Source organism: Populus euphratica, unplaced genomic scaffold, assembly GCF_000495115.2.
Source record: "Populus euphratica unplaced genomic scaffold, PopEup_1.0 scaffold50.1, whole genome shotgun sequence".
NCBI lineage: Eukaryota > Viridiplantae > Streptophyta > Magnoliopsida > Malpighiales > Salicaceae > Populus > Populus euphratica.
Genome location: NW_011499870.1, coordinates 597,938 through 669,705, shown reverse-complemented (window position 1 = coordinate 669,705; position 71,768 = coordinate 597,938). Strand labels below are relative to the sequence as shown.

General features: G+C 31.8%; 6 protein-coding genes across 8 annotated transcripts; 4 read left to right on the top strand and 2 right to left on the bottom strand.

Moving 5' to 3' along the window:
* Positions 1–4,903: 4,903 nt before the first annotated feature.
* Positions 4,904–6,046, bottom strand: LOC105127177 (UPF0481 protein At3g47200-like). The gene has a single exon (XM_011028344.1). It carries the CDS (start codon positions 6,044–6,046, stop codon positions 4,904–4,906), a length of 1,143 nt encoding a protein of 380 aa, XP_011026646.1.
* Positions 6,047–21,604: 15,558 nt separating this feature from the next.
* LOC105127059 (transcription factor HY5-like) lies at positions 21,605–24,505 on the top strand. Of its 3 annotated transcripts, none has more exons than XR_842529.1 (5): positions 21,605–21,766; positions 22,200–22,377; positions 22,501–22,657; positions 23,693–24,101; positions 24,169–24,505. XR_842529.1 is itself a non-coding variant. In XM_011028159.1 (5 exons), the coding sequence occupies exons 3-5, from the start codon at positions 22,202–22,204 to the stop codon at positions 23,756–23,758; spliced, it is 399 nt and encodes a 132-aa protein (XP_011026461.1). In that variant the 5' UTR covers positions 21,684–21,766; positions 22,014–22,078; positions 22,200–22,201; the 3' UTR covers positions 23,759–24,505. The 3 variants fall into 3 exon arrangements, 2 of the variants coding, with proteins under 2 accessions (XP_011026460.1, XP_011026461.1); XM_011028159.1 differs by adding an exon at positions 22,014–22,078 and having other exon boundaries at positions 21,684–21,766; positions 23,693–24,505; XM_011028158.1 differs by having other exon boundaries at positions 23,693–24,505.
* A 10,010-nt stretch (positions 24,506–34,515) lies between these two features.
* On the top strand, positions 34,516–41,488 carry LOC105127058 (cellulose synthase A catalytic subunit 1 [UDP-forming]-like). The gene is made up of 14 exons (XM_011028157.1): positions 34,516–34,846; positions 35,691–35,886; positions 35,987–36,165; positions 36,810–36,930; positions 37,016–37,202; positions 37,380–37,646; positions 37,735–38,080; positions 38,213–38,350; positions 38,446–38,571; positions 38,838–39,050; positions 39,145–39,409; positions 39,752–39,948; positions 40,036–40,386; positions 40,480–41,488. Exons 1-14 carry the CDS (start codon positions 34,766–34,768, stop codon positions 41,065–41,067), a joined length of 3,255 nt encoding a protein of 1,084 aa, XP_011026459.1. The 5' UTR covers positions 34,516–34,765; the 3' UTR covers positions 41,068–41,488.
* A 660-nt stretch (positions 41,489–42,148) lies between these two features.
* Positions 42,149–44,188, top strand: LOC105127057 (uncharacterized protein At2g34160-like). Its single transcript, XM_011028156.1, has 5 exons — positions 42,149–42,486; positions 42,919–42,967; positions 43,306–43,368; positions 43,461–43,525; positions 43,908–44,188. Exons 1-5 carry the CDS (start codon positions 42,355–42,357, stop codon positions 43,998–44,000), a joined length of 402 nt encoding a protein of 133 aa, XP_011026458.1. The 5' UTR covers positions 42,149–42,354; the 3' UTR covers positions 44,001–44,188.
* A 247-nt stretch (positions 44,189–44,435) lies between these two features.
* On the bottom strand, positions 44,436–48,169 carry LOC105127056 (adenine nucleotide transporter BT1, chloroplastic/mitochondrial-like). The gene is made up of 3 exons (XM_011028155.1): positions 47,207–48,169; positions 45,242–45,403; positions 44,436–45,158 (listed from the first exon to the last, which is right to left on the bottom strand). Exons 1-3 carry the CDS (start codon positions 47,702–47,704, stop codon positions 44,685–44,687), a joined length of 1,134 nt encoding a protein of 377 aa, XP_011026457.1. The 5' UTR covers positions 47,705–48,169; the 3' UTR covers positions 44,436–44,684.
* Positions 48,170–56,981: 8,812 nt separating this feature from the next.
* LOC105127055 (EG45-like domain containing protein 2) lies at positions 56,982–57,805 on the top strand. The gene is made up of 3 exons (XM_011028154.1): positions 56,982–57,147; positions 57,248–57,527; positions 57,625–57,805. The coding sequence occupies exons 1-3, from the start codon at positions 57,039–57,041 to the stop codon at positions 57,629–57,631; spliced, it is 396 nt and encodes a 131-aa protein (XP_011026456.1). The 5' UTR covers positions 56,982–57,038; the 3' UTR covers positions 57,632–57,805.
* Positions 57,806–71,768: the final 13,963 nt, after the last annotated feature.

The window sequence follows — 71,768 nt, the reverse complement described above, 5'->3', positions numbered from 1 at the left end:
CTTGTTGATATTATAACATTTTAATATATAAAAATCAAAGTGAAACGTTATTAAAACATATATAGGGGCTAAAATATAGTCTATCCGATGAATTATAACAAAACAACAGAGCATGGATGGCTTGTCGGAATCATGCAACTCAGGCCCCAAGTGGGGAAAGTCTTCGGTCTTTGGAAATTGAAGAACCAAGATTTATGATCGCCAACATATCAATGTATTATTTCCAACATTGCAATTCAATCTAGGAATGAAAAGACAATTGATGGGTGCTATTTGCTCATAAAAGAAGAACATCAACATCTTTAATCATGATTGCTAAATGTCAGCTGGGCCCTAAAAGCTATGAAAACTATACAATTCGCTGGATTATTAAGCTCCATTTGTTGAAATTTAGATCACGTTTATTTTTGTTTTTCAAGAGAAATTTTTTTAAAATTATTTAATTTTAATTTTAATTTTTGTTTATGTTTTGAGATTGTTTTCGTATGCTAATTATATCCAAATGAATTTTAATAAATAAACAAATTATTATTTTAATTTATTTATATATATATATATATAAAAACATATGCCGCCACACAGAATACTCTTGAAGAACACTGTGATGGTCAATGGTAGCAGAAACGAGAACTTTGTATCCAATTCAAGGCACGGGAATTAAATGGCTTAAACTTTCGTAAAAGTTTTTCCTTTTTATTGCTTTTAGATAAGCAAGCATGCTCGAATCGTATTAAAGTTTCTCCCTTTACTTCCTTTATAAACCAAACATGTTCTAGCAAGTCTTTTTACACACCTTGACAACTCGGCCATTGCATGCTTAATTCGAGGAAACTTCCCCTTCCTTGGTAATCGAATTCTATTTATGTACACTTCTTCTATATATATATATATATATATATATATATATATAATAATAATAATAATAATAATATAAATATATAACTATGTTAACTAAGATTCAAAAAATTCAAAAATCATAAAGTTTAAAAAATTGCATATTACATAAAATTTTATTTCAGGTTAATCAAACTATCATTCAACTAATCATCTTCATAACTAATTATAAATTATTTATTTCAATTGTCCAACTTATAACAATAAATTATTTATTTTATCAATTGCTCTTTTTTTTTTCAAGTTACATTGAAGATTCCACTACAACTAAATAATATTATTAAATCCATTTTAATTCTTATCAACACATGTTATACATACTAAATACACCTAACTAAAAATTATTTACTTTGGTTTCAAAAATTCTCATTCCCCCTTTAGATGACAAGCTCTACTTTCATTATAAAAATTCAATTTTTCTTCTTTAATTATGCTTTATTTAGAGTCATTTACATCCTATTTCATTCTAAAAATGTTATAAATTTACTTTTTTTTAATTTAACATTTGAAAATACATGTTTAGAATTTAAACATTTCATATAAACTTTGTTAATTTTTATTTAAATTTATATAATTAAGTTTATAGTATCATATTGATAATGATATGAACTGTAAATATTAACTAGTCAAAGTTTTCTAGTCTTCCTTTTTCTTTTAATGTTGTGAGTTTTTTTTTCTACTTTATTTTCCTCACTTATTTTTTTTAATTATTGAATTAGATGTGTTTAATAGTTTCTTTCTTATCTATTTTGCCTTAAATCTTAGTTTCTATTCGAGATTTTTGTGAGGAAGCTCTCAAAATTATTTTTTCTCTTCTAATTTTTCTCAGCACAAAATAACAATTTAAAGGAGAAGAAAAAGCTAAATTTCTAATTTTCCTAGCTTATTTATGAAAATATCATTAATGAGCCTCTATGTTATTTTTTATTTGATTGTTGATATTCTCGCATGGTCTTTCCAAACCTATAATACCTTGAATTTTTAATCCAAAAAAGAGCAATGTGTCAAAAGGCTTTTCATAAAATTTTAGTCCAATATGACAATTAGAATAAGAGTTATATTGAATGCATAAAACTAATCAATAAATAATTTAATATCAAAATCCAATTTTTTTTATTCAATCATTGCTAAAACCATATTAATTATTTTACTAAGTTTCTAAGACCCATTTTCTTATTCTAAAATATATTTATTTTTTATTTTCATCATCTATATTATTTACAAACTTACTATAATTCTATGGTAACATTATTGATTTTTAATTAGATTTTACATTAAAATATTTTGGTATAGTTCTTTCTTAATTATTATTTCTCATTTATGTTATAATTTTTTAAAATTAATTTTTCATTCTCAGAATAGATCTATTTTAATTTTTTTTAATTCTTTTATTAGTCGAAATCCGTTACCAATTTCATCATAATATATATTTCGTTTGATTTTATTTTATTTTGGTTGTGTGGGCAATTGCCTAAAGTACCCACAAGGTGGATCCCTACATGGTTATAACTTAGCCGTACATATAAAACATTAAGAATTATAAATAGAGTGGTAAAAAGATATGTCCTTTAACTCATCATGTGATAGGTTCGACTTTCACATAAGGAGAGCTCATGAGTTTGGCTCTGGTATGATTCTTCAGTAATCTGTAATCTAAATATGATAGATAACGTTTGATTATTTTCTTATAATAAAAAGATAAAGATGGTTGGAATAAAAATGTATTTAATTAGATAATTTTTTTTAACTCTATTTCATAAATAAGTTTTAGCTAATTTTTTGTTTATCTATATAAAAAGGAAGGACAAAGAGGTGGCGTAGAGATAAAACCAAATTATTATTATTAATTTTTTCACAAATATCCCTTTAATAACACACACACTCATCATTATTTTAGTTTAAGAAATTATTTTTTAAGAATGTATTCATATAAAAAGCTTGGTTTTTTTATCTCATCAAATTAATGGAAAAAAAATAATTGCTTAGTATAAACATTTATAATTTTATACAATTTGATAATTCATGATAATTAAAAAAATGAATTAGAGCAAATTAATTTTTTATTAATTGAGTTAAATTAGTTAACTAAAGATTATTTTTATCAAAAAGTATAAGAAATAATTTTTTTTATCAGAGGAGTGAATTTTTTTTAGATTATGAAAGAAAATGAATATCATTATTTAAGAATTAATATAATAATTAAACCATGCATAATATAGAGAAATAGAATTTGGTCACGTTTTCAAAGAAATTGGATTTGATGATGAAGAGGATCGAATGATTACTAAAAATATGTATTTGTGATGAAATTATTATCTTATATTTCTATAGATATTAGACGTTAGCTTTGTCTTGATGGATGCAAATATTTTATTTGATAAATAATTGGTTTAATTATTTATTTTAAAATTTAATATATTTGAAAAAATAATTTAATGATTGAGTAAACTATAATTTCATTATATTATTTCTTAGCAATAGAATTTGGTGTTTGATTTTAAAAAAATAAATTAAATTAAATTCTTATTTTTATTTAAATACGCTTTCCACTATATTTTCAAATCAAATTATTTAAGTATTCACAATCTCACTAATATATATAAAAGTGGAAACCATAAATATTCACGAATAGGCATATCAAGATCATGGGCCAATACCTGCGCCATTCAGGGCAATATTTGGCCCATCCCAGTATCATGAACCCAGATGGGCTGGAACAGAAAAATCCGTAATATAAAAAAAGCCCATATTTTTCAATTCCGAAGAAATCAGGCAAAATCTTCCACAACCGCCATTTGATTCAAAACAAGCAACAGCAAATTTAGTTCAAGTTTCTAAGCTGTTTCTTCACCACTAATTTCATCATATTTTAGTGTTTCTTTAGCACATAATAGTTCACGATGAGTTAATCGTCCATTTTTCTTGTTGGATTTAAGGCCCACTACATGTTCGATGAAATGTTCTAGCTGAAAGAATTCAATATCAAGTGGTGAATGTTTAAGAGTGACAGAAGTTTGTCGATGGTGCAAAGTGCGTTGAGAAAAAAAAAGAGAAATGGTGCTATGCACCTGAATTTGATGTTATATCACTCATCAGGTGAAACCCTATAAGAGTTTTTACCTTTGGAATGGTATGAAAAGATGTTTCTTTTTTCTGACAACATATTAAGCATCAGTGCTCTGTTCAAAGTCAGGTTCTTATCCAGTCTCTTTTTTCTGTCATGTGCATCTGTTAGTTGAATGGACTCTTAGAGAGTAATATAAATCTCATCTAAAATTTAAAATTTTAAGTTGAAGCGGTTCCTTGACAAGCGCTAACACAATAGTATACGAGGGTGATCTTCAGCTTTTTAATCCGTACGAAAATATAGTTTTTTTTTCCTTTCACCTGTAGGTGTAAATCTTAAGCAATTGCTCTTGTGACTGTAGAAGGAACGGATAAAACCTTGATTCTATTGTTTTTCTTTCATGGTTTCAACTTGCAAAGCCACGACTAACGTAAGAAATGTCTCGAGGACATGGATTCTTTATTTGCTTCATTTTTTTTATGTGCCCTGCTTTGCAAGTATACTTATCATCATTATTGAGGGTGCTGGTATTGTTCCTTCTCTTCTTACCTTGTCAGCTTGTAAGAGGATAGTGTTTTTTATTCTGTTCATATTCAGAATTCCTTCTAGATCATGCAAAAACTACTTGGACCATTACTGACAACATATTGAGCTAGTTGATTGCAGTGTTACAGGAACAGAGTCATCAGACAAAATCAACGTTGACAACAGAATAGAGACTGCAATCACAAGGTAAAGCTTCGCAGTCTGCTCAAATCAAAGCAACTTGAAACACTATGAAAATCAGTTTGGTAGCACCTACACTGACAAAATAGAACACACTGCTTGTATAGTAGTGAGTACAAGTAGAATGACAGCAGCGATAAATGAAATGATGGACCATGGATTATTGAAGTAGTGTTGTTTTAAGGTTGCCTGCCACTTGTGCCAAGGTTTTCTGCACTATGCATTCAGCTTTTCAACCAGACCAGAAAAATAGAAATCGTCGATGATGACAGAAGTCTCTTTGACAAGGCCATGAAAAAGAGCTGATATCCCTTCATCATCCCAGAGCCAGTTCTCAACAATTCCATCTTTAACAAGTAATTCCACATCCTTAGCCGTGTTGACAAGGTGATTGATAATGATGACATAGTCATTTATGTAGTTCTTAGAACAATGGCATTGCTCAAATGCCAGCAGATTTCTGAATAACAGCTCTGTCGCACCGACTATTTCCAATCTGGGTATCTCCAAAATCCCATTCTTGAATTTTATGTCAAATAAGTTTTTGCTTGCCCCCAGCTTGAACTTGACCCCAGCCTGATGGAGCTCTGTTGCACTGGGTATGCCCAGAGTTTTAAGTTTCTTCTTGGATTTCGACTGAGGAGGTTGATGGCAAATCCACAAAAAGTCAACTAGATGATGCACTTTAGGGGATTTGTTTTTCTGAGATTTCTCCTCCATTTCCTCCAAGTCCCACAAATCTTTTGAGAACTCATAGGCAAGCTTGGTGATTGAAAGCGTTTGATTTTCGCCAGACGGCAAGGTTATTCTTGCAGGATCAAAAAGATCCTCCAGAATAAAGAAAGGAAGCTGATTTTCAAGTAACCACATATCTTTCCTTATATCTAGTATCGCCCATGGTTTATTATATACTCGATCATTTTCCTTTTCATTTCGCATTGGTTTGGAATGATACCTCAACAAGACTTCAATGATGAAGGCAGCATCCACTAGAATCATTTTTATGAACTCATCACTGCTAAATCCTATGATTTCCGCATAACAATCTCGTAGTTTTTTCTCATTTTTCCCTATGACTTTAAGATAATCCACCAGACTCCACTTTGTCCTTTGAAGAAAATCTTGAAGGTACCTCTTTTTATGCTCTTCCATCGGTCTTAGTTCTGGTTTGCCATGGTGCAGTGGCCCAATTGAGACCAGTTGAGGAGTGTAAGCCTTTTCGTTCAAATGATGCAGTCGCTTAGGAACTGTGTAGATGCAACACTTTGAGGACAGAACAGGCAAGCTTTCTAACTCCCCTCTCATTGAAGCTGCTAGTTCGTCGATATTGACCAAAGTATCATTGGTTATTTCTGCCATCTATTCACCTCACTGCTTCAACAATTTCCACACTTGTAATCGAAGCAGAGGACTCTGACCACTGGCAACACAATGAACAAAACCTTCACTGGTAAATCTGCAGGTAAATTAAGAAAGAACAGCTAAATATTCCGTTATCTCTCTACATTAATTCTTACTCTTTCAGGGCCTGTAAGGAAAATCCAGTAAATTGACAAGGTGGGAGTAATAGTAAATAACAGTTATGCTGAAGGAAACTTTCTGCTGTGCGTAACTTTACTTTTTCCAGAACCATGAATGGTCAAGTCGAGTATCAGCACAAGGAAAAGAAAACATCTTGAAGGCATACACAACAAGATACAGATCCAAAAATAAAGGAAAAGCCAAAGCACAATAATGCACACCAACCTTCCTTACCTACAAAGAGGGGTGAGATCCTAGTTGCGTACCTGGAACTCTCGACTCAAGCCCTTGAGGAGGTAGCTAGCTCAATTGCCTACTAGATTTCTGCTAGTCAATAGCTCAATTTTCCAACTCTCAATGCATTATGAGAGAGAGCCCGACTTGACCTCGCAAGTCTTTCTTTATGCCCTATAGCTATTGACTTTGCATTTCGAATCGTTTTTGGTGATTTGCTTTTTTTAAAATAAAAAATTAGATAATTTTTTTTATTTTTAAATTATTTTAATATAATAATATTAAAAATAATTTTTTAAAAATAAAAAAATATTATTTTCATATATTTTGAAGTAAAACTTATTTTTAAAAATAGTCTTTAGTACATTTTCAAATACCATTTTTAATCATAAATTTATTATTTTATTATATTTTAGTGTAGAAATTACTTATGTGATCTGCATGTGTTATGGTTAGTGTTTTAAAATAATTTTGTTTTTTAAAAAATAAAGATGTTAACTTTATAATATGATTTTTAGTACTATAATTTTTTTATTAAATAAAAAAATATATTATATATGTTTAATAAAATAATTTAAAAAAAATAATGGATAAATTGAAATTTTTTTATTAAAGTTAAGTAAATTTTAAAATAAAAAACTAATCATTATAATAATAAATAAATAAATACATATCTAAATATTTAATCCTAACTATTCTTTTTATTTTATATATTTTTATTTATTTTATTTTAAAAGTTATTTCTTGCTGGCCGGAACAAATAATTTTTATTTTTAAAATAAAAAATAAATGATAATAAACTTTTTCCAGCATTATATAATTAATATAAATTTAAAAGATATTTATTAGACTTAGAAGATATTTAGAAGTACGATGAAAATAACTTTTTAAAATATTTTTATTTAAAAATTATATCAAGATAAAAAAATTATTTTTTAACATTAATATATTAAAAAAATTTAAAAATAAAAAATAATAATAATTTAAAATAAAAAATAATAATTTTTTTTTTTTAAAAAAAAACCTTTTCTAAATACAAAACCAAACAAGATGAATTTGCCGCTGCTGCTACAGGAGAGTTGAGATAGAAGAAATGGCGTTTGCTTTATTCAAATGCCTCAACGGCACTTTCTTCGGCCACGTCACTCTCTCGCCTCCTCCGCTCTCACTTTCTCCCCCCGTCGAAACAACAACTCTGCATTCACTTCCTCTTCAAAGAAAAAGAAGGCCAGATTAAAATATTAGTAATAATTAAGTTGAAATGGCCGGGAAAAATGAAAATTTTAATGACCCATTTGTTTAAAATTGAATTTTTTCATAGCCCATTTGAGATTTTTCACTGTATGATAGATAATAAGATTGCAAAGGGTCATGGTGAAAGCGTGTGTTTGGTTACTGAAAAAATTGGAGGAAAAAATTGAAGGAGAAGGAATGTGGAGGAAAGTAGTTTGAGTGAAATTGAAGCATTCTATTCCTTACAATGAATGGATTGTTTTTTATTTTTGTAATTAATTCAATTGTATCAAGATAAAAATTGTGTTTATTTTTTTCGAGTAATTTTAATCATTTTTTTATCTTATTAATTTTAGTACAAATCTGAAGTAAAGATTTTCATTTATATACGTGTGTGTGTGTGTTTTCTTTTTCCTTTTCTTTTCTAAGAGAGTAGTGAGGAAGGGGGAAGATGCATTTGAGCATTGTTTGTTATGTTATAAGAAGACCTTGAAAATGATGAATTGTCTGTAGGTGATGGTGATGGTTTAGTGAAGAAAACCTTGAAAAACTTCAATGTGGGTTAAGAGGAGGCACCAAGAGTTGGTGGAGATGATGATGATGAGGTAGAAATGTTTAATTCAGTTGGAGATGATATTGAGGATAAAGATGGTGATGAAGAGGAGGAGGAGGAAAGACCCATGACACTGAAGAATTGGCAACTTCGGAGACTCGCACGAGCTTTGAAAACTGGGCACTACAAAAACAGTGTGTGTGTCATGATAGTAATGTTACTCTTTATTTTGAACGGTTGGATAGAAGATTGGTGGTGTGGAAGCTAGCCGTGTTTACAAAAAATGGGGCTGTCAGTATTATGAGTTTTTCTCAAATACTTCTTTTTTAATCTTGTTGTATTCCAAGAATAAGTTATTCTTGATATTATTTATGTTGTAACCCTTAGTTGAATTTAAGGAAGAAAAGTTGTAAACCTATTATTTGTTGATAGTGGAAGGTTTTAAATGGACTATGGTCTCGTGGCTTTTCTCGCATCGGGTTTTTCATGTTAAAAATTTTAGTGTTGATTTGTGTGATTATTTGCATTATATTTGATCATTGTTTGATTCTGTTTTACTGCACAAAAAGGAAAAAGGATTGGGACTTGTGAATTGTATTCCGTTGAATTGATCTAAGTAAATTGGTGTCCGGTTGTTCCTAGTTTTCCCAATAAAGTGGTATCAGAATATTAGTTATGTAAATTGAATTTCTTGTGTAGTTAAAATGGAAAAGGAAGATTCGGGCATGATAAAGCTTACTTCCTTAAATTATTTTCTATGAAAAACAATGATGGAGGATCACTTATATTGCAATGATTTGGCTTTGCCAATTGAATGTAAAGGAATAAAGCCTAATGAAATGGATGATGCAAAATGGAATGGGCTTAATAGAAAGGCTACTGCTAATGTTAGAAAATGAGTATCTTCTAAGTCTATTAATCATATTTCTCAAGAACATGACTGTTATACAATTTAGAAGATGTTGGAAGAAACATTTGCTAAAGAGAGTGCACAAAACAAGGTTTTTGTAATTAGAGACCTTGTAAATTTGAAGTATAGAGATGGTGAAGATGCTTTAGTGCATATAAATGCATTCTAAGGGTTCTTGAATCAACTGTCATTGATGAATCTTGAGTCAGCCGATGAAATGCAAGCACTAATCATATTAAGTTCATTGCCGGATAGTTGGGAGACTTTGGCGGTGTCACTTAGTAATTCTATTCCGAATGGAAAGATCATTTTGAAAACAGTGAAGGATTGTATCCTCAATGAAGAGAAGAGGAGGAAAGGAACAAACATTTTTGAGTCTCATGCACTTGTTACAAAAAGTCGAGGGAGAAGTCCAAGCAAGTTCTCTCACGGCAAGCAAGATAGAGAATCCAGCAGTAGAAAAGGCAAATAGAAGCCTAAAGGAAGATCTCAGTCAATAAAGGGTTTTAAGTGTTGTTATTGTGACAAGCCTAGGCATATACAAAAAGATTAGAGAAAGTATAAAAGAGATAAAAAGGATAAAGATGAAGACAAGAATGAAAAGAATGGTACAACTGCGGTTGTATTTAATGGTGATGTTGCCATTGTTTGTAGATTCAGCAGCTTCTTACCATGTTACACCCCGACATGACTTTTACACATCCTACACTGCTGGTGACTTTGGTCAACTTAGGATGGGAAATCAAGGGATGGCTAGTATTATGGGCATTGGAAACATTTGGTTGGAAATCAATACTGGGTGCAAGTTGCTATCAAAGATGTTAGGCATATGCCTGATATGCGCCTACACTTGATCTCTACAGGTACTCTTGATGAAGAAGGCTATCACAATTACTTTCGACATGGTAAATGGAAGCTCTCCAGAAATTTCCTAATTGTTGCTAAAGGGGAGAAGATGGGTCTCTACATATCATAAGCCAATGTGATCAAATGAAAGGTGAATGCAATTAAAGATTGCTTTACTGATCTATGGCATAAGCAACTTGGACATTTGAGTGAGAAAGGTCTTGGCATCCTTGCCGAGAAGAACTACCTTCCATTAAAAGGTATGAACTTGAACACATGTACTCATTATTTAGTTGGTAAACAACACAGAGTTGCATTCCAAATATCACCTTTACATAGAAGATCACATGTTCTTGATTTAGTTCATACTGATGTTTACTCTATGATTGATAAGTCTCTTAGGGGTGCATTGTACTTCATTAGTTTTATTGATGATCACTCCAGGAAAATTTGAGCCACTTATTTGAAATCCAAAGATCAGGTGCTTGATGTCTTTAAGGATTTCCTTGCCAGAATTGAAAGAGAAACTGATAGAAAACTCAAATGTATTCGAGCTGACAATGGTGGTGAATACAAGGGTTTTTTTTAGAAGTACTGCAGGGAACATGGTATCAAGTTGGAGAAGACATATCCTAAGACTCCATAGCAGAATAGAGTGGCTGAGAGAATGAACAGAACCATTATTGAAAGAATTAGATATATGTTCTCTTATGCAAAGCTGCCTAAGTCCTTTTGGGGTAAGACAATGAAAACTGTAGTTGCCATGATCAACCTTTCTCCATCAATTCCTCTTGAATTTGATGTTCCAAATAGAGTTTGGAAAGGAAAGAATGTCTCTTATACATACTTAAGAGTATTTGGATGCAAAGCATTTGTACATGTTCCTATAGATGAAAGGTTTAAGCTTGACAGCAAGACAAAACAGTGTATTTTCTTGGGCTTTGAAGATGATGAGTTTGGTTATAGGTTGTGAGATCCAAAGGAGAAGAAAATTATGAAAAGCAGAGATGTTATCTTCTTTGAAGATCAAACTATTGAAGACTTTGAATAGAAAGAGAAAACAGAGTCTACTATTTTTCTTTCTTCTAGTTCAAATCCAAGACCTACTCCACAGTTACCTTTGATGCCTACTAATCATGAGGGAGATTTGCAAAATGATGATAATGGTGGTTTTCTTATTGAGCCATTAGTTGGTGATTTTTGAATCAGCTAATGATGATATTGATGTTATTCCTAAACAGGTTATGCAAAAAGCTCCAAATAAGCCACAATTAAGGAGGTCAACTAGACCTCGCCAACCTTCTACCAGATATTCTCCTTATGAGTATATGCTGGTTATTGATGGGGGAGAGCCAGAATGTTTTGATGAAGCTATATCACATGAGAAGAAAAATGAGTGGTTGAAAGCAATGCAAGAAGAGATGAAATTCTTACACGAAAACCATCCTTTTAAGTTAGTAAAGCTTCCTAAAGGTAAGAGAGCACTCAAGAACAAATGGGTGTTCAGGTGGAAAATTGATGAACATTTCTTACAGCCAAGATACAAGGCAAGATTAGTTGTAAAAGGTTTCAGTTAGAAGAAGGGTATTAATTTTAAAGAAATCTTTTTACCAGTGGTCAAGATGTCTTCAATCCGAGTTGACATTGGCTTAGTTGCTAGCTTGAATCTTGAAATTGAACAACTTGATATGAAAAATACTTTTCTCCATGGTGATTTAGATAAGGAGATCTACATGGAGCAGCTTGAAGGGTTTGAAGCAAAAGGTAAAGAGCAGTTAGTTTGCAAGTTGAAAAAAAGTCTATATGGGTTATACTAAGCTCCAAGACAATGGTACAAGAAGTTTGATTCTTTCATGGTGGATCATAGTTATGACAAGACCACTTCTGATCATTGTGTATTTATAAAAAGGTTTCCAGATGGAAACTTTATTATTCTTCTGTTGTATGTGGATGATATGTTGATTGTTGGCCATGATGCTAAGAAGATTCAAATGTTGAAGGAAGAGTTGAGCAAGTCTCTTGTAATGAAAGACTTAGGACTGGCAAAATAGATTCTTAGCATGAAGATCACACGTGATAGGAAAAGGAAGAAACTTTGGTTATCTCAAGAGATGTTCAAAAGGTACTTGAGAGATTCAACATGAGCAACACCAAACTTGTTTGTTCTCCACTGTCAAGCCACTTTAAACTAAGTTCTAAATAGTGTCCTTCAAATGATGAAGAAAAAGATGAGATGAAAAAGGTTCCTTATGCATCCATAGTTGGTAGCTTGATATATGTCATGGTTTGCACAAGGCCGGATATAGCTCATACAATTGGTGTGGATAGTCGGTTCCTCTCCAATCCTAGTAAAGAATACTAGTCAGCAGTGAAATAGATACTCAGGTATCTCAAAGGTACTTCTAATTTCAGCCTATGTTTTGGTAATAATAAACCTATATTAGATGGATATATAGATACAGATATGGTTGGTAATGTTGATTCTAGAAAGTCTACATCAGGATACTTGATGAAGTTTGCAGGAGGAGCAGTCTCATGGCAATCAAGGTTGTAAAAATATGTTGCATTATCCACTATAGAGGCTGAATATATTGCTCTTACTAAAGAGGGTAAAGAGTTGTTATGGATGAAGAAGTTTTTACATGAACTTGGCCTAATTCAAAAGAACTTTGTGTTGCACTGTGATAGTCAAAATGCAATCCATCTCATTAAGCATCCTACTTTTCACTCTCGATCAAAGCACATTGAGGTTAGATATCAATGGATTTGAGATGCTATGGAGATGAAGTCATTTATTGTTGAAAAGATCCATATCAATAACAACATGTCAGACATGATGGCCAAACCTCTACTGAGAGAGAAGTTTGAGTTTTATAGAAGGGAAGCAGGCTTGTCAGAGCCTCCAAAACTAAAGCTTATATGTTGATCGCTAGTATGACAAATTCCTCATATGGTGCGTGAGGGGGAGATTTGTTGTGTGTGGTCCCGCACCATGTGATGGTGGGACCACCACATTAATTAAAAAAAGAGGCAGTTGTCTCTCTTGAAAAAAAAAACATAAGCTAACTATTCATAATAGATTTGAAAAGAGAGAAAATAGAAAAGAAAAAAGGGAGGAAGAACAGGTAGTTGTACTTTCTATCTTTATTTTTTTATTCCCAGCTCGTTCACCGTTAGATCGGGCTGAGATTTTGACAACAACTTCTAGACACGTTACTCTTCATTCTGAACGGTTGGATAGAAGATTGGTGGTGTGTAAGCTAGCCATGTTTACAAAAAACAGGGCTATCAGTATTGTGAGTTTTTCTCAAATATTTCTTCTTTAATCTTGTTGTATTCCAAGAATAAGTTATTATTGATGTTATTTATATTGTAGCCCTTAGTTGAATTTAAGAAAGAACAGTTGTGAACCCATTATTTGTTGATAGTGGAAGGTTTTAAGTGGACTACGGTGCTGTGGTTTTTCCTACATCGAGTTTTCAACGTTAAAAATCTTGGTATTGATTTGTGTGATTATTTTTATTATATTTGGTCATTGTTTGATTCTGTTTTACTTCACAAAAAGGGAAAAGGATTGGGACTTGTGAATTGTATTCCGTTAAATTGATCTGAGTAAATTAGTGTCCGGTTGTTCCTAGTTTTCCCAACACATAAGCTTAGGAAGGCTATAAAACATTTCTTGTAAGAAGATGAGAATCCTTTAAATCCTGTGTTAATGAGAAATGTTGTATGTTTTTCATGGGTTTGCTGTGTAATTGGATTGGTAACGATCTGTCTTTATTATTAATAGTGTCACCTTCAGAGTATTATAGCAATAGCACACAAATCAAATCCCGTTACTTTCACACAATCAAGAGTGAAAGAGAGAGTTCTCTTCAATCTTGAGGTCTAAAAAAGCCCAAGAGAGTGCTACCAAGTCTCAGTTCTGAATGTTCAATGCAATAGAGCCGAACAAGCACAACCAACAAAAAAACTAGTCACGCCTGAACACAACCTACATACCGTCAAACTCGTGTCATCCTCTTTCTCTACCACATCGAACACTCATGCCAATTATAAGCTATCATCCTTTGTTTCTCATCCTTCCATCCAAGCACCACAATGGCTAGAGAAGATTATAGTAGATTTTAATTTCAATAGCTTAAGGGTGATGGTCTCTAATAACAAAGGGGAAGGAAGGAGAGGAAGAATAAAAAGGAAAAGAGAGGAGAAAGAGGCAAGGTGGAGGAAAACAAGGGGAAAGAGAAAATCAAGTCATGGGTATTTTTATATTTCAAAATGACATTGACTTCAAATTAATGTAATTTTTCTTGGTAGGAAAGATTTACTATCCTCAAAACATTAGAGATTATGATAAAATCTTAATTTTTTAGTCATTTGCAATATTAATTTTCAAATATAATTTAGAAAAATAAGATTATTTGTAATTTATTAAGATATAATTTTGTGAGATGTTATAAAATTTTCTAAAGAAATAACCATTTATTTTCAATAAGGTTAGTTTACATACTTATACTTGATGGGTGAAGAAGATCTTTCACTCGATTCAACCACATACATGTTTATTAGGTACAAATAAAGGTTGCAAGTGAATAAATGGGTTGTGGGTATATAAAAATTCAGACATGACTTAAGTCTTTTTAGAAATATAGTAGGTGTTATGTTTTAAAATATTTTTTTATTTATAAAATATAAAAATAATTTTTTTATTTTTTAAATTTTATTTTTAATATTAGCATATCATATAATTAAAAAACATAAAAATATTAATTTTAAACAAACAATATTTTAGCAACAACACCAACCCTAACATAATTCTCAAATCTCACACCTTCAATGCACGAATGAATATCTACTTTCTCACCTAACCTTCCTAAATGGGGACAAAACTATCAACTAACCTTCCTAAATGGGGACAAAACTATCAACTAGATTTCTTATGCCAAATATAAGAACATCAAATCCTTTGGCTTCAACAAAATGAAAATACACAAAGAATACCAATTTTTGGCAGGAGTGCCAAGCTTGATAAATTGTGTAGGAAAGTGGATTGTGCACTCCGGCTTGTCTTATATGCTTAGAAGATATCCTCCAGTATTTGATTCGACAGAATTCAAGAATAGCTACAAAATTTCCCTCGACAATATCGTAGAGCTTTTGCTGTTTCTAGTGAAAATTGCTCGGTCTCCATCTTGGTAAAACAATGGCTTTGGACAAGGGTGTTTTCAAACAAGATTTGTACTCTTTTTGTTAGTCGGCATGGCAAAATGCTTTCCCCTCCTTGGATCCCATCTTATGGCCTATTTACTTGTAATTCTTAACTTCAAATTGTCTCTGCCACCATCTGCTATATATGCTTAAGACAGCAACTATTCTCGTATCACAATCTCCCAATCCACATACAATAATAAGAGTAATCAAGAACTAAGGACATGGCAACTCTGCAAAGGTCGACAGCTTTTAGGAGGCAGGGCTCATCGGGAGTGGTATGGGAAGATATATACTTCTTAAAGGAGGACAAGGTGTACTACAAGGAACTAAGGCCATGCCAGAGTGCGAGAGTTGTCAGCATGACAGATCCCGGCAAATCGACGGCAGAACCCACTGCTTTCCCTCGCAGCTACTCAACTGCCCCCATCAATCATTCTTTTGGAAAGCCTCTGGCCATCCCTAAATCCAAATCAGAAAAAAGAAAACTGTTTTCAAATTTACTTTTTAGCAGCAAGTGATTAATTCCTTAGGAAGATCGATGGCTATGGAAGTTATGCATGCAGGTATCTGCATCTTTCATTTATTGATTTGTTGCTCTTTACATTTCTTTTAGTTTAGCAGCCATGGTAGTGGCATTCTCAAAATTGAGCCATGTCTCTTTCTCTCGCTTAGTAGAAGAGAAAGAGAGGATTAATACCTGCTGGCAACGATTGCAGTTACGTTATGTTTAATGTATTATGGCATCCCTGTCGAAAGAGGAGACTGTCTAAACCCTTAAACCAAAATAAACTACCCCCAGAAAAACCCAGAAACATCATGATTCATATGCATGGGCTGATCAACCTAGAAGCCTGAAAGGTGCACAGCGTTTCCCTTTAGAATATCGTTAATGCATTTAGACCAGACATATAAATCATTCGCTTTCAAGTTACTGCAATAATTTGGCAATTCGTGGAGATGTCGAAAGAAGATTCTGCTTTACAGGTGATGGCCATGAATGATGGCATTAATCGTATCATACTAGCAAGATTTCTACCACGAAATCTTCTTAACTTCCATACAGTTTTCTTGCCCAAGTATCCAAGCTGTGGAAAATACAGTGTACGAAATCTTCTTAACTTTCATACAGTTTTCTTGCCCAAATATCCAAGCTGTGGAAAATACAGTGTACCTTCACCTTAATGATCATCACAAGCAAAGCACAAGTTCATATCATTTTTTTCCAAAAAGCAGTCGAAAGAAGGCAGGATGCATACAAAGTTTTATCAGGATATGAAGGGGTAAGAGAGTGGAGAATCACTGGGATGTGAAAACAAACAAGTGTAAAAGCGAGCCTATATATATTGCTTGGCTAGGGATGCAAAAATCAAGAGCATATACTCCTATTACTGTAGAAATAGACCATTCAAGACTGGGAAAAAGCTAAAACTAGATGTTCATCGTAGCAGCGAGACTTGTCATGGCAAACTTTCGAAGTCATTGTTTAAAGAAATATGGTTTAGATTCCACCTGAGAAGAGTTTAAATTGGATGAATTGTTCTTTTTTTACGACGTATGAGAAACTATAGCATGATTTAATTCTAAAATTATTAATATTTTAGTATTAAAAAAATATAAATTATATCTTAAGTCTTATCTAACCACTTACTGCTTAAGTTTTTAAATGAGATAGATCTTTATATCAAAATGTTGATAATTAAATGATTTCGTGTTATTTTTATTTATTTGATAAAAAAATTAAACATAAGATAATATAAATTTATATAAGTTTTAAATTCAAAAAAATTATATTAAAAAATAATATAAATTATATTTTAAAACTCTACCTAATAATCTAAATTTTTAAATAAGTTATTCTTTTACGTTTAAAAATGTTAAGCAGTCAGTCGCTAGTGATGGAACCCTGCTCGTCCAATGCACACTCGTGCACCGAGTAATCACCTAATATAGTTATAAAAAATACTTACAAAATTCCAAGGGTTAGCTCAACTATTCAAGTAAAAAAGAAAAATTAGAAGCCCTTTCAAGGCCGTATTATTGGTACGGTAAGTCAACTCTTTTTTTTAAAAAAAAAAAAGAAAAGCTCTTAAAATCGTGATGTTTCGAGAGGAAAAAAAAAATTAAATGATGTTATTTATAAAAAATGGGTTTTTCATTAAACCGGCCAAGGCAAGATTCCAAGCGATTTTTTTTTCCAGAGTAGAAAAAATGGTATTTGTTGCTGGGTGCATTGGAATTGTTTTTTCTTTCTTATCTATTGATTATTAAAAGATTATTTGGGAGCTTCTATATATATTTTTTCACAGTAAAAATATAATTTTATTTTTGAAATTAATAAAACTTTGAGCAAATAAACAAAAAATATTTTTATTTTATATAAATTTTTAAACAATAAAAATATTTATTTAGCTTTAGAATTAAAAAAATATCGGGTTGTGGGACAAAGGGTTTTGTTTTATTTTTCATAAACAATAAAGATATGAATTTGACCTTTAAAAGAAAAAAACTAGGTTTTCATTCCAAGGTATTTTTGTATTTTCAAACAAGTTTTTTAAGTAATTATCAGGATCATGTAGGTATTTTTATATTTTTATGTTGATTTTTTAATTTTTTTAATTAGAAAAATTGTTGTTACGTATTAGATACACATAATTTAGATAATGTATTCAACACCACTCGATAGCCTAATATCACCTTTTGTTGTCTCTTTAAATATGTCACTATATTTTTTTTTACATGGTATTACATGTGATAATATATGACGGTTGGATTATCGCCGATGGCTATTTTTGTTTTCTTCTTTTCTCTTTCCTACAAGATAAAGTCTATGATTATCTTTTTTGTATTTTGTTTATCAATTTTAGCCCTTTTTTCTTTGATTTTTTATTCCTTTTATGAAAAAAAAAAAAATTAACTTAGTCATTCAATTACAATTTCTTATATATTTTATTTTTCATTTCAGTCATTATCCCTTTGTTTTTAATTTGTTCTTTTGATCTTTTTATTATTTTTTTTCCTTTCAATTTCATCATTCAATCAAAGTTTATGTTGTTTTATTTTTTTATATAATTTCACTCTCACTCTTTTATTTTTTTATTTTTTTAAGGCTATTTTTCAATTCCATTGAACCCTCAAATTGAAATTTTTGTTTGCCCTCTAGTTATTATTTTTTTATTTTCACTCTTATTTTTTTTAGATTATTTTATGTGATTGATTTTTTGTTCTAATTTCATCTTCCAATATTTGATTTGTTGAGAATTTGATTTCCTAAGATCTTATCATCCTGCATTAGTTTTTTTTTAAACATTAGTTTTATGATTATCTTCAATTTCTTTTCTATAGATTTATTCTGAATTCATGACTTAAGGTCACGGGTTTTGCATATTTTTTTAATATAATTTTTTTTAAATGTTTGTGTTTGATTTTTCAAGATAGTATTATAATTCATCTATAATTTTATATTTATAAATACACGCAAATGAACATTATTTAAAAAAAATATTCATTTTTAAATAATTTTTATGGTATGTTTAGCCATATGTAAAATATTTTTTGGGTGTGAGTTTATTCAATTAGTTTCATTTATTTTTATTTTTTAGACCATAAGTTTTTTGGGTATTGAGTATTATCGTGTTTATTTATTGTTAAACAAAGTTAATCAATGAAAAATACATTCTAGATAAATAAAAAACTTGACTTGGTTTTTTTATAAATATTTTTCTTTTATTTTTAGCGAAATACGTTGTTTAGAAGTTGCAAAGCATTCAAAAATATTATGATATTTACTGACTATATCAAATTTGATCTTTAATTTTTTAATTGTTATATATCTTATCTGGCCATCATTCTTTTTATTGTTATTTTCTCAATTAAAATTTTTTTACCTATCGAATTTGTTTTTTATTTTTTTAATTTCTATTTATTTTATTTAAGATAAATTATAGTTTTTTTTAATTTCAGCCTCCAATTTTTTTATCTACTAGTTTTGATCTTTATTATCTTGTTAAATTTAAAAATTAAAACATTATTAAGTTATTTTCAATTTATTTATGGCATAATAAAATACCAAAAAATATTTTTTATTTATTTTTATAATATTATCAAATATCAAATAATAATTTATTTTATATATAGATAAAGAATTGGAGCTATATACTTCTTTCTTCATGGAAAAGAATCCATAGAAGTTGTGCACCATCTCTCTATTGAGCCAGCTATTTGTCATCCTCGTAGTTCTATTGTTCAGGATACTCAGGGTCTTGTTTAATGGCTGCCATGTCAAATTCTTGCACTCTATTGGGATAATTTTAGATGGTAACTATTTTTCCAACTCGTCACTTCTGATCATCATTGTCATCGAGAGCAGTTAATTATTAATTTCTAACAATAATCACCATCGACGTGCATTGGAGGAAAAATTAAATAAAATTAAATAAAATTTAATGGAAAAATATCAAATTCAAAACAACTTATTCTTTCGAAATTGTGAAACCATTAAATTGCAAAATAGTACATGTCACTTGTCACGAGCGTGCCATAAGCCCAATTGAGAAAAAAAAAAGAAAAAGGTACAATTTAATTAGATAATAAGAGAATATATAATAACTACACTAAAGTGACCAACGTAAACAAAAAATTAAACATGAAAACCAAAACTAGAACGGTTGCTAGAACAAAGCTAAAGTTCTAGCAAATCAAATGTGAAAAAAGAAATTATAAAAATAATAATAATAATGTGAGCCAATATGAGCAATTATGCTAAAAATACAAGACATATTATGAAATTAAGAGAAAAAAATTCTAATTTTAAATAAATTCAATGCAAAATAATAAAATTAAAAAATTTAATTAAAAAATCTAGTAAACCAAGCAAGTTAATCAAATTCTACAATTTATATCATGCAAATAAAATAATCTAATAAAACATAAATCAAAAGGTATGATGAAGCTAAATTAAAAAATAATCTAATATTAAAAAATAAAATTAAAAAAAAATAATTTTTAAAAACACTTCAACTTAAATCAATTCATAAAACCTGTGGTCTAATTGAGTTTTTTTATAGTTTTTTAAGGGTTAAATCTATTATTCAAATAATTTTGATTATAAAAAAACATTATTTTATTGAGTAACCTCTGTTAACAATATTTTAAACTAGTCAAGTCTTTTTACTGTTTTTGTAGGGTCACATCCATTATTCAACGAATTTTGTTTAAAAAAAACATAATTGCATTCAACAGAAAATAAAAATACAAACCATAATAAAAAATATAAGAAATTAATTTTTCAGTAGTCATGGGACTTTCACATACAACAATTCCTTTATAAAAAAACATGTAAAAACAAATGAAAAGAATTCAAATAAAACATAATTTGAAAAATAAACAAGTCTAAAATTAACGAATTAAATTTTAAATAAATTAAAATTTTAAAAAACTGCATATGCATATCATGTAAAATATAAAGCTACACTAATACCAGCCTTTCTCTTATAAAAAAAAAAAAAAACTACTAATAACAGTTACTTCAACGTAATTATTTCTCCAAACGGCTTCAAAACCAAAAGAAAGGCAGTGATGAACATGCTTCAACAATGTTTCAATTTATTGTATTTTAAAAATATTTTTAAAAAATTAATTTTTAAAAAATAATATATTTTTAATATTTTCAAATCATTTTAATATGCTAATTTTATTTAAAAATAATATTTATATATTTTTCTAAATAAAAAATACTTTAAAAAATAACTACAGCCACGTTACAAAACACACAACTTCAATTAGCTTGAGAATTAGTTTAAATAATTTAAAAATATTAAAACATTTTAATTTTAATTTTAATAAAAAATTAATTTTTTAAATACTTTTAAAACATAAAAAATAAAAAACTATATTATTTTGTTTTTTCTGTTCAAGCAACATTGTATTGTTTTTTTTTTTATTCATCCATCATATCCAAGAACAACCTCGAATCAACTTTCACAGCTATGAAATAAATCAAAATGAGTGGTCAGTTTCCAATGGATTGGAGATTTGGAATTTTGATCGAACCCTAATTCTAAGTTGGATATCACGTGATTGTCACAAGCGGTCATATCCAAACATCGAACACTCAAATAAAACTGTTGTTTTTTTACAGAAACCAAGGAACACCACGAGGTCCCAATTTCCTCTTTCAACTCCCATGCCAACCATCCGATCAAACTCAATCCAACACTCCACATTCCTCCACGATTGTACCCTACGATCCTTTGATTCACCTAACTCGGCATGGCTCATATGCTTCCACGATTTCTATGTTTCAATCGACCGATTAAAATTAAATCTAATGGTTCTAAATAACTCCGTACTCTTTCTCTGCACAATTTGCTATATATTGCATTAATATCCCGCTCTTTTTTCTCTCTCTAAAAGCCATATATATATATTTTTTTTTTGTTTTTTTTTGTTTCTATCTGTTTTCGAAGGGAAAAAAAAATGCAAGAACAAACAACGAGTTCAATTCCTGCTAATTCTGTGCCGTCTAGCAGTGAGCGATCTTCAAGTTCTGCTCCTCAACTTGAAGTCAAAGAAGGTCTTATTTCCCTCTCTCCTTCTCTCTCTCTTTCTCATTTGTTAATATTTTTTTGACTTTAAAATGGAAATAAAGTAGTTTCTTTGTTAAATTTATTTAATTTTTCAATATTTGATTGTTTTTCTTCTTTATTTCGATTCAAGTTTCAGAATTCTTATCTGGGTTTTTTTAAATGAAAGCTTTTCTATTACAGGTAGAGCATACTTATACAAAGTTATAATATTTATTTATTTATTCATTTCTTCAGGATCTTCAATCATCTCAAAAGTTGCCAATCTGGGTTCTGTAGAATCGTTGATTTTTCTCAACTGGGTCTCCAATCTTACTTCAATTTTCTCATTAGAATCTCTTAAAATTCAAGCTTTATGTTTTCATATTACATTGTTTGTGTTTAGATTTTTGAATTTATTGTGTTTTTCTTTGTTGATTTTAGGTATGGAGAGTGATGAGGAAATTAGGAGAGTTCCAGAGATGAGCGGCGAGCCATCAGCCTCCGGTAGAGAGACCGGTTCAAACGCCGGTCCAGACCGGGTGCAGCCAGCAGGAGAGGGCCAAAGTCAGAGAAAGAGAGGAAGGAGCCCAGCTGACAAAGAAAACAAAAGGCTGAAGAGGTAATGTTCTGGTTTTACTCTTTTGCCCTTTCTAGCCGTTTAAAATGGAGCTCCGAGGCATTTATGACGGCGATTTGTCGATAATTAGTGTTTTTGGTGGGGGGTGTTATTGGGAATTCCTAGGTTGCTGAGGAATAGAGTGTCAGCACAGCAAGCAAGGGAGAGGAAGAAGGCTTACTTGACTGAGTTAGAAACAAGAGTTAAAGATTTGGAAAAGAAGAATTCTGAGCTTGAAGAGAGGCTTTCTACTTTGCAGAATGAGAATCAAATGCTTAGACATGTATGTTTACATAATCCCATCATTATATCGTTCTTGTCTTGTTCCAATATCTGTTCATCACTAGGGAAATACTAGGATATTATGAGTTCGAAATTGAAAAAAAAATAAAATCGTTAGGACATTATTACCTCGTGCTAGAAAGCAGATTTTGCTCATAAGGAACATACAGGGTTGATGATTGCCTAATTGTAGTTATAAATTATAAGTTTTTATGTGTATAGCCAATTGAGTGAGGCATATATGATAATAAGACACATGATCTTGACATCTTGTTTAAGAGAAGAAATTGAAAATGAAAGGCGTTGCATTAAGGATTAAGAAAGAAAAGAAAGTGTGGTCCGGAGGTAAAAGCTTGGGAGTATAGGGTTTGTTTTGGTTTTAGATTTGAGTATTGTAGTTGTTAATATTAATGGTTATTGAAGATTTATTTGGTTATTAATTTTAGGATTTATAGAGGTTAATAGAGATATGTGGAAACTGGTCTAAACATCTCAAATAAATTTAAAAAATAAAATAAAATTATGAAGTTATAATTATTAGGGTGTATGAGTTAGCCCCCATGAAGCATAGGACCAAAAATAAATATATAGATTCTCTCAAAGAGAATATCTCATCCCACTTGGTCTTGTCCAATTGCCATCAATATAGAGCATGTGCATCTGAATGTCATCTCTGTCAATTATTACCCATCTGGATTTTTCCCCCCTTTTCAACTACCCCTTTAAGAAGACCTAGTTGGTGATTGTTTATCGTGGTGGGCCAATTGTGAGGGGGGGTCCATTATTTCAGGCTGTAAAATTTCAATAGGGCTGGATTTGGCAACCAAACACCATATGAATTTTTCATAATGGCCCTGCTTTTGGAACCCATTTAATAGGTGCATGGCTTGTCTGTCCCGAGGACATCCAGAAACCATATTGCATGGTCTAGTCTCTTATGTGCAGGATTTGAAGCTAAATTCTTTCTAATTAACTTCACTGAAATCCATTTATGTCTTTTGTTCATTGGTCATAAAATGATTTGACACTGTTGCAGATATTGAAGAACACAACAGCGAGCAGGGGAGGAGGCAGCAGCGGTACTAATGCAGATGGGTCTTAGTGAGGGATGGTAATGTACAAGAGTGCTTAGCAGAGAGATACTTTCAGATAATATTATCCCCTAGTCGATTATCATGCATGGAAGTAGTGTGACTATAGGACAATGGCCATTTTGCCTCTTAGTTCTATTCCCCCCCTCAAAGCTTGCACCATGGCAAATTCATTAATTTTAGATCTGCAATGGGATGTGCGCACTGTGATGCAGATGGTGCATGCCCTGGATAACAAGGATGTATTCTTTCAGCAGTCTGACCATGTTTTTCATACGCTGAAAGTATATGAAAATGCCTTGGGGCAGCATGTGAATTTGGGAAAACAGAGTTTACATTTAGCCGAAATGAAACATTCGCTTTTATGGGGATGGTAATGTCAATATACGGCATCTGAAACTTCTAGTTTTTTAGGGTCAACCTTTTGATTTTACTCTAACGTATTCAACACTCTGTGTCAACATGCGGCATCCTCCCCTGTCGGGATGTGTCAAGATATATTCAGATGTGGCCGCCTTCAGACGTGGTAGTTTTGAACTGGGTGCTTTGGTGTGTAATAATTCGGGAGAATTCATGTGAGTTATTTGATGTAAAGGTCCTGAATATGAATGTTCTGGATGATCTTGGGGGAAGCTTCGGGTGCTCTGCAATGGTGTCACACCAGCTTTTGATATTGGATATATCAAGAGTTCAATCTCGTTCTTTGTTATATGGATTTGGTTTATTATTGTTTTATTAAAAAAAAAAACTTTTAATTATTATATTAAAAATAAGGATATGAATATTTTTTGAAGTGTTTTTTATTTAGAAATATTTTAAAATAATATTTATTTATTTTTTAAAATACAATCAATAAAAAAAAAATTAAAGAACTTTTGTTTGGGTCGGCGTCCAATTTGGGGGCTAGGTATGAAGGTAAGGGAAAACATTGTTCTTAGCACTGTGGAGTGAATATGTTTTTTTTTTAAAAAAATTGCCCTAGTATTGATATTAGAAAAACATTGGTATGGTTTATTTTTAAAAGATTTTAGTGAAAAAAATATTTTTTAAAAAAAATTAGGTTATTAATTTTCATGGAGTTAATATCTTAATTTACAAATTTAATAAGATAAACTTAATGCTTTAGTAAGATATTTTTTTTATATCAAACTTGATTATAATATCATTTATTATTTTTCATCGTATAGTTAAAAACATAATATTAGAAAAAAATATTATTAAATATTAGAAATTTCATAGGTCTCTTGATAGGTTTGACAAGTTTAATTTTTCTAAAAAAAATTAAATTTTAGATATTAGGTTTATCAATTATTGAGTTTCATAATTTGTTTTATTTTATTTTTTATAAGGTTGTCATAATCTTAAAAAAAAATTAGTATTGGTTTGGCGCTTAATTTTACAATTGTTTATTTTTGTTATTATATAGCTAAATAAATAGCAGTTTGGAAAAAAAGAAAAAAAAATAAAGTTATTAATCTTAATGAAGTCCATTATTTAGTTAAAAAGTTTGATTTGTTGATTTAGGTTACTTGATTTACGGGTTTAATATGTTTACCTACCAAACTTGATAAGTTTTTTTATTTAGTTCTTGGTCTCTAATTTTTCTAGTTGTTTTTTTTCCTTGTTTCATTTTTTTTTAATATTAGATTTATTGAGAAATAAAATTCATGGTTTATTTTTTTTTATTTTCTATAAGGTTACACAATCTCAAATAAATTTCTTTTTTAGGGTTGATATTTGATTTTACAAGCATCTAATTTTATCATAAAATTTAAAAATAAATAATTTATAAAAACAACGAAGTTACTAAACTCATTGAAATCCATGACCTAAGTCGTAGGATGACTAAGGTAGATCCGTGACATCATCTCAATATTTAAAAAATAATTTGTCATCTTAAAGTTTTTTTAAAAGTTATCTGATGTTTTTACTGATTATCCAAATTGTCTTCAAACCTATTAAATAGAATGTTTCACTTTGGTTTAACATACAGTTTAATTCAAAATTTGAGCTAAACAAGGAGTTGAGTTGATAAGTTTCAAGATCGAATCATTTGAATGGATTTAATGATACTGTTAAAAAAATCTCTATACTTTTAACATTTTTTTAAAGTTTAAAAAAAGAAAGTCCAACCTACAGCAAAAAAAAACGAGCGAATGTAATAGTATCTTTCTATGATATGTTTTTTTACTCTACCATATATTTGTGATTTCTTAAATTTTAAAAATAAGAAGATATTTAATTGTGAATACCTTTACTTGTTTTTATAATCACATGTACACTTGTCATACTTTGAGAGAGTAGAAAGAAAAGTTTGCTAAAAATTTATTGTCACTCTATCATAAAACATCGTTTCACTACCAAACAAAGCTCATCAAAATGGTTTTAACATTATTGTGAAGGAGCAAACAATGACATTCAAAGAGACCATACGTGTTGTCAAAACAATGACTCAGAAAGTAAACTAAACACAATATCATTAAATAAATATCTCATACTTATATTTAATCAATCAATCTAATTTATCTGTGAAAAATTTAAACCTGAATTTAGTAAAAAATCTTATAGAAAGAAAAAAAATCAAGCTCAATCTTCAATTGAATAGATATTAAATGATAAAATTGAAAATACATGAGTCTAAAAACAAAAAGAGGGGGATGAACCTCCTAAATATATGCTAATATTTAAAACTTGCACTTGTAAAATTCTAAACTTTGGCTAAATAAGGAAGCTCAATTTTGAAAAAATTCAATGTTGAAGGATGAGATAAAAAATAATAATTTTAAAAAATAGCCAAAGAAAATTAAACAAACAATAACAAAAAAAAACCTGAATTAAGCCAAGTTATTTTTCTAAATTAGTGAGCAATTTTATAGTTTTTAAACTCAATTTGGTGGTCGACCTATAGCAAGTACTGGATTAACTTGGGTCAATTATTGTTTTTTGTTACTTTGTAAAAGAATAAAAATGGTACTATTTTTTTTTGAAAAAAAGTAAAAAAGTTAATGGCCTTTCACTAGATTTTTTTCAAGGTGACCAGGTCACAAATTAATTTGAATTGTTGATGGGGTTATACTGGGTTATTCCACTCACTATTTTTTTGTAAGACTTGACCCTACCTATATTCCACTCACTATTTTTTGTAAGACTTGACCCTACCTATACCCTGGGTTACCTAGGTTACAATTCTACAATTTTATAAGCGAATTGGGTTTTAAAATAATGAAAAATGATTGAAAAGTCAAATAAATAAAAACAACATAGTTCAATCTTCAATTGAATAAATACTGAATGATAAAAATAAAAAAATACAAATTAAAAAAATACTAAGCAAACTGAAATAGATCTCCTAAACATGGGTTAATCTTTAAGACTAGAAATCCATGAAATCCTAGATTCGGGCTCCATAAAAAATCTCAATTCCTAACTAGTTAACATTAAATGATGAAATAAATAAATAAATAAATAATTTAAAAAATTTCTTAAAGTAAAACATGACAATAAAAAGAATAAATATCAAACCTAATGGGAAAATAAAACATAAAGAGGGTAAGATTGTAAAAAAAAATTAATTTAAAAAATAGTAATAAAAAGAATAATGACTAATTTTGAAATATAAAAAAAAATTAAAGGGAGTGACATTGAAAAAAAAAATTATAATTTTATAAATTATACAAAATAAAAAAAATGATAATAAAAAGAACAAAGATCAGTTCCAAAGAAAAAACAAACTCAAGGGCTATTTCATGATTTTTAAATATTAAGTGTGAAAATTAAAGAGGATAGGAAAAAAAAACAAAAAGTATTAAACTAAAGCTCTTTTGACCATGCATGTCATGACATCATAAAAAGGCATCCAAGATGATTCACACACCTTTATGGAATGTGACATTTGGTTACCGAATAACGCTAAATGTGCATTTCCTTGCTACATAATTTTTTTTTTAATAATAATGATTATTAAAATGTAAAAATACCTCTAAGTCAACTTCATAATAATAATAAAAAAAAATTATGAAGAAATAATGGAAAAGCTCCTCAAATATAGTTTAGTAGATTTTACTTTTAAAGATAATTAAGTTATTTTATTGTGATAAAAAATTGAAATAACTTAAAAGCTGTTGGTGCAAGTTTTTTTTTTTATTTCAAGGTAATTAAGTTGATTTATTGTAAAAAAGAGAGTAAAAAGACTAATTTGTACTTGTATAATTTGAAAATTCACAATTATATTATAAAAAAATCTAATTATCTCTAAAAAAAATATAGTTTAAAGGTTTTATTATTAAAAAAAACAAATTATTTTATATTTAAAAACAGATGTGCACTTTTTCGATTTCTTCATCATTATATTTCTAAACAAAAAATGTATGTATTGAACACTTATTTTTTGTTGGCATATTAAGGAGTAAAACAAAATTGTTAATATCTAATATTGTGATTTATAATTACTTGTTTCTTGATATGACTACCATTTTTATGTGAAATTATTTTATATTAAAAAAAACTAAATAAGAAGGGATTTTACTATACATTTCCTCGCAATTGGAATAATACTTTCTTTTCTTTTTTTTTAATCTATTTTTTTATAATTTTAATTTTATTATATAACATTAAGTTTTTTAAAGATTTTTTTATAAGGTAATTATAGTTTTTTTGAGTTCAACATAGGATTGACGAGTTAACTTGATTGACTCAAGTTTTTTACCTTTTTTCTAATTGATTTTATTTTTTAATTTTATTTTTTAATATTGTGTTGATTTAGAATTATACTTCATGTTTTATTTTGATTTATATTTTATGAGGTTATCTTTGTCTTGTGACTTGGGTTATGGACTTGATGAGTAACCTTGGTTAATTAAAGTTGTTTTTTATGTTCTTTTTTAACTGATTTCTCAATTTCGTTTCTATTCCTCAACATTAAGTTTAAGGGGAATTAAACTTAATAATTATTTTAAATTTATTTTTTATAATTTTGTCTCGATCTCAGGACCTTAACTATGAGTTTGACAAGTTAATTCGATTGGCTTGAGTTTTTTTTTGTTTTCTAATTGACTTTTTTTTTATCAATTTCATCATTTAATATTGAGTTTATTGAGAATTATACTTTGTGTTTTATTTTGGATTACTTTTTATGAGGTTATTTCCATCTCATCACTTAGATTATGAGTTTGACAAGTTAATCATGTTAACATAAGTTTTTTTTGTCATTTTTAATCAATTTTTTTCTCAATTTGTTTTTTAAATACTAGGTTGAATGGGAGTTAATCTTCATAAATTATTTTAATTTATTTTTTATTGGGTTATCCCGATCTTATAACCCAAGTCATGGATTTGATAGGTTAACTCATGTAAGTTTTTAGGGTTCCTTTTTTAATCATTTATTTATTTATTTTTATCTTTCAAAATTAGGTTGATTAAGAATTGAAATTTATAATTTGTTTCATTTTGCTTTCTATTAAGTCATCTTGGTCTGATGACCCGGGTAGCGAGTTTGAAATGTTAACTTAGGTTGAATTAGGTCATCTTTTTTTATTTTTTTTTTAATTGATTCATTTTTATTTTTTTCATTCAAAATTAAATTTATTAGAAATTGATATTCATAATTTATTTTTATAACTTGACGTGTAGATTGACAAATTAACTATGATTGACTTAAATCGATTTAATATATTTTTGTCTCAATTCTTTTTTTTTAATATCATTTTAAATATTTATTTTGAATCAAACTATATTTTTAATGACCATCTAGATTGTTCTTGAACCCACCAAGATAATCAAGTTAAATTAGAACAGTCCCCACATAGTTTGTTTATTTTTTTTCTAGAAAAAATATTTTTTTACATTAAAAAATTAATCCGACCCATAATATAACGGATACTAGTGCTCTAGTTTAAGGTTTTACATTAAATTACTTAAAAGCACACAAGCTGTTATTGTTAATCATATAATATATGTCCCTAATGTTTTATTGCATGCTACTTGGTGTAGACGAATATATGCAATCAACCTTTTAGGATTTCAATAACTACACTTTTGAAGTATGCACTCACTTTAAAAGTAAAATGAACTCAAAAGCTTTAGAATTGAGTAAAAGGATGGCATAAACTAGAGGCAAAATAAGTTAAAACAATACAGAAGAAGGAAAGAGAAGTTTTGCTAAAACATACACAACATCTTCCCTTCCACCTCTATTTATACTGATTTTTCTAAACCAAAACTAATGAAAAATTAATTTTGATAATTACTAAAATCAATTCTTGTTGTTTCACCTTAATAACATGCCATAAAATAAAATAAGAAACTTATATTTTTTTAGCTTTAAATCCAAACATTTTTCTTTTGAAAAAACTATTCAGAGCGATAAAGAAAAATAATTGTTCAAACTTTCTATTCATGGGCTAAATATTTATAAATGGGTTGGCAAACAATAGTTTTTAATGGGCTAAACAATTATTTTATAGCAAAAAACAAGCCCAAGCTCAAGACTTTTGCTAAAAAAAGGCACATGTATAGGAGTTACTCGTATCACTTTACCGAGATTCATTTGTGAATCTTCAACTTTCCACTTTATAAACTATATATAAACTAAACACGTTATTTATAACCAATTCTCTACTATGATTGAATTTAATTATAGTGTTTGATTCGAATTTAATTGATAAAAAAGTTGAATTTACTTGTTTAAAAAAGATAAAATTCAATTTATTTTGTTTTTTATATTATTCTCATAACCCTCGTTTTATTTCTTTAAAGATCTTTTTTTTAAATAGAACTAGATAAGTATTTAAAAAAGTTAGTTTTAATATTAAATTTTTTTTTTAAATTGTAAATTAAAGGGGTTGATATCTAATTTACTTTTATAGTATTTTTAGAGATTGAATTCTATTTGGAATTCAATTATTAATACTTAAAAAGTTTCAAACGTGTTGTAAAAAAAAATCTTTTTTCTTTCTATATGAGATAAAGAGTTTTAGGTTTTATGAAAACATTGGAATATATGATTTTTTATATTATTTTTTTTTATATTTATAATAATTTTTTTTTAATTATATTAATTTTTTAGATTAAATAACTTTATTAAAAACAATTTACCACAAAGTTTTAATCCTAAAACTAATTACAACTCATTTTAAATTTAACGATTAACCATGTTATTATCAAAAACAAATTTCAACACCAAGTAGTGGAGCATGAAAGTCCCTAAGGATTTTAAGGGGTGGACTGGCGGGACAATGGACACTACTCAATGCTGCTCAAACTTGTAATATATTAGGAGCTTTTATTGTTGACCATATAAAAATGAGTGAATTTTTCTCAATGGCCTGACTTTTGGATCCCAATCAATGGATGCATAATTTGAATAAGCAAATTTCATGGCTGATCCTATTTTTTTTTTAGATTAAATTGAGTGTTTAGATTAATGTGAGTGTCCGGGCCAGCTTGCGCGCACCACGACTAATCCCACAGGCCCTGAAGTTAACGACCATGTAAGCCTCCAGTGGCCATCATATGAGCAACCAAGGACTCGAACCTGAGACCACAGAGGGAGCAAACCTCTCAGTCCCAAATCTTTACCACTTGGCCACCACCTAAATAGTTATGGCTGATCCCATTTTAACACTTCATGTTGTTGATAGTCTAACTATTAATATTATTGTATGGACTTTCCAAATATAGATTAGCCTGAATATTTAACTCAAGATATAATAATATATCAAAGAGATTTTCATAAAATTTTAATGTAATTCATTCATCAAATTAAAAGTTATGTTTAATAATATAAAATTGATCAATAAATAATTTTACATTAAAATTTAATTTTTTTATTTAATTAATAATTAAATTAAAAATTATACTCGATAATACAAAATTGACCAATAAATAAATTCAATGTTTCCTATTTAATCAATGCCAAAACCCTATATACATCATTTTATATTGATCTAATATTAAAAATAAAATTAATAAAATATTTAATTAATGAAAAAATAACTTGAGTAAATTAAATTAAATTTATCAAATCCACGAAATAAGTTTTAAAATTAAAATAATATTAATATATATATATATATAACATCATTTGTTTTATTTAAAGACTTGTTAAAGTTACACAGTAACCTTATTGATTTTTAATCAATATTTTTTTGCATGCTTTTTTATTAATTTTTATTTTTTATTTTCATTTGAATTGTTTTCTCATTCTCAAAATACATTTATTTTTAATTTTTATCCGTCAAAACCCTCTATCAATTTTAACATGATTTGATTTTTTTTTTTTTTTTATCAACTTGGGCAAGTGGCACGTTGCCTTCATGGTGAATCCGTCCATGCATGTGGGCAATGCGATGCAGATGGTGGTGGCCCTATGATGGGCGGTGCTCAGGATTTTGCAATATATATATATATATATGGTTGGTATAATGGTGGTTAAGCATTATTAATCTTGTAATTTGGAAAGTGGTATATATATATATATATATATATATATATGGTTAGTATAATGGTGGTTAAGCATTGTTAATCTTGTAATTTGGAAAGTGGTTGAAATGGCTAATAATTTAGTGAAGCACGAAAAGTAAGGATCTATTTTGTTATCACACCATTAATAATTGGTGCTTATGATTTCTCCACACTTTGTAATAAAAATATGCTTTTCATGGTGACTATAGGAATGCTACTTTTAGATGTGAGGCTGGTTTTTATATCTTTTTAAAATGTCATAATTTTTTCCCTTTTTTTCCAAAGGAAAAGTCAACAAATAAAATAATTCAATCTATAAATTTAGCAATAGCATGTAAAGATAAAAAAAAAACTAAAAAATTGATTGAATTGAAAAAATTAAAAAAATAATTGAAAAAACTAAATTATGAGAAAACCGATTAGGATTTTTTTAATACTAACTAGTTCGATTTTGATTTTAAAACCCTGAAATCAAAAAAACCGAACTAAATCTAAACCCAAAAAACTAAATTAAACTAAAAAAATCGAGTCAAATAAAAAAAATTGAGCAAAAACTAGAAAACTTATTTTTATTCTAAAATAACAGAACTAAAAGTAGTTGGTTTGAACCGGTTTTAATTTTAAAAAAACTAATTTAATTATTTTTTTGATAAAATCGATCTTGAAAATATTATTTATCCCTAATTAGTACATGATTGTGATTGTGACCCGATTCAAGACTTGAATTATTAGTTGGGTAAATCAATATCTTATTATTTTATTTTTTAAATAATTTTATTTTAAATATTTATTTTTAAACTAAATTTTTTTAGATAAAGATAGATTTAAAAAACAAAACTTATTTGGGTTATAAATTGATAAATCAAGTTAGCCAGATTCAACAGGTGACAATGTAAAAAAAAAACTGGTCTAAATCTAAAGCCAGTAGCTGAATGGATCAAACCACTACGAATTTAAAGATTAAATCGGATCTTAAAAAAAAAAACAGAAAAAGAGGAGAGAAATCACAGGGCATTAATCAAGGAGGGAGACGTGTCAATTCAAGAAAATACCAAACACAAAAGAAATCATTCTAAAATGGGAAAACATTTTAGAAAATTTTAGGCATGCACAAATCGAGTCCACCGACAGCCAGCCACTAGAGTAGAAAACCGAAGCTACCGACAATTATCGGTAAATCATGAGGCACAGCCTGTTAACAGCAAAGAAAATATTCAACTAGGGTCGCTTTCTTGACAAACAATATTCCAACGGACACAGATCAATACGTGTTAATATATTATTGGTTTCATTATAATAAGCCAGGACCTTTTAATTGTAGAACCAATCACATCAATACATGTCATCGAGCTCATGGAAGTTAGTGTGTTAGCTAGTTAAATTGGAAAGCGACGTTCTAGCTGTTTATGACGTGGCTCCAGCTGCGTGTAGCTTCGACTCCGTTTTAAGCTTATCGGCTTTCTAACCCACAGTCCAACTTTCCCATTTACGGAAGAGGCTAAGTTTGGAATGGATGATTTGATTTTCTTTTTATTATTGCTTCAATAGGGAACCAATACTCTTCCAAAATATGCTAAGAAAAAAATATAGATGATAAATAAAATCTAAATGTAGCTTGTGATGAAGTTAGTTTGCATTGTTTTATTGATGATAAAATGTGTTCTGAAAAAAAAATAATATGATATCAAAAAGTAAAATAAGATTTGCGTATAAAAATATTGTGTTTATAATTTTTTTTGGATATAAATGAAGTTTTAATTTTGAATTGTGAATAATTACAAGAAGGAATAAAGCAGAAATAAAAACAAATATAATATCAAATTTAATTATAAGTGTGTTTAATACGTAGCATGAGGTGCTTTTTAAAAATATTTTTTAATTAAAAATATATTAAAATAATATTTTATTATTATTATTTTTTAAAATTTAAACATTAAAACCATTGAAAAATATATAAAAAAATTAATTTGATATTTTTAAATAAAAAAAATTTATTAAATATTTTTAAAAACTTAAATTATAAGAAACGAATATTAAAGTTATTCTAGAAGTATTCGAGAGTGTGGTAACGGTTATTTTTTAAAATATTTTTTGTTTATAACATGGGTAAGTACACGTATAGTTTTTTCAACGGAGTTGATAAAGGGGAAGCCAAGGTGAGGCTGAGAGGTGTAAAGGACGGCAAGCCAAGCGGGGTCGTTAGATTAAAAAGTAACCGGTTGACCCGGTAAAATAAAATAAAATATCTTATTACATAAATAAACAAAAGAAAGACAAGAAAAAAGATAATAAAAAGACAGGAGCAGGCACCTACACACAACACTAGACAGAGAGACATCCGGAGACAGGCAGCCAGCTAATAAGCCCACAGCAAGAGAAAGCAAAGGCAGATTCAGAGATGGCGTGTTGAGTGGTGCGACGAGTTCCACATTAATCCTTTCTCTTCATTTCCTTTTCATTCACAGATCCATTTCTCTCTATCTCTCTATGTTTTCCTTTTGAAGAAAAGAAAGTAGGGAGTGAATTGATTTTGAGAGAAAGAAAGAAGTCAGGAAAAGATGGAAGCGAATGCTGGTATGGTTGCTGGGTCTTATAAGAGGAATGAGTTGGTTCGGATTCGACATGATTCCGATAGTGGGGTTTGTCTTCTTTTCTTTTCATTTCTTTTTTTGGGTTTGATTTGATTTGGTTTGGTTGCATATCTGTGTGTTTGTGTGGATCTGAGTCTTGAGTTTTGTGAGAGTAATATTTTTCTGGTAGGTTTTTGTATTTCAACAATGTTTTGTTTTGTTGACTGACAGTGACTAGATCTAGTTGTTAGTGTTTGTGAATATGAGTGTTCAGTTTGATCTTGATTGCTTGATTTCTTTTAAGAAGATTTGACCCTCTTTGTTATTCTTAACATTACATTTTCCTTAAGCCAGGATCATAGTATCTCACATCAGTGAGATTTTTGACTTGCTTTTCTAGCCATGTGATTAATTAGATCCATCTCTATCAATCAATGAAAGCTGATGTTTTATAATTATTTATTTCTGAGCTGAATTAAACTTGATAAAGTGACAATTGCAATCGTTTGGCTTCAGAGGATGTATGTTCTTTCTGTTTGGGATCTCTCTTAAATGCGTTAAGCAATATCAGGTTACTTACGTGATGTAAAATGTTAAGAGTGGGCAGCAGTTCCATAGTCTAATATGTCAAGAAGAAAGAATTCACGTTTACTTTTCTTGATTTCCTTTTATTTAAGAAGTAAAAGCACTCTGAATTGATCTCACGTCCTTTATTTTGTGGAACGTGTGGCTTGCACTGTGTCTTGCTGTGGACTTGATTGCTACATTGCGGGCTGTGAGGGTCCGAAGTTATGAAATCTCTGATTGAATACAGTTGTAGAATGCAATATTTTTCTTCTTTTGATGCGGCATGTGGAACAGTATATTTGTTTTCTGTATTCTAATCACTGTGTTTTTTTGTGAAATTATGCAGCCCAAACCCCTAAAAAATTTGAATGGACAAACATGTCAAATTTGTGGGGATAATGTTGGAGTTACAGAAAATGGTGACATCTTTGTTGCATGCAATGAGTGTGCTTTCCCAGTTTGCCGTCCTTGTTACGAGTATGAGCGAAAAGATGGAACTCAGTCTTGCCCCCAGTGCAAGACTAGGTATCGAAGGCACAAAGGTTAGCTTGTTTCTTCATTTTTCTTTTGGGTTCTTTTCTGTTGTGTGTTGTGTAGTCATTTTGTGATGTATCAACAAATGGGGTTTTATGGGCATGTCAGGGAGTCCTCGAGTGGATGGAGATGAGGATGAAGATGACGTTGATGATCTGGAAAATGAGTTCAATTATGCCCAAGGCATTGGCAATGCAAAGCATCAGTGGCAGGGTGATGATATAGAACTTTCTTCATCCTCTAGACACGAATCTCAACCAATTCCCCTTCTCACAAATGGGCAGCCGGTATGCAGAGCTATCAATTTAGGGTTCATTTACATGCACATGTTGGGTACTGAAAAATAGATTGAATAACAATATATGCTTCTAGTGACCCACATTATTTTACACGTCCTTATGAAATTTTGAACCTTATTCAGATTAAGGTGTCTTTGGCATTGATACATGTGGTCCAAGACCACAAACACAGTTTTAGCTGTGGTTATCTCAAGCCCTCGCTATTGATGCTTTGATTATTTTTAAGCCCCATCATATATGTTTGCATTGCAAGACCACAATGCCAAGCGCTGCTTGACTAGTCTGTAAAGTATTTCAAAAACTCTTGGCTTTGTAATATACTGTCTCATCAATCTACTTGTTGTATTACAATTACAAACTTTGCACTTGAGAGCTTCCAGTTTCTTTAAAGTCAGGGGTCTTTCTGATGTTCTTACCTAGAGATTTAATTGAAAGTGAAAGTTCCACTAATTCAACAAGTCCCTCTCTCTCTCTCTGGAAAAGGGAATTCATCAGGCTTGTTTCCTGTTTAGAAGCTAGCCAGCTGTAGATATTTAAAAATTCTTCTCGTCTTGGTGCATTATCAAGTGAACAACATGAATGTTAGGTGTTATGATTTTGCAATATTTTGCTTATATGGATGTTATTGTCAGGTTTCTGGTGAAATTCCCTGTGCTACACCTGACAATCAATCTGTACGAACTACATCTGGTCCTTTGGGCCCTGCTGAAAGGAATGTTCACTCATCTCCTTATATTGATCCAAGGCAGCCAGGTAGTCAAGCAACTGAGTTTGAGCATTTATAATCCTTTCTATTGTTTGTATGGCTTTGAGTTAATCATTTTTCCTATTGTTACAGTTCCTGTTAGAATTGTGGATCCATCAAAGGACTTGAATTCTTATGGCCTTGGTAATGTTGACTGGAAGGAGAGGGTTGAAGGTTGGAAGCTCAAACAGGACAAAAATGCGATGCAGATGACCAACAGATACTCTGAAGGAAAGGGGGACATGGAATGTACTGGTTCAAATGGAGATGAACTTCAAATGTGAGTTTCCTTCTTAATGATTTAGGTTGCATCATTCTATCTTCTGGAAGCATATTACTTGCAATCTCTTATATTGAAGCATGGATTAGCTTTCAGATTCTATTAAAAGGATGGACTAATCTCCTTAATGCACTCAATTAACCATTTTGTGTCTGCATTTCTTTCCCTGCATCACAGGGCTGATGATGCTCGACAACCTTTGAGTCGTGTGGTGCCCATTTCTTCATCTTACCTGACTCCATATCGTGGTGTCATCATTCTGCGGCTTATTATTTTGGGATTCTTCTTACAATATCGTGTTACTCACCCAGTGAAAGATGCATATGGATTGTGGTTGACATCTGTTATCTGTGAAATTTGGTTTGCCTTGTCCTGGCTTTTGGATCAATTTCCAAAATGGATGCCTATCAATCGTGAGACCTATCTTGACAGGCTAGCATTGAGGTAAGTTAAACACATTTATCAGTCAGTAGAGTTTAGTGATGGAGTGATGGCTCTTATTGCTTGGCTAACTGCACTCTATATCTTGCAGATATGATCGCGAAGGAGAACCATCTCAGTTAGCCCCTATTGACATCTTTGTTAGTACTGTGGATCCCATGAAAGAACCTCCTCTTGTAACAGCAAACACTGTGTTGTCCATACTTTCTGTTGATTACCCCGTCGACAAAGTATCATGCTATGTCTCAGATGATGGTTCAGCAATGTTGACATTTGAAGCCCTTTCTGAAACTGCGGAGTTTGCAAGGAAGTGGGTGCCTTTCTGCAAGAAGCACAGTATTGAGCCTAGGGCCCCTGAGTTTTATTTTGCCCAAAAGATTGATTATCTGAAGGACAAGATACAGCCTTCTTTTGTCAAAGAGCGCCGAGCAATGAAGGTGAGTCAAGAAAAACAGGATGCCTTTTGCACAAACTTTTGTCAGCATTTTGCATGGATTAAGTGGGTTCTTGTGTTTTTTTAACTTGTTTTCAACATTATACATGAGCATGAGCATAACTATGTGTCACAGAGAGAATATGAAGAATTCAAGGTGCGAATCAATGCTCTTGTTGCCAAAGCTCAGAAGATGCCTGAAGAAGGTTGGACGATGCAGGATGGAACTCCATGGCCTGGAAATAATCCAAGGGATCACCCAGGAATGATCCAGGTATTACCATCCTTCCTACATGTATCCATAATCATGTCTGCCTTTCCTTGTCTTTACCCTACACTTTACACTTTCTTCCATATGGTGGAGAGCAGGTGTTTTTGGGTCACAGTGGGGGGCTTGACACGGATGGAAATGAGCTACCTCGACTTGTATATGTTTCCCGTGAAAAGAGACCTGGATTCCAGCATCACAAGAAAGCCGGAGCAATGAATGCGTTGGTTTGTCATCATAATTTCTTGTAGAATTTCACCCTTTGTTTCAATTTCTCAAATTCATTGCCATTCATCACAGATCATGGTACTATATGGGTGCTGCTTATTAAAGGACAGTTGCTTATTTATTTTTCCTTAATTATACGGAAGCTGGCGCTTGTGTGTACCATGGTTTGGTTCAAGATGATTGATTTCCTGAACTTAAGACGCCTGCACCACAATTATCTGCTAAACATCAACATGTCCTCTAACTTGGTTTTTCTGTTATGCAGATTCGAGTTTCAGCTGTACTGACCAATGGTGCTTATCTTCTGAATGTCGATTGTGATCACTACTTCAATAACAGTAAAGCTCTCAAGGAAGCCATGTGTTTCATGATGGACCCTGCCTATGGAAAGAAGACGTGCTATGTACAGTTCCCACAACGTTTTGATGGCATTGACTTGCACGATCGATATGCCAATCGCAATATCGTTTTCTTCGATGTATGTTTTAGTTGATCTATCATCAATCTGAACAATGTTCCTTTCTGTGTATTATTGCTATGGATGGCTGAAGTTTTCTCATTGTCTCTTGCAGATCAACTTGAAAGGTTTGGATGGCATCCAGGGGCCTGTGTATGTCGGAACTGGTTGTTGTTTCAACAGGCAAGCGCTATATGGTTACGATCCAGTTTTGACCGAGGAAGATTTGGAACCAAACATTATTGTAAAGAGTTGTTGTGGCTCAAGAAAGAAGGGAAGGGGCGGTCATAAGAAATATATTGACAAGAAGAGGGCAATGAAAAGAACAGAATCCACCGTCCCCATTTTCAATATGGAAGACATTGAGGAGGGTGTTGAAGGTTGGTTTCTGCTAGAATTTATTTTTCTGTCACCTGTCCTTTTCAATCGAAGCCTTTTACTGGCCCTGCATCTCTGTAATTTGGTTTATGATGGAGCATGCTGGTCCTTATATATGCATGGTCACTATTGTTTTGATTACTTTTAACTTTGTTATATATATATATATATTATTTACAGTATCAAAGCTTTCATTTTCCAATACCAAAGTTATTAGCAATGATAAACTACAGAACACTCAGTTTGAGATTTATCATGATTTTGATAAAATGCTGTGGTGGAATCTACAAACGATCAGAGAAAGTTAATGTGGCATCTTCTAACTGCATTCCTTCTCTTTTCAGGATATGATGATGAGAGGTCGCTTCTTATGTCGCAGAAGAGTTTAGAAAAGCGTTTTGGTCAGTCACCAGTTTTTATTGCAGCTACCTTCCAGGAACAGGGAGGCATCCCACCATCAACCAACCCTGCAACTCTTTTGAAAGAAGCTATCCATGTTATTAGCTGTGGATATGAAGACAAAACTGAATGGGGCAAAGAGGTCAGTCTAGCTTTGTACTGAGTAGCAATACTTTAGTCTGATCATGTTTAATTTATACCTTGGCTAATCCTTTTCATTTGCTGCCAGATTGGATGGATCTATGGTTCTGTTACTGAAGATATTTTGACCGGGTTCAAGATGCATGCTCGTGGCTGGATATCAATCTATTGCATGCCTCCTCGCCCAGCATTTAAGGGGTCTGCTCCTATCAATCTTTCTGATCGTTTGAACCAGGTTCTGCGGTGGGCCTTGGGATCTATTGAGATTTTGCTGAGCAGGCATTGCCCCATATGGTATGGATACAGTGGAAGACTAAAGCTCTTGGAGAGGCTAGCATACATTAATACCATCGTTTACCCACTAACATCTCTTCCACTGCTCGCTTACTGTATACTTCCGGCCATTTGCCTAGTCACTGGAAAATTTATTATTCCTGAGGTAAGTGATGTTTCCATTTTGTTTGGTACCAGTTGATCATATGATTTAGATCTCAATTAACAAATCAATGATTCTGCTACGATTTCTTTTCAGATAAGTAACTACGCTGGCATGTGGTTCATTCTCCTTTTCATCTCCATCTTTGCTACTGGAATACTTGAGCTTAGATGGAGTGGAGTTGGTATTGAAGACTGGTGGAGGAACGAACAATTCTGGGTGATCGGTGGCACCTCAGCTCATCTCTTTGCTGTCTTCCAAGGGCTTTTGAAAGTGCTTGCAGGTATCGATACCAACTTCACTGTCACTTCAAAAGCATCTGACGAGGATGGGGATTTTGCAGAGCTTTATGTGTTCAAATGGACATCTCTTCTCATCCCTCCAACCACTGTCATTTTACTGAACATGATGGGTATTGTGGCTGGTGTGTCCTTCGCCATAAACAGCGGATACCAGTCATGGGGTCCACTCTTTGGCAAGCTGTTCTTTGCTATTTGGGTCATTGCCCATTTGTATCCTTTCCTCAAGGGTTTGTTGGGTCGACAAAATCGTACACCAACAATTGTCATTGTCTGGTCTATACTCCTTGCTTCCATTTTCTCCTTGCTATGGGTGCGCATCGACCCCTTCACCTCAGGCACCACACAAACCGCCGCAGACGGTCAATGTGGCATCAATTGCTAGATTGTTTCCTGAGACAAATGCCATCTCTCCTTGAAGCCTACCCTCGTGTATATAACAAGAAACCGAGGCACTGGACAATATCAATTAATTTATGTAGAAGGGGTTAACCTTAAAGAGATGTACTTCTGGGAGGCACTGAAGGAGAGGGACACGTTAGAAGAAAAACCCTTTTATAGTATCATCCTTGTTGTCGTCACTACCTCATGGTGTTTCTATCCATCCCTACATGAGCAGATGTTGCTGGACTTTTTACGTTTGTTCATGCCATTGTTGTGCAGTTTTGTGATGCTTTATTTTTTTGGTAAAAGTTTATAGAAACATTCATCCATTGTCTAGAAGTACTTGGCTTAAGAATTCTTTCTAAAGTGTACGAATGGTTATCATCGAGTTTCAATATATTACAGATCTTTGTCGTTGCAAATTGGCCCTCGATTTTTGTTCTGCTGCAGGTTGCGTTATATTTTCAAATTGCGTTGATCTGTCACTTACTGATCTTCTGGAAAGATGGTAAAAGCGTGTTCTTTAAAAGTTTAAATTGTTAAATTTATTTTAAAAAAATTTTAAACTGATTTGATATATTATGTTAAAAATAAATTTTTTTAAAAATAATTTTTTAATATATTTTTAAATTAAAAATAAACACACTGGGGATTGTTTTAACATACTATAATAATTAAAATGATATTTACATTAGGACCCAGCTCTCGCAAAATAACTATGTTATCCCCTACACCATTTTGAGAATAATGATGTTTTATTTTATTAACCCCTGATCGGATTAAACGAGTTAATTTAAAAATTCATGATTTATAATTTAACTGAGTTATATGTAAAGTTAAATATATAAAAAAAACACCATACCAATATAACTTTATTGACCAGATTAAATTTAAATTTTATTTTAAAAAATAAAATAATATTATTTTAATAAAAATAATACTAAATCAACCTAGTTCAATTTTTTTCAAAAAAAAGGTGAAAAAAGAAGCCCAATTAAGGATGAGTGGGCTGGGCTTGGAAACGACACCGTATCTAAAAAACAAAATCGGCCAGCAAACCCCTAGTAAAAAGCAGGGTAGCAGGAGGAGGAGATGCGTGGGTTAAGGGTTTTGAGTATTTATAACATAGAATCCCTCTCACCCTCTCTCGCGCCTTCATTTAGAAAGAAAGCAGGCAAGAGATAGCTAGCTAGAAAGAGAGAGAGTGGAGGAGATTGGAAAGTAGTGTTTTTCCCTGTCTAAAAGGAAAGAAAGAAAGAAAGAAAGAAAAGAAGTAAAGCAGTCAGCAATGGAAGGAATCACAGAGGGTGTTACCAACTTAAACATCACAGTAGCAGCAGATTCAGGCAATAACAAGAAGAACCGAATCCAAGTTTCTAACACCAAAAAACCTCTTTTCTTCTACGTTAATCTCGCCAAGGTAACTTAAAGCATCCAAATGCAAACCCCCCTTAATGTTTCACTTCTCTTCTCATTTTTTTTTTGGATAAGCTAGATTTTTGTCTCTTATACGGGTTTAACGATCTATTTAGGGTTTTAAAATTTAAGGGATTTGTTGCTATTATCCTGTTTTATTCGTTTTTCTTGACCTTTTCTGTTTAGGGTTTTTCTGTTCTTTTCTTTTTATGGGCTCTGTTTGGATGCTGGGAGAACTGTGGATGAGAAAACAAATGAAAAATGGAAGTTTGTGTATCTTATTGAAGTTAATTAAAACATGGTTGTATCTTCTGAATTTGGTGGAGGGTTTGTAATCCTTGGCTTGTTAGAGAAAGGGAGATGGTTTTAGTGACGTTATTATTTGTATTTGTGGACTGTTATGTTATTTAGCTATTTAATGGTTGATTTTTTGCAGAGGTACATGCAACAGCACAATGAAGTGGAGCTCTCTGCCCTTGGGATGGGTATTGTCTCTTTATCCGCCTGTTGATTTCATTTATTTATATATTTAGTTCTCTTATACTTATGCATTTCTTGCCTGTTGAAATTATTTATCCGTGTTGCATTCCCTATCAAGTGCTGATTTAGCTAATTGTAAGTCAGGGGAGTTCTTGCACAACTTGGCTGGGAGTCTGATTTAAATACACGCTATTTAATCACAAAACATAAGATGGAAGTGCGGTGCAATGTAGTCATACGACCTCTTTTTTTTCTGAAAACTGAAGAAAAGTATTTTGGTGCCGCCATATTTCTTGTTATTGTAGGTTTTGAATATAATTTGATTTTTATGTTACATGTACAGCTATAGCCACTGTTGTTACCATTGCTGAGATCTTGAAGAATAATGGTCTTGCTGTTGAGAAAAGTGAGATTTCTCTTCCTTTCTTATGTCTCCCTTTGTGATTCAAGCTGATGCTGAGAGCCTGATCACTTATTATGTGTTGTGTGTATGCTTAGAGATCATGACGTCCACAGTTGACATGAGGGAAGAAACAGGAGGGCGTCCTGTTCCGAAAGCTAAGGTAAATCATCACACTGCCTTGTGTTGGACAACATTTGTCAGACATGCTGTTAGGATATACTTGCGGTGGCATGCAGCGGATGGAATTCTCCCAAATAAAGATTTCCCCAACTTTGGAATTTTATCTGCACTGCTTTCTTTGGGAAACCTAGGATTTGGGGATCATATTAATCCAGAGATGTAGCTTATGGTTAAAATTTATCCAATCTAGCTATAATGTGAGGCCTCTGCAGAATCGTCCTTGTGGGTGCGCGCGTAGTATTTGTACCCGTCTGAGCTAGCTCCTCTTCACTCTTTTTTGTCAATAATTAGTAATTTTTTGGATTTATTTCTTTTTCAAGAGTGAGTGAAGGACCTGACAATCTGGATTCGTTTTCTTTCAGATTGAAATATTGCTAGGCAAGACAGAGAAGTTTGATGAGTTGATGGCTGCCGCTGCTGCAGAGGAAGCAGCAGATGCAGAGGAGCAGAGCTGAGCTTGAAATGATGAATTTACAATTTAGCTTGTTCTCTTGAGTTCGTTTATTATGGACATGTCACCCGCCTATCTTAGATTCGAACTATCAATGTTTAGTTGCTGTGATGATATTTCTCTTAGGAGATGTTGTACAAAACAATGCCTTACCAAATTCAAAATTCAAAATTGTTTCCAAGTTCTTATATCGCCGATGGAGCATTCTCACGAGTCGCTCACGGAATGTTCGCTGCCATTCATTCAACTAACGGGCCAGAAGGGTATGAGAATCTCAACTGAGAACTTGAAGATAGGCCGCAATTCACAGTTCGTCTTAAAACAACAATTCACTATGCTAATCTCGTTTCTCAAAGCACGTTACCCAATTCCTAGCTCGAAATCGTGTTTCAGTTGTAGAAAGAGGTGGAACTAGGTTAATCGACCACGATTTCAGAGGTAGCAATCGAATAATTTTCAAGTTCACTAACATTTTTTTAAATGTAAATGTCCGATCAATTCAATAAAACCAGGAAAACAAAAGCGATGTATGTTTTCTAACCTGGCAAACAAGTTTATTGGACCGTTTCCTAAAATAAAATCAACAGGGACAAAAACCCAAGATATGTTAACTTGGTATGGATAAAAATTACTAAAACCTCAAATTTTCCTTCTGCTTAAGACAGAAACACTGAGGCTCGTGCTCCTTTCATGTTTTTTCATCATCCTCTACAAGTATCCTTTTGCATGCTTCATAGCACATGAAAGATATCCCAGCAGCAGGAACCAACTTCATGCAACTGGGTCCCAGCCCTTTATATAACCCCTGGATACCTTCTCGTTCCAGTATGCAAGCTAGGGCATGGATCACATTCTTGTATACTTGTCTTCCGCTGAGAGCTCCTACCTGCATGTGCTTGCGAGCAACTTCAAGCGGGAAAGTTGCACTACTTGATATGGCACCAGCAGCAGATCCGATTAGAAGAGTTTCAATGTTGCCAATCTTCTCTTGCTTAAAATATTCTCGATAGGCTTTCCGTAATGTGTCGTAGGCAAAGTAATTTGTAGCAGCATATGGAATAACTCCAATGAGGCTGGGAGCAAGACCTCTGTAGAGTTCTCCAGGGCCCTCTTCATGCAGTATTTTTAAGAATGCATGTACTATACCATTATAAACATCTCTCTGCAGAATGCATCAGACGCCATGAGAAACTGAACAGCATCAGCACCCAAGATTTCAGTTTTTGTTTTAGGTTTTGCACATACCTGTATAGTTAATCGAGTCTTGACTAACTCAAGCGGATACATGCACAAAGTAGAGCTCACTCCAGCACATGCACCAGCAATTAAAGATGCAGGAATTGGAAGCTTGGGCTGCTCCCCCGGTGCAGGTGACAACTTCTTGTTTACCGTATCATATGCAAAAAGCTGCAGACACAGAAGCCAGTTACCTGTAAGATTATGTACCTGGAACTGGAATGTTACTTAAAATATGCAGAAGTTGCAGAGCTTAATTATTCCTCTCTAATTAGAAATAAATGAGGGCAGAGGAGACTATAAAAGGCATTGTTAATTAGTACAGTGAAGGTTCTACACTCCATGGCTACACAATACCCTTCTCACTCTCTCACTCTCTACATAAAGAAAAGACAAGGACAGACAACTGCATGGATAGGTAAGCTTTTAATTTAGACCGCTGAAGTTCAAATATTTAATTGGTTACCTTTCCAATCAATTAAAGAAGATTTATTTGCAGAAGTTCAGAATTATCATGGTCAGCTACAGCCAAACTATGAGTATCCAGAAGCTCTACCAACCTACAGGTAGACACCTGCCAATCTCCAGAAGCTCTACCAACCTACAGGTAGACACCTGCCAATCTCCAGTCTCATTACAATCCACGTAGGACTAACATCTAGCAGCCACTTCTTTAAAGCCCATTGTTGAAAACAGATGGAAGTTAATTTGACAAATCAATTTAATCGTGATAAATGGAAGTCTCAATCTTTGTTTACCAGGTGAGATGCAATCCAAACAACGAGAATATGCCAGGCAAGTACATGCTGGAAGCTAGCTCACCCTCTGTATTAGTATCCTAAATTTTTTGCAGTTGCTCAAAAGATGTAACAATAGGGTGGAAGATATCTACTTAACTGAAACAGAGATTAGCTTGCCTGGAATTATTTATTTTCTTATGGGCAAAGTTGAAGCCATCAATCAAAAGAGGTAGTCAAATTGGGCACCACTAACTAGCCTATACTCTTCTGATCAATTTTACCCTCATCATAATGTATGAGCTCTAGTTGATGGCTATTAAAGATTTATAATGCACTTAAGAACTCATAAAAAATTAGACGCAACCTCTTTCGAGCAAAACAAAACAATAAAAATAAGCCAAAAAAAAAGAAAGGCTGAAGGCAGAATGAACAATCAAAACCAGATAAAATAATTTAAGAACCTGTATGAGAAATTGGCATACAAGCTAGCAGCGACAAGACCAAAACCAATCCAATAGTGCACAACCTAGGAGTTAGGAATAATTGAATAATGCAAGGTAAATTATTGTCTTATAAGAACAGAACCGCCATTTTGACTATTTATACGCATCAAACTGATTGTTTACAGATTCTTGTTGAATGTTTGTGTCTAATTTCAAAATTAGTTTTGATTCCAGATTAGTCTTTTCAATCTCACACGTGTTAAGACTTCGCATTTCAATTGAACTTTAAGAAACCAGAATTCTAAATTCACTGCAATAAACAAATAAGGTAGCTAATAAGCAACGATCATGGACATTCATGGTTCAACTATATAACATCATCAAAACATTACAGAGCTGAACCAAAAAGTTATCAATAGCCAGGCAGTTTGCAACCATACTAAAGCATGCAATCGAAGCTGTTCCGTGAAGTAATAATCGATGTTGACACTCAGAAAAACATATAAACCATCAATGAACTAGAAGCAAACAAAAAGGATGACATCAAGAAAACAGAAGCGAGGAATTTTCACAGTAATTCTTCAAAAAGAGAAGAACAATAAATGCCTACAGTAAGCACACAGCTTCCTTCAGATCCTCAGATACAAGACTGCAACGCGCGAATCGGGCAATACACAAAACATCCAACAATAACAAAACCAATCAAGTAACCCAAAAAAACTCACACCAAACAATGACTTTAACCACGATAACATCTCTTTTACATTGAGTAAATCATAAGCAAAAGATACCTCAATGGCCTTGCTAGGTGCAACACGAATCACATTAACCAAATTGCCTCTGAACAACCCTTTCCATCCATCAGTCTGCATTATATTTTTAAAAACCTCGGTTGTACTATGTCCGCTACTCCCCACCATCAAATGAGTTCTAATAGTCTCCAAAGGAGCCACTGCAGTCCTTGAAATAGCACCAGCAATCCCTCCACTAATCAGCCTTCTTAACGAAGGATTTTTAACCTTAATCTTCAACTTAAGCCCACCTTTCTTTTTCTTCAAAACCCCCTCCTCCTGAAAACCAACAAAGGACAAGTACTTAACATACAAATCATTGTACAAAGACTTTAAGTTGCTGTTGTCCCCCATACCCATTAGATTAACACTAGCAAAAAGACCTCCTTTAGGGAGATACTGCACATCCTGAACGTTACCCCATTGAGACCCCAAACAGGCAACCGAGAGAAACACATCTCTACTATCATCAAACAACTGGTTTCCACCCCTGCCCATGAATCAAAACCTTTTAACAACGTCCTATGCTTTAATGAATACCCAAAATCCCAAACCAGATGTTTTAGACATGACAAGATTGGAATTTGAGCGAATGGGAACCTAAAAAATCCATTTTTGAAAGCCGGGTATGAGGTAGAATTGCAAAAAAAAAAACAAAAAAAAAAATCCGCGAGGGAGAAGTAGCGGGGAAAACAAGAGAAGGGAAAAAAAAGGGTAGGAACTTCGAGCAAAGATTTTTGTTAAAATGTTATTAGAGAGAGAGAGAAGAGGGGTTGGTGAGTCTCTCTCTCTCTCTCTCCTCTTTCTCTCTGCAAAATCTCTTGTGCTTAGTTGTTATATATACAGGTACATGGATAGTATGGATTTTCAAGGTGGTTTGGCGGAGTTGAGGTTAGGTTTTTGTGTTGGGGAAGACTGTCGTCTTAGGAAGGGTCTTCCTATTCAAAGATTTTTGAGTTTTTTTCTATGGTTTTGTCATTTATAGGCTTTTTGGTATTTTGTGAATTTCTGAGGATATTTACTTTGGACCATTCAAATGTTTTTAACTAACAGAATTTGGTTTTGATTTAGTAAATTACTATATTTAATATTTTTTAGAAAGAAAACAGGTTGCTCTTGAATGAAGAAAAAGTGTTAACTATTTTTATGCAAATTAATTACAAGATTACATGGTTTTAAAACCCAATTTAATAATTAATTCAAGACAAAACTTGTGTCACATGTCAAACAACTTAATATGGATGAATCTATTTTTTGAAAAATAAAATTTCAAGATAACTAAAATTATTAATCAGTTTTTAAAATTTTTATTGAATCAATTCCTAAATTTATAATTAAATCATATTTAAATAATTTAAGTAATGCTTGAGTCGATTGATCCATTACATTGTATGAGATTTAATAATTAGACCTCAACTCCGATAAAGATTGCTTTTATTTTTTTAGTTTTTATAATTATATTTTTATTTTTAATTGTTATAGTAGTAATCTCACATATTTTTGTGTATATTGACAAAAAAGTTGTTTCCTAATGTTTTGGTAATTCATAAGATTTTTTTATTTCTTATAATGATCTAATGTTTGGTATTTGGAAAAAAACTCCCAATAATCACTAAAATCATGTTTAGTTAATATTTCAAAATACATGTATATGTATGAAAAAAGATGTTTGATTGGAAATGGATATAAAAATAAATATATTTTAAAAATAATTTTATAATGAATTTCTTCGCTTTCAAACACACAGTAAAAAACATATGTCCCACCCAATATAGTAACAATGTATATAACCTTTGCTTGCCATTAATGTGCACCTTCGGATTAGAGAGCATCATTGCCTGACTTAACACACACACACACACACTTGTTGCACTATTTGATTAGTTTGAAGTAAAACAATTGAAAAATAAAAAAGAAAGAAAACAATTTATTGTCTTTGCTATTAGTTTTTTTTAAAATTATATTTTTTTTTAAAAAAATTTTGGGTGTTTTTGAATTATTTTGATGTACCGATATTAAAGATTAATTTTAAAAAATAAAAAAAGTATTATTTTAATATATTTTCAAGTAATGTTTTTTAAAAAAACACAACTAATACCATAATAATAAACACTACCTTATATCTCTATATATTCTGCCATAAAAGAAGCTAAATCACGCTTGGTTTAAGAGTGTTTGAAAGTGTGGTAATAATTATTTTTAAAGTATTTTTTGATAAAATAATTTTTATTTTTTAAAAAATTATTTTTAATACCAACACATTAAAATTATCTAAAAAATTAAAAATTTCAAAAAAATAAAAAAATTAAATATTAAAAACTATTAAACATTAAGAAACACAATCTCAACCATATTCCCAAATGCTACTTAGTTAATAACAATTTACATTGATTACATAAAGAATGAAGGGGTCTAGCGTTCACATGTAAAAAAACAAGGGACCTATTTAAAAATTTGTCATGACCTAGAAAAAGGTCCAATGAAAGGTTGATAAATGAACAGTGCATTAAAAAATAACAAGGAGACCACAAACCCAACAGAATAAAGGCCCCTCCCTGCTTGATGAGTTCTTGCAAGTTGCTTCTAGCACCTGATACCAAGGCATTTGATAGAGTGACCAGAAAAAAAAATTATTGCACTATGTGTGTCACATATATTAATTATTATGTGGTTTTTCTTACACCAAAGTTTTTTTTTTTTTTTATACAAGTGGACATATAGATTAACAGTCATGCATGGATGGCTTGCTTCTATTAAATAAATTCTTGTCCAATTGATTATAATTTATTTATTATAATTTTTTTTTGTTTTTTTTTTTGATTAACGTGGGATGTCCGGGTTAGCTTGCGCGCACCACGACTAATCCCCACGGCCTACTGAACATCCGGCAAACCCAACAGGCAGGTAAGACAGCGCGGGGCTGACATGCATTTTTATTTGTTTTTCTTAAACCCAAGTTTTTTTTTTTTTTTTTTATACAAGTGGACATATAGTTTAACAGTCATGCATGGATGACTTGCTTCTATTAAATAAATTCTAGTCCAATTGATTATAATTTATTTATTATAAATTTTGTAACCTGGAAGAGCTACTCCCTTCAGTCCAAAAGCTACAATTACCTTCTGATGAATAAAAAAAAAGAAAGTAACAGTGTATTTTGGAGCTGCTCGAGAGTCCAGTAGTAGTTTATTTTTTTTAAAATATATTTTTAATATTAGTATATTAAAATAATTTAAAAATAAAAAAAATTAATTTGAGAACTTTTTCAAAATTTTCATAAAAAACCATTTTAAACCACATACATTCCACCTTGCCAGTTGCCATCCACCAGCAACCCTACTTGCTCAAGCCTGTGTTTATTCCGACTCTCGACATATGCTCTATGCTTTTGTTCTCTGTTCTTTGTTTATCACATGAAATCTTTTTGATGTTCAACATCTATATGTTGTATACCTGTAGTGTCCTAGAAAATGCAACGCCAACATATGAAAGCATAGATTCCTGTTTACTGTTAGAAAACATGGGATTTACACAGCCAAAACTTGTTAATATTACATGTTGCTGAGCCTCTTGTCGTAAAATCAAAATTAATAATCATTTTCTAAAAATCATCGATTTAAATTTTATAAATCTTCAAGTAATTAAATATTTATATAATTATTGATTTTAAAATATATAAAATTAATTAAAATATATAAATTAACTCAAAAAATGTTAGTAAAAGAGGAATACCAACTCACCTTAAACTTTAATACTAAATTAATGATAGCACGTATCATAGCTATAGTTTTAAAACCTGGCCCGGCTCGACGGGTTGACCTGGAACCTGTCCGATCCGGGGCTGGAACCGGGCCGGGTTGATGAAAAAATAAGGTGAGTCATGACCCGGCGTGATCCGGCCGACCCTGCAAAACCCGGTTGCAACCCGTTGACTTTTTTTTTTTTTTTTACTAAAATGATATCGTTTTGAATTTTTTTTTAAAATAGAAATTGACCCGGCCGATCAGGTCAAAACCCGGAATCCAAGCATTGAACCGGATCGGCCACCAGACCGGGTTTAAAAACTATGATTCATGGCATGTCAAAATCTTGGTAAGATTTATAATCTAGAACATCATGTTCTTGTCACCTTTGCTAATTCTCCTAGTATGGACTGGCCTAGGAATGGATTGATGAAAAAACATTATAGTGCTACGATGGGCTTCATTATGGGAACAGAACAATGAAATGAACAACAACTTCAGTTTTGGCCCAGAGCATGTCCATAAGCTCTTTACCTTATAAAGAAGCACCCCACCTTTTACTATAATTATTTTTTTTTTACAAATATAATTATAAAAAAAACATGTGAAAAAATAATGTATCAAAATAAAAATTATATAGAAAAAAATATTAAAAAATTATAGTGTTTTTTTTTTAAATTTATGAATCAAAATTCTTAACTACCTCAATATAAAAAAAATAAAAATAAAAAAAGATCATTTAAAAAAAATTCATAAAAAATTTCATGTAGAGAAATATTATTATAATATATAATGTTTTTTTAAAATTACAAAACTAAATTTTCAACCAATTTAATATTAAAAAAAATTGACAAAAGATAATTTTGAAAAAAAAAATATATAAAAAGACAATCTTGAGAAAAAAAGAAAAAAAATGTAAAACTCGAAAAAAAAGGAAGAAAAGGAAAAAAAGTGTGAGGAAAAAAAGAAAAAAACACAAAAAAAATAAACAAAAAAACATGTAATATAAGAAAAGTTATAGTACTTTCTTTAGGACTTTTGGAGTATTAGTTCATAAAACATGATCTAGAGTCATACCATGACAATACTTGAGTTATGAATCAAAAAAAGTCAGTTTTTAAAAATTTATTTTTAAATAAATTAAAATAATATTATTTTAATAAAAAAATTAACCGATTGATAATTAAATTTTCATTTTTTACAGAGAATTTTTTTTTTCCAACTCAAACTGGTCCGGATCAGCTAAAATCCGAGCCTACCTTCGATGCAGTCCAGGTTTTAAAAAGTTGTTACATGAAAATACTTTGATGGGTTTGAGAACAAATGCAATGCCATGCATGTCTCCGAAACTTCAAATGCAGAACCCTAAATTGAACTACTAAGGGGCCAACTGCAAACCATTCCCTTTCACCTCAGTCGAGGATAATAACAAATAAAGCCGTCCAAAGATAAACAAATACACGTCTTAGGCTCCTAGCCCTTTACCTAAAAACAAACAGAAATGGATGATCTTCATCCTTTTCTTATTAATTTCCACCAATTAGGAACAGTATTCATGCAGGGAATTAGGCTTTTTTGCGATCTAACTAAGCATTGAACATGCTCTTCTTATTTTATAGATGCTGTCACTAAACACTAAACTCTAGATAATCTTCTATATCAGTATCAAAAGATTTTCTAAAAGATTTTATCATGTTACCATCTTAAGTTTGAATGGAAGAAAAGTTAGATGAAAAAAATGTTTTTATAAATATTGGTAAAAAAACTGGTTTCACTCGACCTTTGTCACGACATGAATCCCGGGTTCATGACCAACAACATAAAAGTAGTGTTAAAAGGATACTTCATCTACACTAAACCTTAAAACAAGTATATTAAAAGAACAAGTTATTCAAAAATACTCAATATTTTGTAATTTTTAAAAATATTATATTATTCAAAATTGATGAAACCAAAAGATAATACTCATTACATTGTCAAAATCCAAACATAATTAAAAAAAAAAGAAGTAATAATGGTGCGTTTAAGATATCGAATCAAAGCTAAAACAAGTAAGACATACCGACCAAAACTGAATAAGCAGGAACATTCAACAAAGTCCATCTATTATCAGAAACTAAGAACTTGAAATAATATTATGAAAATTAAGAGTGAGTTTAATCAACTCAGTAAGGGAATAACATTTAATATACATTTTAGATATTAATATTTTGCGAGTCAATTTATCTTGATATACATATATATATATACATACTAAACATATTATCATAGAGTAGTGAAATACATGTCAAAGATCAGATGATACCAGAAATGACTTAGGCTTGTGTTTGAAATAAAAGTTTAGGTTTTATAACAATACTCTAGAAAAACTTTTATATTAATATTAGAAATCTTCCTGAATAATCTTATTACATTGCCATCTCAAGTTTAGTATAAGAAATATTATTTTTTATATAAATATATATAAACTAATGAAGACCTTATCAGGAAGAGACCTCCTTTTATAATAGAAAAGTTAGAGGTTTTTTTTTAGCATAATTAAAAAAAGATAAAGTAACACAATTAAGAAAATAATTCTAGAACGGGCACACTTTCACATGTCGCAAATATCATATCAACACCTATGTCACATAAGGTATTGCAATTCATTCAAAATTTAACTCCATGGACAATTTTCTTTCCTTTTATCTCCTTTCCTCCTCCTTTCTCACTCTCTTTCTCCACAACAACCCTCCCTTCCCCTCTCACAACCGTTTGTAACCCACCTCTCTAGCACTAGATCGGTACCCATATCTCTCTCCCCACCACAACGACTCTTCATTTTTCTAGCCAAAACAATTGTAGTGTGTTCATCAACTAGTTTGTGGATGATATTTACGTGAGAGATATCACCAAATGTTTGTAGACCACAATTTATAGATGGTATTTTTTTGACCAAAATTAAATACCAAATTAGTTTTATTATGAATGATGAATGCTAATTGATTTTTAATGCATATATATAAATTAATTACTTGGTATGGAAAGCTCAAAAAACAACAATGACTATCTGTAAATGTGTCAATAAGATGAGATATATTGTGGCCAACACTAAACTCAATTTTTATCATGGTAGATTTCAAGAGGTTAGAAAGGTTGAGTGTCTTGAAGTGACATTAACAGAAGATGAGTTGCTTATTGTGGGAGTATTAAGGATGTTGGTCCATCCATGAGTGTTCCAAGTTCGTCCACAAGCTGGGATGATATTGTTCCTCCTCACACCTGCATGGGTATTATAAACATGTACTCGAGTTAGACGAGTTGGGGTGATGCTCCAGACCTGTCCATGAGTCCATGCTTCGGGTTCATTCACGAGTGTTTAGAGTATTTTTATAAGTTGAGATTATTATTAGATATAATTACATATTATTATATGTTATGAAAATTATGAATATATGTATATTTAGTTTAATTTTAATAAAATATTGTTAATCTTCACTTTAATTTTATTACTTATGATTAAATATGAACTGTGCTTTGATATTGAAAAATTAGCTATTTGAATTGCGTGAATTGCTCTTTTTAGGAAAAGAGTTAATGCTAAAAGAATTGTTTCAAAATCAGTTTGTTAGAGTGCAAATCTTATATTCAACTCGAGTGTCACAATTAACATTTGCAACATGCAAGTAACAGATAAAATTTATAGTAATAAAGTTATAAATAATAACTATAATTCACATGTCATAGATATCAATTACAACTTGATTAATTATGCTAAATTTTAAAATATTTTTTTAATTGTGTTAACTATTTTTTTTAATTGTGCTAATTTTGTAGAGCACTTAAAAAGTTGGATGGAGACTATCGATCATTAAAAACAACTTTTTATTTATTTATTTGTCACACATGCATGTTTGGGCTTGTAAAGTCAAAATTGGATAGCTGCTGCCACTTGTAGCATTCCTATCAGTTTCTATAAGAAGGCAAACCAACGTAGGCAACCACTAGCTGATCATTATACATGACTATAGATATCAGTGGATGAAGGCAGCTGCTTTAGGGAAATAACGGTTTATGAATTTTTAAGTAGTATTTAAATAGTTTGATGCCATGCGGATTGTTGATTCATCTTCTTACAATGTAATCAAATAGGATTAAAAAAGAAAATTTTATGCCGCCTTGACGTATATAAATTGAATTCTATGATATTTTCAAGATATATAATAATTTTTTTTTTTAAATATGATGTTAAAGAGAAAAATCAATATTATTAAAATATAGCTAAATAGAAAGTTTTTAGATAGTGTTTGGCTCTATGTTACCTTTTGTGATTTTTATCAAACTTAATAATATAATATTTGATTATCTTCAATAGTTGTGTTCTGGCCATGGGCCCATGAAAATTTGATGTTTCACCTGTGGTTTTGCGCAAGCAATTTTTTCATGCTTCTTGCTGTATTTTTTAAAGAGCAGCACTCTTCATTATTCATATAAGTGGACAGTGAGGTGTAGCTCTCCACTGTTCACTTATGTGAACAGTGGAGTGTTTTTGGTCGAATCGGATCTGATCCAAAGCAATACAATGAATCGGGTCCGATCTAGTAAAAAAACAATTTTTATTTTTTTAATTGTGTTTTATTTGAAAAAATAGAAGGAGATTATTTAATGACGTAGCATTTGCAGAATTTGATCAGAATTTCAATTTTGTTATTGTCGGGTTCAATCCAGTTAAAAAATTCAATTTTTATTTTTATTTTATTTTTAATTGTGTTTTATTTAAAAAATTAGAAGGAGATCATTTGATAACGTAGCATTTGCAGAATTTGATCGCAATCTTAATTTTGTTCTTGATGATATTTTACCTGATGTTGTTGCGCGCTTAAGAAACCACGGAAAATATAGTCCTTGTTGGATAGATTTCGTACGTAATGAAATTGTACATAGTTTAATGAAAAATATTTGATACACACACACACACACACACACACACACATATATATATATATATATACAATCTCAATTTAAAAAACATTCTTTTAACCAAATATATTAAATTATTTTTTGTTCAACATTAATTTTAACCACAGTTTTAACCAAATATATATTTTTCCAAACCAACCTCAACTAAAAGTACTTTTTATAAAATAATTTTTTTCAAACCACAACCACAACAACTGCTATAATACCAAACACACCATTAAAGAAGTTGATTTAGCTGTCTTGTTATTCTTTTTTATTTAGGGTTTATTATGCTTATTACTTTTGTTAGCAAATTTTTAACTCGTTGAGTTCTTTTTATTTTTCTGACTGTTAGTTTTATTAAAGAATTATCTTAAATTTAAAAGCTTAAATTATTATGTTAGGTTTTAAAATATAATTTGTATCATTCTCTAACATATCCTTTTAAATAAGAGCTTTTTGGACTTGAAACTTGCACAATCTCATATTATATTATGCTTAATTTTTATTAAATAAATGAGATAGTGATATTTAAACTCGTGATCGCTTGATCATCAAGACTTTGATATTATGTCAAAGAACCATTTCAACCTAAAAATTTAAGCTATTAGGTTAGATTGCAATATATAATTTATATTATTCTCTATATACTCAATGAATGTAATAATTAATTAATAAATATATTGTATTTTATAAAAAAAAATAATATGAAAAAATATCAAAAAAATATCTCAACTTAATAGGTTAAACTTGTAAATGAGATCTCAAGATATAATTTATATTATTCTCTAACATTCTCTGTCAATGAAAAGCTTTTAGAACTTGAAACTTATATAAACCCATACAATATTATACTTAATTTTTATCAAATAAATGAGGATGTGAACTTGTTACCGCTTGATTATCAAAACTCTAATATCATGTTAAAAAATCATATCAATCACATAACCTCAACTTATAAAAAAATTCTAAAATATAATTTATATTATTTTATATCTATAACAATTAATCAACTAATATGACAAAGTGATTCATATTACCACTAGACCGGCCCTCACTTTCAAAAGGGGAGGGGGGTATAAATTGGGCAATTGGAGGGCAACTACTAATTAAGCAAAGTTCAAAGTTCCTCTCCCTAGCTCTCTCAAACCATGGCACTCATGGCCATAGCAATTGTAGCCACCAGCTTTCTCAGCTATGAAGTAGGCATTGTTCTTGGGGACATTGGCACTGCTACTTCGTATAATCCTCCCTATCTACGTGAGTAAATGTTTCATGTTTTCCTTTTACTATTTCTTGTCTAAAAGTTCCTTCAAGCTTGCTTTGTCTGATGGATTTACTGGGATATATTTTTGTGCAGCTACCAAGTGTCATGGCAATCGACAGGATCAATTCCCACCAGGAAACTTGTTTGTTTCCGTGAGTGAAGGTTTGTGGGATAATGGTGCTGCCTGTGGAAGGCGTTATAGGTTGAGGTGCCTAAGTGGAAATAACAGACCATGCAAGGATGGGACTATTGATGTTAGGGTGGTGGATTTCTGCAGAAAATCACCATGCCCTTCTACTATTCTCTTGTCAGGTGACGCCTTTTCTGCTGTATCACGCTCTCTATCCGCAAAAATCAATGTTGAATACATCCAGTATGTATCTTCTGCTTTCCTTCTGTACTCGTAAATGCTCTCTCTCTCTCTCTCTTTTCATTTTCTTTTTCACTTACATCATAGCTTTGTCCTGCAGGATATGATGGTACGATCGAGATATGTTGCTGAACTGTATCACGCAATTCGAATGATAGAAGTGAGGGGAAAATGGTGTTTCTGATGTTAGAAGTTTTTGGAAATTAGTTTGTACTTGAGTTCTCGTTATTCCATGTTGTAGTATGAATATCTATCTCCAATAAAATCTTGATTAGACGGATCATTTGCAATATGTTCGCACAGCCACATCCCTCCTTGTTTTTCCTCCTTTGGAAGAGGCATTATACCGAGGATGTCATCGTATCTCATTTTCAAGTCTTAACCACTTATGTTCTTGAGGGCTGCATGTTGCTTCTGACTTGAATATTGGTGTAGGATATATACAGATGCCTTGCTTGAAGTAATTAACAAACAGTTTTCCAAAGTTCTTATAAGAATCTTCTAATTACATAGTAATTACTTAATGAAGGTCGAAAACATCACGAACTAACTTGTAATTAGCAACTGCAATTGCACAATTATCAACTTGTTTGGATGCAGCAGAAACTATATAAGAAATGGTTGTTTTCCATCTTTTCTTCTAGCATTTCCTTTCCTTTTACTATCCTAATTAAGCAACACTAAGAACATATTGTTGGACAATTTTCTTGTGGAAAGTTGGACAAGTTATCATATCCAAATTCGAGGTTGCCATACCATGCATCAATAATCAAGTGTTAATAACCTCATTGTTATAAGCTGCTTTTTTCCTAGTTTTTCAGTGCCAACATTTATAATTATTTAAGACTATTAAGGAGATAATCAAGATAAATATCCTTGATTAGTTTCTAATCAATAAAAAAAGAGATTAAAGATTTGAATCATAAATTTATTTCAATCATCTAATCAAGAAGATGATGACGTATTTTCTATAATTTATTTTATTCTGTTTTCTTCTATATATCTTGTTATATAATTATATAAACTCTAATGAGTTGAAAGTAAATTGTACATTAAATTATCAAATAATTAAAAAATCCTCTTCTATTTTAATTTTTTTTCTTGATATCAAAGCATGCCAATCATATCTTATTATCTTATTCTAAAAAGTAGCTTTTGCTTTTATAAAGGAACAGTTTTATGCCATCTGTTCTACCACTTTAAAACTCTTTGTTGTCACTATTTTTTTATTATTTATCAAATATTTTATTTTTTATTATTATTTAATAACATACCAACTCATGATAAGAAGAAATCTCAAGATCTTATTGATAACCAAGACAATTGAGACCCTACGTCAAGAAAAAAATATAAAAAATAAACAAGAGAGGCTTAGTATAAGTTATAAGGTTTTGCACAAAAAATAAGGTGGTACAGAAAAGACTACCCTTTGAAACAAAAAGAGTTCTTTCTAAAAGAGGAGGAGGAAAACAGCGAAGAAGTCATCATAAAAAAAATGCATTACTCTAATGTAAAGTTAGACAAAATAGAATGACTACTTGAAAAAGCAAATATTAAAAACAAATGATTAAATTTTTATAATTTATTTTATTTCATTTCCTTATATATTGTGTAGTATGAATATATAAACTCTAAATGTAAAATAGATATTAAATTATCAATAATAACGCCCTGAATTTTCTTCTCAAACAAGGCCAGGACAGATAGATACACATATTTAGCAGCTCGCAGTCGTCCTTAGAATTGAGGCCTCTCCTTTCCACTGACCCAGGAGTGTCGAGTGGGATGTGTAATCTGTCCCACAAAATGACATGGTCAAAGCTCAGCTAGGCGACTATCCTTGAAAGGGACAGTCTTACTCATGCAGAACATTGATACCTTTTTCAACAACTCTTCAAGGGTTCATATTGGAAGTTACGAGTGCGCATGATCATCGATCTTTGTCTTGTTCTCGCATGCGTCCTACTTAACTTCAGCTCTATACAACTTCTGACTGATATTTGGCTGTAATTCTAGCATCAATGAAACCTATCTCTCGAAACTTTCCACCTATATATTCATAGAGCTGTCAAATCTTTGGCTGTGTGTGTGTGTGTGTGTGTGTAGATTGATCATGGGCACCAGTAAACCAGAGTGACTCCTCAATCATGGCTATCTTATCACGTAGTTAGTGGTAGAATAGTTATCGCATATATAGTGGTCTAACAGTGGTCTAACACCTTATTGAAAATGTGATTTTTGACATCACATTCGAGTCCTAATCATAAAGCATAATGCTTTGGGTAGTGAGATCCATCATTCTTAAATAGCAGTCATTCAAATCAAAGCATCATCCTAATGGGGATCCCCTTCTAGCTAGCTAGGGCATAATAATATGCACAAAATCAAGTGTAGCATGTCACACCTAATTAATTAAAGACCTGCACGAGGAAACATGGATGATGTGGTAGAGTACTTTAAGCTATATTTTTAATGTACAAAACTAAATTAAATGGGAAAATATATACCTTCAATCAAGTCATAATATAAAAATCAATACAAATTCTTTAAAGAGTCATTAGTAGTCAAATCAATACAAATTCTTCATCTAATCAAATTATTCAAAACAAAATTTTGTATATTTATATAAAATCAAATCAAATTAACCTGTAAAACCGGTTCATCCATCCAAGCCTCTGCCAGGTCTTACGTTGATTCGTATGTTGTGTTATTAATTACTATGATCGATTGTGAATTAACAAAGAGTTGACCGTGGAATAAAGAAGGGCTGGTTTCAGTTGGAGATGACAATTCGTAATTTATGGCGTTTACTTTTAGATCAAAAGATCCCACAGAAGAATCCTTTCAAGCTAGTTCTAGAAAAACTGGCCTCCTTTTGCAGCAGCAACCAACCAATTTTCTTATCACATCACGTTTCTCTTCATGATATTCAAAATGTGTGAGAAACATTGGGTGGATCAGTCACCTTCGGGTCAAGAGTGCTCACCTTAGCAGCAAGGAAAAGACAGGCGGTGTCACCATTTAATTTATGGCCCTCATAGATGCTGCGATTGAAATGGCCCAGTACCAAAAACCTGTTACAAATGGAGATGAAATGGTGCAATTCGATCTAACCAACGATAGTTCATGCTTGAATCATGCCAGGGACGACAAATAAAAATGCTAGAATCATGTCAGGGACGACAAATAAATTTACAGCCCTTGTCTATAAAGAGAATTATTAAAAAAAAAAAAACTACTATATATTCTAAGTGTTTCTTTTTTATAATATTTCTTTTTTAAAAAGTATCAAAATCCTAATTAAATTAAAAATTCTAAACTAAATATAAAAAAAAAATCTGAAATAGTAGCTTACGATCTTAATTCAAGTATGAAAACAAAAACAGCTGGAAAGCCAACTACTGCCGTATAATTATACCTTAAGAATTATATGGCAAGATTTCAATTATATAAACCATTATGTTTGTTTTTATTATATCGCATATTAGACTCGTTCAACACTTCTTAAAACCTAAAAAAACTTAAAATTTAAAATTTTAATATAATAAAAATAAAAATAAAAATAATAGAGAAAATGATATAATTAAACTTATAGAAATTGAAGGTTTTAAACATTCAAGTGAAGATCTAATATTACTAGATGAAAATTTGACTAAAACAGACTATATACATAACCTAATATTAGAAAAAATTTAACTTAATATTAGAATAAGTTTAAGTTCAATAGAAAATTTGGTCGTGCTATATTATATTAGTACCTTAAAATTGAGATAACAAGAGAACTAATTGTTAGATCGAGTTTATATTTTTCAAGTAATTCCAAAGCTATTTCTTTTATTTGAAGTTATTACATCGCTTATCAATCTGTTGAATCTTTTATAATCAAGTTTTAGGTTTGGATGCTTTTATTTGGTTCAATTTTGTTAATTTTTTCTAGGGTGTTTCTTATTTTTTATTTTTTTTTATTGTGGATTCTATTTTTAATTTCCTTAATTTTTTTAGATTTTATGTTGTGTTTTAGAGGTAGATTTCCTTAGCATATTTAAAAATCTTTTAAATCTCTTAAAGTGACATCTACCATATATCTAAATTTCAGAGATAAACTTATAAATTTAGATATTATATCTCAACTCTTTTCGGTTACTAAATTCTTGTGTTTTTTATGTTATTGTTGTTCTATTATCTTCAGCCTAAATAAAAAAGTTTCCACATCAATTACATCATCACATTCCTTTGTTGGAAGGGCTAAATATGGATTACAAGTACGATTACTTAGTTTCCAGGATGATGCTCGAGATTGTAGATTGCTTGAATGATCATTTCCAAATCCTTGGTGTTGCTTCTGGAATAAGGATGAAGTCTACGAACACCTTTGAATCTTGATCAAACAAGAAAGCTACATAGACAGCTTGTATTTTAATGTGATATGCGCAACAAATTCTTTGCTATTTCAGTATACACAAACAACAAAGCATCATTAATTGCCATACAATCTAAATATTAATGATTATAAAAACCCCAAATGTGACATTCTATCCAAAATTTGCAGTAGGATGACAGTGGCTGGCTGACGCCCTTTAATTTAATCCTGCCTCCTCTAAGCATCTTGTATGAGTGGCAGATAGATGATCATATCATAAGCTAATGATAACTGCAAATACATTGAGGCTCTGAGTCTCAAACTCATGGCCTGCCTGCTATGGCGGCAGTCTGTTCGTTTTCTGGGCAAGATCCCCACATCTGCAATAGAAGGAAAGCAACACCTGTTGTGTATGGTCCCACATCATGTGATGTTGGGACCATCACATTAAATGTCATGTGATGGCTATCTCTTAGTGTAAATATTAATATGGTTCGGGTACTGTAGCTATAGATTGAAATTAGAAGAGAGAAGAAGAAAATTAAGAGAGAAAAAGAGAAGAAGAGGCAGTGGAGCAACCTGTGTTCTTCCTTCGATTTCCAGCTCGTTCACCGTTGGATCGGGCTGAGATTTTGACAGCAGCTTCTAGACACGTTGATCTTCATTCTGAACGGTTGGATCGAAGATTGGTAGTGTGGAAGCTGGCCGTTTTGACAGAAAACGGGGCTATCAGATTTGTGAGTTTTTCTCAAATAATTCTCCTTTAATCTTGTTGTAATCCGAGAATAAGTTGTTCTTGATGATATATATGTTGTATCCCTTAGTTGAATCTAAGGAAGAATGATTGTGAACCCATTATTTGTTGATAGTGGAAGTTTTTAGGTGGACTATGGTCCCATGGTTTTTCCCACATCGGGTTTTCCACGTTAAAAATCTTGGTGTTGATTTTGTGATTATTTGCATTATATTTGATCATTGTTTGATTCTGTTTTACTGCACAAAGAGGGAAAGAATTGGAACTTGTGAATTGTGAATTATATTCCGCTGAATTGATCCGGGTAAATTGGTGTCCGGTTATTCCGAGTTTTCCCAACAAAGTGGTATCAGAGCACTGGTTATATAAATTGAATTTCTTGTGCAGTCAAAATGGAAAAGGAAGATTCGGGCATGATAAAGCTTACTTCCTCAAATTATTTTCTATGGAAAACAATGATGGAGGATCACTTATATTGCAATGATTTGGCTTTACCAATTGAATGTAAAGGAATAAAGCCTGATGATATGGATGATGCAAAATGGAATGGGCTTAATAGAAAGGCTACTGCTAATGTTAGAAAATGGGTATCTTCTAAGTCCATTAATCATATTTCTCAAGAACATGATTGTTATACAGTTTGGAAGATGTTGGAAGAAACATTTGCTAAGGAGAGTGGACAAAACAAGGTTTTTGTAATTAGAGACCTTGTGAATTTGAAGTATAGAGATGGTGAAGATGCTTCAATGCATATAAATGTATTCCAAGGGTTCTTGAATCAGTTGTCATTGATGAATCTGGAGTTAGTTGATGAAATGCAAGCATTAATCCTACTGAGTTCATTGCCAGATAGTTGGGAGACTTTGGTGGTGTCACTTAGCAATTCTACTCCGAATGGGAAGATCACTTTGAAAACAGTGAATGATTGTATCCTCAATGAAGAGAAGAGGAGGAAAGGCACAAGCACTTCTGAGTCTCATGCACTTGTTACAGAAAGTCGAGGGAGAAGTCCAAACAAGTTCTCTCACAACAAGCAAGATAAAGAATCCAGCAATAAAAAAAGCAAATGGAAGCCAAGAGGAAGATCTCAGTTAAAGAAGGGTTTTAAGTGCTATTATTGTGACAAGCCTGGGCATATGCAAAAAGATTGTAGAAAGTATAAAAGAGATAAAAAGGGTAGAGATGAAGAAAAGAATGAAGAGAATGATACAGTTGTAGTTGTATTTGATGGTGATGTTGCCATTGTTTGTGATGATGGTTGTGCTAATCTTGCATGTCAGGATACCACCTGGGTTGCAGATTCAGCAGCTTCTTACCATGTTACACCCCGACGTGATTTTTACACATCCTACACTGCTGGTGACTTTGGTCAAGTTAGGATGAGAAATTAATGGATGGCTAATGTTGTGGGCATTGGAGACATTTCGTTGGAAACCAATACTGGGTGCAAGTTGCTACTCAAAGATGTTAGGCATGTGCCTGATATGCACCTACACTTGATCTCTACAGGTACTCTTGATGAAGAAGGCTATCACAATTACTTTGAAGATGGTAAATGGAAGCTTTCCAGAAATTCCTTAATTGCTGCTAAAGGGAAGAAGATGGGTCTCTACATGTCACAAGCTAAGGTAATCAAAGGGGAGGTGAATGCAATTGAAGATTGCTCTACTGATCTGTGGCATAAACGGCTTGGACATTTGAGTGAGAAAGGCCTTGGAATCCTTGCCAAGAAGAACTACCTTCCATTAAAAGGTATGAACTTGAACACATGTACTCATTGTTTAGTTGGCAAACAACACAGAGTTGCATTTCAAAGATCACCTTCACATAGAAAATCACATGTTCTTGATTTAGTTCATACTGATGTTTGCTCTATGATTGACAAGTCTCTTAAAGGTGCATTGTACTTTGTTAGTTTTATTGATGATCACTCCAGGAAAATTTGGGCCACTTGTTTGAAATCCAAAGATCAGGTGCTTGATGTCTTTAAGGATTTTCATGCCAGAGTTGAAAGAGAAACTGGTAGAAAGCTCCAATGTGTTCGAGCTGACAATGGTGGTGAATACAGGGGTCCTTTTAAGAAGTACTATAGGGAACATGGTGTCAAGTTAGAGAAGACAGTTCCTAAAACTCCACAGCAGAATGGAGTGGCTAAGAGAATGAACAGAACCATTGTTGAAAGAATTAGATGTATGCTCTCTCATGCAAAGCTACCTAAGTCCTTTTGGGGTGAGGCAATGAAGACTGCAGTTGCCATGATCAACCTTTCTTCATCAGTTCCTCTTGAATTTGATGTTCCAGATAGAGTTTGGAAAGGAAAGGATGTCTCTTATGCACACTTAAGAGTGTTTGGATGCAGGGCATTTGTACATGTTCCTAGAGATGAAAGGTCTAAGCTTGACAGCAAGACAAAGCAGTGCATTTTCTTAGGCTCTGAAGATGATGAGTTTGGCTATAGGTTGTGGGATCCAAAGAAGAAGAAAATTGTGAGAAGCAGAGATGTTATCTTCTTTGAAGATCAAACCATTGAAGACTTTAAACAAAAGGAGAAAACATAGTCTACCACTTTTATTCCAACTAATTCAACTCCAAGACCTGTTCCATAGTTACCTTTGATGCCTGCTAATCATGGGGGAGATTTGCAAAATGATGATAATGGTGGTTCTCTTATTGAGCCATTAGTTGGTGATCCTGAAGCAACTAATAATGATGTTGATGTTATTCCTGAACAGGTTATGCAGGAAGCTCTAGATGAGCCACAATTAAGAAGGTCAACTAGACCTCGCCAACCTTCCATCATATATTCTCCTCATGAGTATGTGTTAGTCACTGATAGGGGAGAGTCAGAATGCTTTGATGAAGCTATGTCACATGAAAAGAAAAGTGAGTGGTTGAAAGCAATGCAAGAAGAGATGAAATCCTTGCATGAAAACCATACGTTTGAGTTAGTGAAGCTTCCTAAAGGTAAGAGAGCACTCAAGAACAAATGGGTGTTCAGGTTGAAAATTGATGAACATTGCTCACAACCAAGGTACAAGGCAAGATTGGTTGTGAAAGGCTTCGATCAGAAGAAGGGTATTGATTTTGAAGAAATCTTTTCACCAATGGTCAAGATGTCTTCAATCCGAGTTGTGCTTGGCTTAGCTGCTAGTTTGAATCTTGAAGTAGAACAACTTGATGTGAAAACTGTCTTTCTCCATGGTGATTTGGATGAGGAGATCTACATGGAGCAGCCTGAAGGGTTTGAAGCAAAAAGGTAAAGAGTAGCTAGTTTGTAAGTTGAAAAAGAGCTTATATAGGTTAACGCAAGCTCCAAGACAATGGTACAAGAAGTTTGATTCTTTCATGGTGGATCATGGTTATGACAAGACCACTTCTGATCATTGTGTATTTATGAAAAGGTTTTCAGATGGAAACTTTATTATTCTCCTGTTGTATGTGGATCATATGTTGATTGTTGGTCATGATGCTAAAAAGATTCAGATGTTGAAGGAAGAGTTGAGCAAGTCTTTTGCAATGAAAGACTTGGGACCAGCAAAACAGATTCTTGGTATGAAGATCACACGTGACAAGAAGAAAGGGAAACTTTGGCTATCTTAGGAGAGATATGTTCAAAAGGTACTTGAAAGATTCAACATGAGCAACTCCAAACCTGTTTGTTCTCCACTTGCAAGCCATTTAAACTAAGTTCTAAGCAGTGTCCTTCAAGTGATGAAGAAAAAGATGAGATGAAAAAGGTTCCTTATGCATCCGCAGTTGATAGCTTAATGTATGCCATGGTTTGCACAAGGCCGGATATAGCTCATGCAGTTGGTGTGGTTAGTCGGTTCCTCTCTAATCCTAGTAAAGAACACTAGTCAGCAGTGAAATGGATACTCAGGTATCTCAAAGGTACTTCTAGTTTCAGCTTATGTTTTGGTAATGATAAACCTGTGTTGGATGGATACACAGATGCAGATATGGCTGATGATGTTGATTTTAGAAAGTCCACATCAGGATACTTGATGAAGTTTGCAGGGGGAGCAGTCTCATGGCAATCAAGGTTGCAAAAATGTGTTGCATTATCCACTACAAAGGCTGAATACATTGCTCTTACTGAAGGAGGCAAAGAGTTGTTATGGATGAAGAAGTTCTTGCATGAACTTGGCTTAGTTCAAGAGAACTTTGTGTTGCACTGTGACAGTCAAAGTGCAATCCATCTCAGTAGGCATCCTACTTTTCACTCTCGATCAAAGCACATTGAGGTTAGATATCAATGGATTCGAGATGCTATGGAGATGAAGTCATTCGTTGTTGAGAAGATCCATACTGATGACAATGTGTCTGACATGATGACCAAACCTCTACCGAGAGAGAAGTTTGAGTTTTGCAGAAAGGAAGCAGGCTTGTTAGAGCCTCCTAAATTGAATTTTACATATTGATCGCCGATATGGCGAATTCCTCACATGGTGTGTGAGGGGGAGATTTGTTGTGTATGGTCCCACACCATGTGATGGTGGGACCATCACATTAAATGTCATGTGATGGTTGTCTCTTGGTGTAAATATTAATATGGTTCGGGTACTGTAGCTATAGATTGAAATTATTGAAATTAGAAAAGAGGAGAAGAAAATTAAGAGAGAAAAAGAGAAGAAGAGGCAGCAGAGCAACCTGCGTTCTTCCTTCGATTTCCAGCTCGTTCACCGTTGGATCGGGCTGAGATTTTGACAGCAGCTTCTAGACATGTTGATCTTAATTCTGACCGGTTGGATCGACGATTGATGGTGTGGAAGCTGGCCGTTTTGACAGAAAACGGGGCTGTCAGTTTTGTGAGTTTTTCTCAAATAATTCTCCTTTAATCTTGTTGTAATCCGAGAATAAGTTGTTCTTGATGATATATATGTTGTATCCCTTAGTTGAATCTGAGGAAGAATGATTGTGAACCTATTATATGTTGATAATGGAAGTTTTTAGGTGGACTACGGTCCCGTGGTTTTTCCCACATCGGGTTTTCCACGTTAAAAATCTTGGTGTTGATTTTGTGATTATTTGTATTATATTTGATCATTGTTTGATTCTGTTTTACTGCACAAAGAGGAAAAGAATTGGGACTTGTGAATTGTGAATTATATTTCGCTGAATTGATCCGGGTAAATTGGTGTCCGGTTGTTCCGAGTTTTCCCAACAACACCGCATGCATTCATAATGCACCACGTACTGTTGATTTCAAGAGAACCCATCTGCTATATCCCATTCCTGGAAGTCTCATTTAGTTTAAAATTCCCATTTCATTTTGGACCATTTTGGACTCTTGTATTATAGGAGCAAAGCAACGGTTCATGGCGTGTGGAAGCTCGTTAAGTTTTTCCAGTTTTTATATTCTGACGATCCATCTCCAAGTATAATATTTCAACCCGTACTTTTATATATCTAATAACAGTGTTTCTTTGAGAGAGGAAGGGAGGCATGGGCATGACAAAGAGGAAGTTGTGTTGAAAGGAAGTGGAATACAACTTACAGCTATGTGGAAGGCAAACATCTCTTCTTGTCTAGATAGCATAGAAACTGATGAATATCATTGTATCTTTAATAAAAAAACATTGTATTAAGAAAAATTTACGAATATAAAGTTTTTAGAATATAAAATGTTCTATTAAAGATGCATTGGATTTGATGCTAACCAGACCCAGCCATAATTGAGTTTGATAGTATATCAAGCAAGGTTATTAAAAATATTTTTTTAACACGACATGAAATATACGATATAAAATTGGATAGTAAATTCAAATCGTAAAATCATAAAATCACAAGAAAAATATTTTAACTAATTATATATTGACAATTTCAGTCAAGTAGTAAATAATAGTATAACACAATTAAAATAAAAGTGAAATAAACAATATAAATGTTCAAACACCTTAAAATACATAATTCAAATAAAAATTCATACATGATTTAAATAACTTAAAAATATAAAAAGAAAAAAAATAAGATTGAACAAGTATATTTTATTAATAGAGTTTCAGAACATTTTCTAGAGGATAAGTTTTGAAACACACTGTAGGCAACTAGTAAGATGATACAACATTCTAAGATATGTCACGAACTAAAAAAATAAAATTAAAAGAGACCCATACAATGAACTCGTGACAACGAGAACAAAAATATACAAGATAACATCAATTTAATCTCATGCCACCTCACCTTTCACCTTTTTTATGTTAGTCCTAGAAATAATGTCCAAACATCCCACCAAGTAAGACACGTATTTCAAGTTCTCTCTGAGTCTTTGTCGTCTCTCTTTATAGTTAATAAATAGATAGTCTAAAACACAGTATTTCTCTCTCTATATAAGTATTCCTATATCTTATTTTACTCTTTTGATTCCTTACTATCCACCTCTATTTTCCCATGATTTCGATCCTCTAATCATGCTTTCCCGACCTAAAATACAGTATAAGGCTTCCTCATATTAAAGATTCTCTAAGTTGGTGTTAGTCTGCTAAGATTGAAAATTTGAGATTTGGGCAATAGTGAAAGGGAAGACTAGACTGGGGAGTGAGGATTATGTAGTAGAGTGTTAGAGGACTCAGACACAGTATTCCTATATCTTATTTTACTCTTTTGATTTTACCGAGTTTGACCGATTTCAAGTTTTAACTCGATTTGACACATTATATACATATTGACTCATAAAATCATAGCAATAAAAAGTTACTCTCCAACTTCTTTTCTCTATAAAAAAAAATAAAACTTATGAGTTATAAATACACCAAGAGATTTTAATAACAAAGATTCACAATTTTCATTATCAATTGCATATATATTTTCATAGCATTTCTCTCAAGAATATTATTGTATTTTTTCTCTAAAAAAATACTTATTTAAATATTAGAGACTCCTTATCTCTACTAAAAAAAATCTTTTATGGATACTAGTTACAAGCTATATTAACTTAACAAGTATCAAATATAAGATATTAACTTAACAAGTATCAAATATAAGATATTGACTACATTAACTAGGATAAATAAATAAAATTATTAGGATCAGTTAATTGTTCAAATCAAATTGAAATCACTGTTCTTAGACTCCTTAAATTTTTTTGGACATCATCAGAAACCATCTAAGACGATGCAACTCCTGAGCCCACATTGCCTTCAGCTGAAACAGTTGGGCCAGTTTTCCACCTTCTGTCTCTGTTTCAAATTGGAAACTGGAAACCATAAAAGTGACAGGCTCATGCGATCATCTTGGTAATAATGCAGTGATATAAAATGAAGTGGACATACATCAATGGAGGTTTCTTTTTACTTTATTTTTTGGATCATGTATCTACTAACTGCAAAAGGTTGGAAAGGGACACAGGAAATCTCACAATCGAAAGAAGATTTAAGCTGTAATCCAGAAATATATCAGGTCATCACTATTAAGCTACACAAACCTTTAGAGGAATGAATTATATGCAGAAAATAAAGGAAATGACAAAAAGTAAAAAGAAACCCTGATTTAAGTCCCTCGATGCTCGATTACTGGAGGCCACAAGAACAGTTCCAGTAGTCTGCAATCTGCTTAGAATTCCAGATAAGGCCACAATAGCAAATACGTAAACAGTCTGTAATATAGAAGCAGAAATCTTAGGTCATATAATGAGCTGCAAATTCAATAAGCTGTTTTTTCCCTAACTGGTCGTAGCAGCAGATAAACAACTTCTTTAAATAATCCCCCATTGGATTTCTTGCTAGAATCTAGAAAGGCAATCCAGGTAGAAGTTTGAAGAAAAAAGTTAGCCAGACTGCCATAACATTCAACAAGATGCAACAAGATTCTCAACCAATAGCATATCATGAATTGATTCAATGGAGACCTATGGCTGCAAAAACACGAGTTCACAGTTACAAGTACAATATGCAGAAACTCCCCGACGATAGGTGTACATCGAGAAATATAGAAATACAGCTTAAACACCGACGAAATATTTCGCAGATGAAAATCATTGTTTTAGTCATGAATAAAAGGATTAGAGGTAAGGAAATATAAATGAATTTCTTAATAAATCTCTCACGTTATCTGTATTTCATCAAAGCAAAGAATGCTAGCCCCTCTTTGATCTGCTTGCTGGTCTATGAGAAACTCATCTGCTACAGCAGGAAGTAATTATTTATAAGAAATTAATTTTTGTCATGAACTTATTTACTACATTCCAATCCCTGTAGATTCCGAGATGCTCAACTTCAGCTGTATGCATGGTTCACTGTTTATCAATGTTAACCCTCAATTTCTCTTGAAGTTCTCTTAATTAATGTTTATAAGCTATATTGTTAACGTTGAAAAACTTTTAATTGTATATAGGTTAAAATGAGATATTTTTTAATTTACAAGGATGAAAATATACTTTACCCCATCTATTTAAGGCTTCGAAGCGGTTTACGAACCCTCTTTCCTTTCAAATGCAAATCCAAAACACCAAAAGCAAGGGGTTAAATCACTGCTAATCCATACAACAACCAGCACCGCCAACCACCAAGGCGGCCGGAAACACAAGAATGGCGGGCAGAGCTATCTAGGTTTACTTCTAGCCTGCAAAAGTCTCTCATAACTTACCCAAATCCACACTCACATTCTCAAATCAGGTCTCCAAAATAACCCATTAGTCCTCACCAAATTCACTGCCACATCCTCTGATCTTCAAGCCATGAACTATGCTACTTCTTATCTATTCTCACCGGAATCCGATACCAGTCAATATGATATATTTTTATACAATACTACCATCAGGGCATGTGCCCAAACTAGTGATTAAAGGCTAAAGCTATTGATTTGTTATAATGTCATGCTTGAAAGAAAAAATTGCCCCTAACAAATTCACCTAACCTTTTGTTCTTAAGGCTTGTAATGGTATTGGGGACTTGAACTTGGTTAAATCGGTTCATGGGCTGAGATTTAGGTTGGTGATGAAGTTAACGTGCAAATTACTTTGGTGCGCTGTATTGTTGTTGTCGAGAGGAAGGAGGGGTAGTTTCCGTGAAAGGTGCTCGATGAAATGTGCAAGTTGGATTCCGTTTCATGGAGTGCGATGATTGGTGGGTACGTGCAGGTGAGGAGGTCTAGTGATGCGATTAGTTTGTTTAGGGAATTGCAAATCGAGGTT

Excerpts from the sequence above, each read along its gene's own strand:
- LOC105127057 (XM_011028156.1), top strand. The coding sequence starts at position 42,355 with ATGGAAGGAATCACAGAGGGTGTTACCAACTTAAACATCACAGTAGCA. Across the intron at positions 42,968-43,305 it reads GCTCTCTGCCCTTGGGATGG|CTATAGCCACTGTTGTTACC; the intron begins GTATTGTCTCTT and ends TTACATGTACAG. Across the intron at positions 43,526-43,907 it reads GTCCTGTTCCGAAAGCTAAG|ATTGAAATATTGCTAGGCAA; the intron begins GTAAATCATCAC and ends GTTTTCTTTCAG.
- LOC105127058 (XM_011028157.1), top strand. The coding sequence starts at position 34,766 with ATGGAAGCGAATGCTGGTATGGTTGCTGGGTCTTATAAGAGGAATGAG. Across the intron at positions 38,351-38,445 it reads ATCACCCAGGAATGATCCAG|GTGTTTTTGGGTCACAGTGG; the intron begins GTATTACCATCC and ends GGTGGAGAGCAG. Across the intron at positions 39,410-39,751 it reads CATTGAGGAGGGTGTTGAAG|GATATGATGATGAGAGGTCG; the intron begins GTTGGTTTCTGC and ends TTCTCTTTTCAG.
- LOC105127056 (XM_011028155.1), bottom strand. The coding sequence starts at position 47,704 with ATGGGCAGGGGTGGAAACCAGTTGTTTGATGATAGTAGAGATGTGTTT. Across the intron at positions 45,404-47,206 it reads CACCTAGCAAGGCCATTGAG|CTTTTTGCATATGATACGGT; the intron begins GTATCTTTTGCT and ends CTGTGTCTGCAG. Across the intron at positions 45,159-45,241 it reads AGACTCGATTAACTATACAG|AGAGATGTTTATAATGGTAT; the intron begins GTATGTGCAAAA and ends TGCATTCTGCAG.
- LOC105127059 (XM_011028158.1), top strand. The coding sequence starts at position 21,670 with ATGCAAGAACAAACAACGAGTTCAATTCCTGCTAATTCTGTGCCGTCT. Across the intron at positions 21,767-22,199 it reads TCAACTTGAAGTCAAAGAAG|GTATGGAGAGTGATGAGGAA; the intron begins GTCTTATTTCCC and ends TGTTGATTTTAG. Across the intron at positions 22,658-23,692 it reads AGAATCAAATGCTTAGACAT|ATATTGAAGAACACAACAGC; the intron begins GTATGTTTACAT and ends ACACTGTTGCAG.
- LOC105127177 (XM_011028344.1), bottom strand. The coding sequence starts at position 6,046 with ATGGCAGAAATAACCAATGATACTTTGGTCAATATCGACGAACTAGCA.
- LOC105127055 (XM_011028154.1), top strand. The coding sequence starts at position 57,039 with ATGGCACTCATGGCCATAGCAATTGTAGCCACCAGCTTTCTCAGCTAT. Across the intron at positions 57,148-57,247 it reads GTATAATCCTCCCTATCTAC|CTACCAAGTGTCATGGCAAT; the intron begins GTGAGTAAATGT and ends ATTTTTGTGCAG.